Source organism: Alexandromys fortis, unplaced genomic scaffold (assembly GCF_014885135.2).
Source record: "Alexandromys fortis isolate MF-2015 unplaced genomic scaffold, M_Fortis_MF-2015_v1.1 scaffold_7, whole genome shotgun sequence".
NCBI classification, from domain to species: Eukaryota; Metazoa; Chordata; class Mammalia; order Rodentia; family Cricetidae; genus Alexandromys; species Alexandromys fortis.
Genome location: NW_026067920.1, coordinates 3,891,149 through 3,961,058, shown reverse-complemented (window position 1 = coordinate 3,961,058; position 69,910 = coordinate 3,891,149). Strand labels below are relative to the sequence as shown.

Here is a 69,910-nt window from a genome sequence, read left to right as displayed (position 1 = left end):
CAGCCTGGTCTACTGAGTGAGTTCCAGATCAACTAGGGCTACACAGAGAAATTCTGTCCCAAACAAAAAAAATAATAATCAATAGAAATAGAGTATTTATAGCCAGACGGTGGTGGTGCACGCCTTTAATTCCAGCACTCAGAAGGCAGAGGCAGGTGCATTTCAAGTTTTACAGAGTAAGCTCCAGGACAGCTAAGGTTACACAGAGAAATCCTATCTCACAAAACCAAACAGAAAGAGAGAGAGAGAGAGAGAGAGAGAGAGAGAGAGAGAGAGAGAGAGAGAGAGAGAGAGAGATGCAGATATCATTAGCTCACATGCGCTCACACTGAGTTAGGAGCACTGTCCACTGAGACGACTTTTGGCAGATGCACTCAGAAGAGAAGGCCATGTGAAGACAGGCTGGAGTGCAGCACCTATGCGCCACAGAACCCTAAGGACTGGCAGCCACTACCAGAAGCAGAGGAGGGAAAGAAGGACCTGGCCCCAGGACCTTCAGGGAGCAGATGCCTTGATCTGCTGCTTCTAACCTCTAGGGCTCTGAAAAGATTGCATTGCTGTTGCGTCAACTTCACCATTTGTGGTACTTAGTTTAGGAAACTAATATTGCCGGGCAGCGGTGGCCTTTCATCCCAGCACTTGGGAGGCAGAGGCAGGTGGATCTCTGTGAGTTCAAGGTCAGCCTGGTTTACAGAGTGAGTTCCAGGACTACTTGAAGAAACTTTTTCTTGAAAAACAAAACAAACAAACAAACAAAAAGCTGGATATAAACGTTCATGTCTGTAAATCCTAGCACTTGGGGACCTGAGGCAGGAGAATTGCCAGGAGTTTTCCAGGCCAGCCTAAAATAACATTATTTTATTTTTTCACACATGGTCTCAGTCTGTTGCTCAGGCTAGCCTCAAACTCATGGCCTTGGTCTTCCAATGTACTGGGACTACAGGTCCTTAAGTGGCAATTTTGTTTAACTTTTTTTTGTTTAAGACTTTTTCTGGGGCGGAAGAGATGGCTCAGTGGTTAAGAGTGTTGAATGATCTTTTAGAGGACCCTGGTTCAGTTCCCAGCACCCATATGGCCCCTCACCATGGTCTGTAACTTCAGTTCCCAGGAATCTGACACCCTCTTCTGGCCTTTACAGACACCAGACATGCACAGACATCCATGCAGACAAAACACTCATACATATAAAGTATTAAAAAAGAAAACCAATTATCTCTAGGTTACTCAGGAGTTGAACCTGAGCCCAAGCTTGCACTCCTGGGTGCTGGGATTACTCGCACATAGCAAGTAGCGCAAAGCGCGAAGCCAAAAGGACCATCTTTAACTTTCTGGCCTTAAAGTTGTGCTTTCCCACTTTCAAAGATTCCTTGAACATAAACAGCTCATGATGCAGGGTGGAGCAGTCTCAACCAGTCCACTCTACAGATGAAGAAACAGATTCACAAGAGCCAGGGATAAGCCTAAGCCATTTCCAGCAGGAGTCCATCTTGTAACCCTGGGACCTTGTCACCGTGATAAATGAGACACCAACCATGTACAAAGACAGACTTGAGCGATTACTCTCGCCTTATAATTTTATTATTATTGTGCATGTGTGTGTGGTGTGTGAGTCTATACGGGTAGGAATCCGAGGACAACTTTCAGGAGCGGGTTCTTTCCCGCCACCCTGGGTTCCAGGGGTCAAACAGGTTGTCCAGGCTTGCACAGAAAGCACTCGTGCCCACTGGACCATCTCACCAGCCCCTGGATTTTTTAAATCAAAAAACATGTGTATTGCTTGGTAGTTTTTTGTCTGTTGATTGTTTTGAGACAAAGTCTTTCACTCTAGACCAGTGGTTCTCAACCTTCCTAATGCTGAGACCCTTTAGTACAGTTCCGCATGCTGTGTGTCATGGGAGACCCCATGGTGACCCCAACCATAAAATGATTTTCACTGTTACTTTATAACTATAATTTTGCCACTATTATGACTCGCAATGTAACTATTTTTGAAGATAGAAGTTTGCCAGAGTGGTTGCGACCCACGGGTTGAGAACCACTGTTCTATACAGTGTCGCAGAACAGGTAGAGAGAAACTGAAAGGAAAGGAGGCTAACGTGCCAGGAGCAGGCAGGGCCTGTGAGGCTAGCTTCCGGGATAACAGCGCACAGTCACAGGCCACATGGTGAATAGCACATTGACCTGGAAGAAGTTTGGAAAATCATCCATCCAGGCCTCAAGGTGCAGGTGGATACCATGAGGACAAGCTACGGCCTTCTCCAGACACACTGGCTACACATCCCCTCAGTATCCTCTATGGAAGCCCTCAGTGCCTTCCAGTCTAGTGTCCCTGGAGGGATGGCTGACGTGGCCATCAGTGACAGCAATCTAGCAGACTTTTCACTTTCTACTGCAGTTGTTTGTTTGTTTGTTTAGACCAGAGACTCTGTAGACCAGCCTGGCCTAGAACTCTTCTGCCTCTGCCTTTCCAGGGGATAGGAGGAGTCCACTGTAATGTCCAGCTGCTCTGTGGGTTTAAACCTGCCTTGTTACTTCAGTGAACAAAGGGCCTCTGGGGTGCGAGAGGTAATAAACCTCTGTCCTCCCACAGCTTGTGACTGAAACACCCTCCCTCACAGAACTGACTATGGGTAAGCAAAACACATCCACTTTCATGAACTGCTAAGTCACCGAAAGGGTCCTTGAGAATGAAAATGACAGGGGCTGGAGAGATGGCTCCGCAGTTGAGAGCCCACGCTGCTCTTACAGAAGACGAGGTCAGCTTGCGTGGCACAGCTCACACAGCCTATAACTCCAGCTCCAGAGAATCTGAACCCTATTCTGGACTTTGCCAGCGCTGACACTCCCATGACACACAGACCAAGACATTCATACATACCTTAAAAATAAAAATGTATCAGGCTAGAGAGATGGCCCAGCGGTTAAGAGCACTTGCTGCTCTTGTACAGGATCCAGGTTTAGTTCCCAGAACACACAAGCGATAGCTCACAACCATCTGTAACTCCAGCTCCTTGGGATCCGATGCCCTCACCTGGAGTCTATGGGCACCACGCAAGTATATTATACATGAAATGAAGTAAATCTTTTAAAGAAAAGATTAAAACCTTTTTTTAAAAATTAAAAATTACAGACACCTTCCTTCTACATTCCCTAGACCAACTTGGGGTCCTGACAAGGCCATTACCACATGTGGCCCGCTGACCTGGTACACCCCGAGACATTTCTGCTCCTGGCCCTCTTCCAATCACCTTCAACACACATGCTGCTCAGTCTCAGCTTCAGCTTTTGTTATCCATTGTGTGTCCACAGAAAAGTCATCAATGTCTTGCTCCCCTGTGTGTGTCTGTTTGTGTGCATCTGTGTGTGTCTATGTGTGTGTGTGTGTGTGCATCTGTGTGTGTGTCTATGTGTGTGTGTGCATCTGTGTGCGTGTGTGTGCATCTGTGTGTGTGTCTATGTGTGTGTGTGTGTCTGTGTGTGTGTATCTGAGACTGCCTTGCTATGTAGATCAGTCTGGTGGCAAACTCAGCTCCTCCTGCCACAGCATACTAAGTGCTGGGGTTAAATGGCTGTGCCACCAGCCACCCTAGCTCAGAGCCTAATATTCTTAGCTTCGTGGTTGCTTATGCCCTACACATCCCATTGGCATATTTGAACCATTCAAGGCGCAGTTTTTACATATGGACTATGGTCTAGGACACATCTGGAATCTTCAAAAGGTTTCATATATAATGGAAAGGGGGCCCAGGAAAACCAACTCTTGGACTGAGTGGAGAAATCCAAAATATCACAAGGAAAGAAATTCCTTTTTCATTGCATCTTAACCACTAAAGGTTTACACAGCTGTACAGTTTTCTGTGGTGTTAGCATTTTAGGAAGAGACCTTGTGGTATTTATCCTGCCTTTGACCTCCATTGGATTTTCTTCTTTTTTTAAGTTTTTATTTTATTTATTTATTTATTTTGGATACAGTCTTGCCATGTTGTACAAGCTAATCTCAAATTGTGGCCCTCCTGCCTCAGCCTCCTGAGTGGCTAGGACTATAGGCATACTGTGTATTGTGCTTCTCTTTGGAATTCTTCTGAATCAAGCCCAAAGCAACCATGATAGAAGCTGTATGTTGTTCAATGTTTCCAGTGCTGTGCACATTTGATCACCCGTGGTCTCCTGTCCCTTGTCATCTGCATGGGAGACTTTTTTCCACTTTGCTTTCTAGGAAGTATAAAGCATGCTCTCTTGGAACTCTGATTTGTATATACTCTTGTTAAATCAGTTCCCTATAATCACAATATATCTACCACATATGCATGGTTATATCAACCATTTCTTTAGTGAAAGACACACGTAACTCATCATTTGTTTCACTTTGCCATTTTTTTTTCTTCTTTAAGAATTGTGAGCCAGGCGGTGATGGCGCATGCCTTTAATCCCAGCACTTGGGAGGCAGAGGCAGGCAGATCTCTGTGAGTTTGAGGTCAGCCTGATCTACAGAGCAAGTTTCATGATAGCCAAGGCTGTTACACAGTGAAACCCTGTCTCAAAAAACCAAAACCCAAAAATAAAAAGAATTATGTTTATTTATTAATTAGTTAGTGTGTACACAAAAGCCTCTTTGCCTTAATATGAATGTGGAGACTATAAATAAACGAATAAGCAAATAAATTAATTAATTAAATAAAAAGTTGGGCATGGTGGCACATGTCTTTAATTCTAGCACCCCCACAGCAGAGGCAGGTGGATCTCTGTGGGTTTGGGGCAAGCCTGGACTCCACAGTGAGCTCTAGTCAGACCTACATAGTGAGACATTGTCTCAAAAAGCCAAAATAGAGTTCTAGGATAGCCAGAGGTACAACGAAACCCTGTCTTGAAAAACCAAACCCCTCAAAAAAGCCAAAATAAATGAGTAAATAAAGTCTAAAAGAAAAAAGGAAATAGGCTGGCCTCAAACTCACAGAGATCCACCTGCCTCTGCCTCCCAAGTGCTGGCATCAGAGGTGTGCGCCACCACCACCCAGAGCGGCGTTTTATTTGTATGTTATGCATCTGTATGTGAGTATGCATGTGTGCATTTGGGTAACTATGGAGTCCAGAAGAGGATGTTGAATCCCTTAGAGCTGGAGTTACAGGCTCTGGTGAGCCTCCTGACACTCTGGTGAGCCTCTTGACACTTGACAAGGAGCCAATCTTGGGTCCTCTGCAAGAGCAGTGTGTACTCTTAATCACTGAGCATCTTTCTAGACCCACATTGTTTTTGATTTACAGTTAAGGCCAGTTGTGGCTGCTTTCCTTTGTTACAGATGGAGAGCAAATGATTTAAAACATAACCATGCTGCATTCACTGGTAGAATTCAATGACAATGAGAAGTAAGAAAAAGATAATACAGAATTTAAAGTGCTACCGTATCTGCATTGCTTTGACAAGCACATGGCCTTCTTGACATTTGCCAAAGTTGTGTTCACACATATCTGTCATCACGGAATGTGTGACATTAGTTACTGTGGTGGCTTGAATGAGAAAGGCCCCCATAGGCTCATAGAGTTCAGTGCTTGGCCCCTCATTGGTGAAATTGTTCTGGGAAGAAATGTAAGGTGTGGCTTGTTGGAAAAGCTGTACCAGTCACTGGGAATGGGGGGGGGGGGTTCTTTATCCCCTTCACCAAGCCCAGTCTCTTTCTTTGTCACCTGCCTGTGGACCAGGTGTAAGCTCTCAGCACCATGCCTGCCTGCTGCCTCTCTCCCCACAATGGTCATGGACTCACCCTTGAAACTGTAAGCAAGTCCCCAATTCAATTCTTTCTTTTATCAGTTGCCTTGGTCATGGTATCAAGGTAGCAGAAAAGTAAGACAGTTACTAGTATGTAGCTATAGAATGTATTACATTAATAACTAATGTATTATATTAGTTACATTAGCCTCACCCTGTGTATACCTCTACAAACCAAATAACCAAAGAATACATCACAGAAAAACTATGCTGAAATGAAAATGAACAGGATTGTTCAGAATTTTTTGGAGGGTTTTGTTTTGTTTGGGGGGGTATTTTTTTGGTTTTTCAAGACAAGGATTTTCTGTGTAGCCCTGGCTGTCCTGGAACTCACTTTGTATACCAGGCTGGCCTTGAACTCACAGAGATTCACCTGCCTCTGCCTCCCAAGTGCTGGGATTAAAGGTGTGCGCCATCATGGCCCAGCTTGTTCAAAGTTATTTTTACGGGGTAATTTTGGATACATATGTCTACTGCTAATACATTAGTCAATTGGTTTTGGCAGACTTGAGAAGCCATGCAGTAGTTCTGTAATATTTAAAGTCACCACAATGTTAGCAAAATTTCCTAAATAAAATGGCAAGTAATTCTTAAAATCCCCGAACAGAACCTGTATGTCAGAGGACGTAGGACCACAGACTGGTTCTGTCTGGGGCCTCTAGAGAACTACAAATAAATCCCAGTTGCTTCATGTGGGGGCATCTGCACTGAACACCAATGGCCACCCGACTGCAAAGGCAGTTCTGTTCTGACTGTGGGGAGCTCCCTTACACTAACTGTTCCCACTGATATTCTGGTGACAAATTCTGGGGTGTCTTCAGATATCCACTCTGTACCCATCTGTGGCTCCTGATGGCCACAACAGTAAATTAGTGGCACAGTCCGGGTGAGCTCTACACTCCCTCTTGCTCTGTTTTACAACCCTCCTTCCAGAAAGCGGGAGAAGTGGGGTGGGGAGACGTCTGATTGCTCTTGGTACTTTAAATACAGACAGAAAACAAAGACAGCATAATATAAAGTAAATCTGTATAATAAGGATCAACTCAACAATACCAAGTATAAATAAATGTCTTCGCAAAGGAAGACCAGGCAAAGGTCTTGCAAAAAGCATATGGGATTATTTTATTGTTTCCTTTACTTTTCAGATACTCTGAATTTTACCATCAAAAACTGCGTTCTTTTCTCCCTCTAAAATCTTGTGGCCAGGCCTGGTGGCAAAGTCCTGGAATACCATCTACTCAGGAGACTGAGGCAGGAGGATCCAAAGTCAATCCCTAGCTGGGATTCACAGTGAGTTTAAGGTCAGTTTAGGTAACTTAGTGAGACCAGGTCTCAAAAGTAAAAAAGAGAGCTGGAGATGCAGCTAAACGGTAGAGTACTTGCCTAGATGTGTGTGGGGCTCCAGGCTCAGTCCCTAGCACCGAAGAGGGTGGGGACAAAAATAAATCTGGCTGTGGGGGTGAAATTGTGGAAACAAACATTACCTTTGGCCAGCTACTCTCCTTTCAGGATTACCTTCTTTCCTGGGAAACCAAGATAGCCATGGACCAAACGCAAAAGCATGCCAATTATCCCAAACATCGGGGAAGGGCACAGACTTACAGATAACACTTGCAGGGAAAACAATTCCCTTGCCCCAGTTTTGTGTGCTTACGTTATCTCACAGAAACCAAATCACATCAAACGACAAGGAGGACCAAAGAACGCACAGATTATCAGACGCTTGGCAGGCTCTTCCTGTCGCTTCTCCCAATATAATAAATACTAAAAGCCACCAATCAAAGACGTGGGTCCTCTCTCTGAGCTCCATCCCTTGAACCCTAGGCATCTCTCAGGTCCCTGGCACCCCACACAAGGTGCAGAAACCCACATTCCACAGAAGACCTCCCTAACACAGAATACCCAAAACCTGTACTCATAACCCAAACACACACTGGAACATTCCCCAAAAAGTAATGCCTGTATGCCCTTGAGAGCCTCTAGGCCCAGGCCTCACCTATGTCCTTGAGAGCCTCTAGTGTCCCTCAGGACCCTGCACCCACCCCTGAACACCAGCCCTCCTCAGAACTCCACCTCCTTCAAACCTGGTACCCTACTGTGGTGGTCTGAATAAGAATAACCCCACAGGCTCATGTGGCACCATTTGAGAAGGATTAGGACGTGTGGCTTTGTTGGAGGAACTGTGTCACTTAGGGTGGGCTTCCAGGTTTCAAAAGCCCACAGCAGGACCAGCGTCTCTCTCTGCCTGGGGATCAGAATGTAGCTCTCAGCTACAACTCCACAACCGTGCCTGCTTGCAAGCTGCCATACTCCTCACCATGATGATAATGGACTAACCCCTCTACAACTGTAAGCTCCCCCTCATTGAAATACTCTCTTTTATAAGAGTTGCCTTGGTCACGATGTCTCTTCAAAGCAACAGAACAGTGTGAAAACAGTTACATATCCCTTTGGGGTGTGGAGCACTGACTGGAGAAGCTCATCACCAACAGAACCATGTGTCCAAGACTACCTCAGTACCTCATGCTCCCACAGATCCCTGTACTCCGGGGTCCCTCCAGTTCCTCGGATCCACCACACAGACTTCATGAGCAAGTTTCACTCAGCTGTGCCCCTCAAAGTCGAGAGACCCGGGGGTCGGTCCCGAACTTACCCCCATTATATGTCTCTCAGAATTGCTCATAACCTGAGCCCCTGTGGACCTGGTAATTCTCAAATGTCCGCACCCCTAACACCCTGGTGCTCACAGAACCCCGTGCCCCAGAGACGCCTGCTCACCTCAGTGCGTGACATCCCTCGGGAGCCTGGACCCTCCAGACTCTCGCCCTTCAGACCCCAACCCCTCAAGGTTCCCTTGCGCCTCAGATCCCCGCACCAGATGCCTCACATCCTCGCGCCAGGACTCGGTGCCGCCCGAGGCCCCTGGGGCAGCAGCGCCCGCCCACACGCCCCGCACCTGGCGCAGCTGGGTCTCAGAGGCTCCTTCCTCCCGCCGCCGCAGCTGCTCACGGAAGCGCTCCACCTGATCCAGAAGCGCGTCCACGAGCGACGGCGCCGTGTCCCCTGACAGAGCCGCTAGGCGGGTGCGAAGGCTCGCGATCAGGGCGTCGCGCGCGGCCAGCTGATCCTGCAGGCGCTGCAGCTGCTGGCCGGCCTCGTGGTACAGGCTACAGAGCGCGGCGGCCGCGGGCGGGGTGCCGTCCCCAGATGACATGGCGGTGGACTTTCCTGGGGACCCGGGCACCAGCAACTTGTGAGCGTAGCGGGAGCCACAGCGGGCCTTCCCGGAACTTTTCCCGCCTCGCCCCGCCCACTCCCAGGAGTCTAATCCGCCCCCACCCACAGCTGGCTCCGCCCCGCCCCGCCCACTGCTGGGAGTCTGACTCCGCCCCTGCGCGCAGCTGGCACCGCCCCTCCCACTCTGAGGCCCTACCCTGTCTTGACGCACTAGCTCCGTGCGAGAGGCTGTCTGTCTGCCCACTGTTCTAGGCTCATCACGGCGGCCCTATTCCCGTCTGAGGAATTTTCTCGGAGTCAAAACCAGTCGGTGACCAGGGTTTAGGGTTCGGTTTCCTCTGGTACAGCTGCTGAAGGAGAGCAAAGAAATCTAATGACTTCAAACATCGGACGTGGAGTGTGGTCAGGTTTCAGTGCTGGGCTCCTTCCTCTTCAGGGACTTGGCATGTGTTTCGTCACGTAGGGACGCTGAGCTCAGAGAGGACTTCCCATCCAGGATGCATGGTGGGTCCCAGAGCCAGCCACCAGACCCCAGGGTGCGCCTAAATTCGAGTTAGGACGGCCTTATTGCTAGAAGCTGTTCTTAGAGCAGAAGACAGGAGGTGCTGGCCCCGTCCTTCCCGCAGCCTCCATACAAACTGTGTTTTCCCACTGGGAAATGTCTCCTCCCCCAAAGATCCGCAGGAAGGATCTTTCAAAGGCTCTTTGCTAAGGTCTCATTGGGGTTCCCTCATGTGAGGATGCATTTCTCCTTCTTTACGCATCATCCTGACTGTTCCCGCGGTGTGATCCACAGAAGCTCTGGCTGAGCCTGCGGAAACTCACCCACGTGCAGCATCAAACTCAGCAAAGTCAGACCTCGACAGGCATTTATGGGATGAACACTCGGCTCGGAAGACCCGGCTCACCTACGGTCAGCTCTTAGCCCTCAGAGCCAAGACTCCTGTTCAGAAAAGAGAGGTCCCAGCTGCTGCCTTCCCTACCTGATAGGGGTGTTGTGGCACTAGAGAATGGGTGTGTCTCAGTTTCTTTTCCATTGCTGTGACAAACTGCCACCACCAAGGCAGCTTATAAAGGAAAGCATTTAATGCCCATAATCGTCAGATGGTTAAAGCTGAGAGCTCACATCTTGATCCCCAAGCAGGAGGCAAAGAGCATGCTGAAACCTCAAAATCCCTCTGCTTCTAGTGTCCCACCTCTTCCAACAAGCCCACACGCCTCTGAATCCTTCCCAGATAGTCCCACCAACTGGGGAGCAAGTATTCAAACACGAGCCCGTGGGAGTCATTCTCTTTCAAACTGCCACAAGGCACGTGTTACATGACTGGCCAGCACAGTCAGTGTTAGCGTCATGCAGGGAGCATCTTGATACAGAGGCAGTGGTAGGATAAAGGAGAAGTGGGAAGGGGTACCACACCAAAGAACCCTGGCCCAGGGCTGATTTGTGCTCTTAAGTTCTTCACTGTTACTGCTGTGTACAGCCTGGGGTGGACCACTCAAGTGCTTTTGAACCTGATGTGAACGGCAGAATAGACGTCAAACAATCCAAACTCTTCCAACACACTTTGGGCCACATGGGTTTGGAGTTTGAAAGCTTTGATTTCTTTGATTTTAGGTAGGTACACATAACTGAGGTGACCAACCTCTACAAAGGGGTCCTCTTCCCAGTATCTATGCATATGGGGCAGGTTCCCAGACAATAAGCTGTACTTGACCTCCGTAACTGAGAGGACCCTGAGGAGGACCCTGGGGAAATGGTGGCCGGTGACCTCCACAGCAAAGTCGTGAGATACAATGTGTCTATTGACTTGCCCAGCTCTGCACTTCAGTGAAGGACCCAGTTTAGAACTAAATCCTCTGACCCCAGCGAAGGCTCCGAAAGACTACAGTCCCAGCTCATCTGTGGCTTCCATCTCAGAGAAGCCACTGTACCACATTTCCCAGGTACACTGCTCCAAGGCTCCTGACAAACTGCAAAGCAACAAACATAATATCGTTTCAAACTGCTAACACTTGGGAAGCTTCTTTTTTTTTTTTTAATTTTCAAGACAGGGTTTCTCCGTAGCTTTTTGGTTCCTGTCCTGGAACTAGCTCTTGTAGTCCAGGCTGGCCTCGAACTCACAGAGATCCGCCTGCCTCTGCCTCCCAAGTGCTGGGATTAGGGAAGCTTCTTAAAAATGTGTGAGGGGGCTGGAGAGATGGCTCAGAGGTTAAGAGCACCGACTGCTCTTCCAGATGACCTGGGTTCAATTCCTAGCACCCACATGACAGGTCACAACTGTCTATACTCCAGTTCCAGGGGACCATGATACCCATGGCAAAACACCAATGCACATAAATTAAAATAATTAAATAAAAATGCAAGTGAATATGTGTGTATGAGTGTGTGTATGTGTATATATACATATATAGGTTATATATATATATATATATATATAAATGTATGTGTGTGTATGGAGGTCAGAGGTTGATGCTGAGTGTCTTCCACTCTCTCTTCACCTTATCTTCTGAGACAAGGTCTCTCACTGAACCCAAAGCTCACAGATTAGCTACACTGATTGGCTAGCAAATTTCAGAGATCCACCTATCTCCACCCCCTAACCCCAACCCCCATGCTAGGGTCACAGAAGTGTGTGACTGTGCTTGGCTTCTCATGGGTGCTTTGAATCCAAAGTCAGGTTCTCACGTTCTCTGCTGCACATCCCCGGGCTGTCCCTCCAGTCCCCTTGAAGATCGTTTTGGTTTTGTTCTTTATTTTTTTTTCTCTTCTATTTTTATTTTGAAACAGAGTTTCACATTGTAGCCCTGGCTAGCCTGGAACTCTGTGTAAACCAGGCTGGCCTGGAACTCATGGAGATCCTCCTGCCTCTGCCTCCCTAGTACTGGGATTAAAGGTGTGTGCCATCACCCCCCCCCCCCGTAATTTTTTCCTTGTTCTTTGTTTTTGACACAGGCTCTCACTCTGTAGTCCAAACTGGAACCCACTTTGTAACCAGGCTGGCCTCAAACTCATGACAATCTTTCTGCCTCAGCCTCCTGAGTTCTGGATTGCAGGTAGAGCAGCCATGCCCAGCTCTATGTGAAACCCTTTGTCAACAGAACACTAGCAATTGACATTCAGCATAGGACTCCTCTGTGGTATCTCTCAGCCCCACAGGACAAGTCAGTTTCTAGAAATACAGAGGGAATGGCCATTCAAATTAAGTATGACAAAGTTCACCAAATTTAAGGGAAAACTTTGGGTTTCTGAGATCTTGGGGACTTTAGAACTGTAGGTGAAGATTGCAGAACTCTAGGAACAATTTCCTTCTGTGGCATGGTTAAGAGTCTCCAACTTAACACAGAGTTCCCAGCACATGCATGCCTTTAACTGAAACTCAGCTATCGAGCCTAGGCCACAGAGATTCATAGGTAAATGTTATTGTTGTTGTTTGCTTTGGGAGGTTTTATGGTTTTTTTGGTTGTTGTTGTTTTGTTTTGTTTTTGTTTTGGGGTGGTTTTTTTGTGTTCTGTTTTCATTTTTGTTTTTGAGACAGGATTTCTCTGTGTAACAGCCCTAGCTGTCCTGGAATTCATAGACCAGGCTGGCCTTGAACTCACAGAGATCCACCTGCCTCTTCCCCCCTACACACACCAGTGCTAGGATTAAAGGCATGCACCACCACCACCTGGCATTATAGGTTAATGTTCTAATAGTGGAGACAAATGTCCAGTCCAAGAAGTAGGGAAAGTATATTGTATATAAAATATATTGCATACTATATAATATACACATATAATAAAGTATATTGGTTAATAATTACCATTGGCTTAACTGGAACACACCTGGGGGCGTGTCTGTGAGGTTTCCAGGAAGGATTAATTGAAGAGAGAAGATCCGTGCTAAGTATAGGCGGCACCATCCCCTGTGCTAGGATCTGGGCTGAATAAAGGGAGAACGTGAGCCGAGTACCACCATCATCTCCTTGGGTTCCTGGAATGTGGCCTCACGCTCCAGTTGTCATACCTACCCCCCTTATGATGGACTGTACCCCCTCAAACCAGGAGTCAAAATAAGCCCTTCCTCCCTTGAGTTGTTTGTTGTTGGGCATTTCCACGGTAAGAAAAGTAACTAATACAGTAAGAAAAAGAAGGGGTATAATGTATGGGGACCAAGAAGGGGAGTGGGGGAACCCACCTTAAAAAGGGAGATTAGATGAGCCAGAGTACAGGCCTAGAATCCCAGCATTCAAGAGACCAAGGCAGGAGGTTTGGGAACAGCCTGGGCCAGTAGTAAGTGTGTGTGTGTAGGAGGTGGCACTTAGAGAAGGTGGGATATCTATTGTAAAGGATGAAGAGAGGCTGGCACTTGGGTTCCCATGAAAGGGAAACAGTGCCAAAGGGAGGATTCCCAGGGTACCCATGTGTAGGACAGGAGAAGACTGGAGGTCTCTGGGCCCTCAGAGAGATTGCATCTCATTCCGAGTCCTGAGAAGCCGTGGGTTTCCAGTGATGCAGCGGAGCAGGTGGGCAGGCCTCTCATCTGACGCTAGCTTAATTGCTGGCAGGCAGTTGTCAGTCTGAAGCCTCAGAGCTCTCTTCCTGTGGCTCTCACACAGGTCTCTTTGGGACCTGCGACTTTTCCTTCTTCTTCCCTGCTTAATTTTAAATGCTGCGACTTCAGCCTGTCCTTGTGACCTCAAGAGTCAGCTGTGCCCAGAAGGAGGCTTATGTGGGAAGCAAAGGCCGCCCAGGGCCAGGATTTGTGGCCAGTAAGGTTGTGACTGGCCTAACTGATGCCAACACACGTCAACACTCAAGCGTGCACACACACACAGACACACACACACAGCTCTAGCATTTCCAACAGAGGCAGCCTTCACAGGTACGGACCCTCAAGGAAAGTGTCCACAAGGGGGCAGTGTGGCCACAAAGGCTTGAGGACCAGAACCTCAGGCACCAATCTCATCTACTCCAGGCCTGAGCAACCTCTGATTAGACATCAGGCTGGTGTCTCTTCCCTGAAACCTCGGTCCTGAGACACTGGTTGCTGGATCATAAATACCTGTACATCCCGATGAACGCCTGGTGATTTCTGGGGTGAGCTGTGGCTGCTGTTGTCCCTGAGTGCCTTCTCAGAAGCAGAGCCCGGGCTCTTCTGAATGGACTCCTGAGCATTAAGGGAACACCCCCGTCAGTCTTGTGGGGTGGGAAGTGCTAGGAAGTATAAGAACACATTGGCACTCCAATGCGGGTACACATGGTGGGGAGCTCAGCACATACACACTACTAAAGGTCGATTTGTTCTCAGTCATCATTCAAATGGGAGGAGCGTAAAACTCCGTGGTGTTCGGTGTGAGTGAACCCTCCTTTCCGCTTTACAGGAAGAGCATAACAAAGAAAGCAATCAGGAAGACAAGGTCCAGCTGCCCAGAGGAAGGACCCTGACCTTCAGATCGCCTTTGTTCTGGTTCTCCAGAAAATATGCTGAGAAGGCTTGGCGACAACAGACTTGTTCTCCTTTTCCCAGGCTGCACTGAATAAGACACAGTGTGAAGATTCAATTCCTGTTTGTGAATGATTTTTTTCTCCTTTGTGACTGGCAGCGTGAACTGTTTTCCTGTTCACCTATCTACACACAGCCTCACTCACCTACTCAGCTAACGCACCGTATATGGGAACAGGGTGGGTGCTGCTCATGGGTCCCAAGCTGCAGCATCATCCTTGGTAGCTCTGCCCTTGGCTTCCTCAGGGGAAGAACACATGCACACACGCACACACACGCACACACACATGCTTGCGCACACACACACGCGCACACACATGCACGCACACGTGCGCACACATACACACACGCATGCATGCATGCATGCACACACGCGCGCACACACACAGGCACATACACACACCAACGTGCATACACACACGCACGCACACACTGTCCTAGCAGTGGAGGTGTGTATACCCAGAGGCTGTGTTTAACTTCTAGACCATTCTTTAAGGTGAGGTCTGCGGCTGTGTCCCACTGAGGGCAGCAACAGGCTGTGTGCCCTGGTGGGGAGCATAAGGCGCTCAGCAGAGAAGTGGAGCTGATTCCTGTATTCATTCAGGGCCTCAGGCTGAGAACAGAGACCAGAGCTGAGCCCCAGTCATGTTCTACTCCAGGCAAAGAGCTCAGGGGGGTAAGACAAGCCCAAGCTGGGCCTTCCTGGGTGCTGCAAAGGTTGAAACGCTGTTTAGTTTGTAGTTTACTGTGCAAACAGTGGCTCTGGCATATCCGGGCACGGTCTTGCGTTATAACTCTCTTCTTTCAGAGGGACTGAAATATGTTTGTCCAGGCAAAGCACAACTCCCACTGCAAAGGACATAAGAAGAGATAGTTCTAGAGCCGAGTATGAATAACAGTGACCCAGAAACATGAATTCAAGTTGCTCCAGAACATTCCATCGTGAAAACAGCTACATGCTGCATGAGATTTTGTGATAGAACAGAAAAAGTCTCAATCCGAGATGTTTACCAAGTATATTGGTGGAGACAACAGGCAGGTGGGTTACAGTGAAAGTCTGCTAAGAACACGTCTTAAAAGTCATTCCTGGGGTCAGTGACGTGGACCCAAGCCATTCTTTCACCTCAGCCTCCTGATTGGTTAGGTCTACAGGTGTGTGTACTATTCATACCTGGCTTAGAAAACGTAATTTCTAGCTTCAAGAAACAAAGAGAAAAGTTTATACATACTCATGAAAGATAGAACTGGATGCTAGGGAAAAAGAATATTTAGAAAATATGAAGAACTCTTGAAATTTAAAATATGATCATGGAAGTTTCAGCTATAGCTCAGTTAGCAGAGTGCTTGCCTGGCATGCGTGAAGCCCTGGGTTGGATCCTCAACACTGCATAACCTGGGTGTGGCATCACGTGACTGTAATCCCACCACTCAGGGAGTGAAGCCAGGACAATCCGGAGTTCAAAGTCAGCCTGAGCTATGTGAAACCTCTCTCTCTTTCTCTCTCCACATAGAGAAAGACAGACATGCACAAATGTGATCATAGAAGTTCAATATTTTATGTGTGTGTGCATATATATGTGTATATCTTGAAACATATATATACATATATGATCCTAGAAAAAATATGTATTTATGTACATACATGAGTAAAGAAACTCAATAGAAGAGCCAGAAGATTAAGGAAATCATTGTTAGATTAATTAATATTTTCGTATTTGTTGAGAGAGTGCAGGGAGGGGCATGACATGGAGGTCAGAGAACAGCTTGCAGGAATTGATTCTCTCATTCCTCCTCGTAGGCCCTGGGCTTGGCAGGTTGGACAGCACAGCAAGAACCTTTGTCTTCCAATCCCAGCCCAGGACAGAGGAAATCCTACAGAAAAGCTAAACACTGGAAAACAGGGGTGTGTGAGAAAGAGATACCAAAGGAAGAGTCTAGGAGTTATAACATTAAATAAAAGGTCTAGAAAGGGAACACGGGGAGAAAATCAAGTTTCCAGCTTGTACTAGTCTGTACTACTTGGGTTGGGTTTTTTTGTTTGTTTGTTTGTTTTCTTTTCTTTTTTTTTTTTTTGGTTGGGGGTGGTTTTTCAAGACAGAGTTTCTCTGTAGCTTTGGAGCCTGTCCTGGAACTAGCTCTTGTCCAGTCTGGCCTCGAACACACAGAGATCTGCCTGACTCAGCCTCCTGAGTCCTGTGATTAAAGAGCAAGCGCCATCACCACCCAACAACTTTATTGTTTTTTTTTTGTTTGTTTTGTCAATTTGCTGGTGTTATCTGGGAAGAGGTCAGTTGAGAAAATGTCTCCATCAATTAGCCTGTGGGGAATTTTCTTGATTAATGACTGATATAGAAAGGCCCAGCCCACTGTGGGTGGTGCCACCCTGAGCAGGTGGTCCTGAGTTATATAAGAAGGCAGGCTGAGCAAGCCATGAGGAACGTTTCTCCATTGCCTCTGTGGTTCTTGTCTCCAGGTTCCTGTTGTGAGTTCCTACTCTGGCTTATTTTCATGATGGACTATAAACTCTAAGATGAGGGGCTGGAGAGATGGCTCAGTGGTTAAGAGCACTGCCTGCTCTTCCAAGGGTCCTGAGTTCAATTCCCGGCAACCACATGGTGGCTCACAGCCATCTGTAATGAGGTCTGGTGTCCTCTTCTGGCCTGCAGACATACACACAGACAGAATATTGTATACATAATAAAAATAAATAAATATTTTTAAAAAATAAAATAAACTCTAAGATGAAATAAGCCATTTCCTCTCCAGGTTGCTTTTGGTCATGGTATTTAATCACAGATACAGAAAGTGAGCTAAGCTAGGGTTAAAAAAATAGAATGAGGGTTCAGATACAAGAAGGCAAATAGACGTGGCTTCAGACAATGTCTACAGGACTCTCAGAATCGTGAGTTAGAGGCCTTATCAGTGTACAGAGAGAAAGGACTGGAATTCAAACCGTGACAGCCAGCAGAACACAACGGTCAGAGACACTGGATCAGGCAAGGCACAAGCCGCCAGCAGCAGCAAGTCCTCAGAAAATGTGCTCCGTCCTCCGGAACCACTTGAGGGTGTGCTTCTCCAAAGAGATGGAGGAAATTGAGAAAGAGGAAGTGGGAACCCCACAATAGGGGATTCCACAGAAGCAAAAATGGTGAAGGGAGATTGGGGGTGAGAGTCGGTGGCGACCATGACAAGCTTAGCAGAGTCCTTGGGGGCTGATGGAATGTCTATTGTATTGGAACGCCTTTGCGGAGATTTGGGCGTTTGACAGGATTTCAGTAACTTATTTCAAGAGGGTGAGCGAAACTAAAATGATGACATTTATTAGCTCCAGGAGAAGCAAGCTGGGAAGAGGAAACTGGCTGCTTCAAGGCTACTGAGTGAAGGGTGTTCACTTAGCCAGGCAAGCACTGAGAAAATGATGTTGGGGATAGGAAGTAGCAAGGAGAGTGTCCTTTAGGAACAGGGAAATGAAAGAAACAAAACAAGTCAGAGTTGAACTGTGGCTTCTGGACAAGGGAGCAGGGTAACTGCGGTGTTTGTGAGCCTTATCAACTGTGGGGCTTCTCAAATTCTGGCTCAGACTGTCCTGGAACTCACTATGTAGCCCAGGCTGGCCTCAAACTTTGGTAGTCCTCCTGCCTCAGCATCTCAAGCATTGTGGTTACACCATCAGGTCTGGGTAAACAATGGAACTTGATACGAACCTGTGCCTCGGGCTAATTCATTTTTGTGCTTCTGTAGAGTGTGTCCCTGGAATCACAGTGGCCACTTCTTAAGACTTTAAAATAAGCCAGGCAGTGGTGGCACACGCCTTTAATCCCAGCACTTGGGAGGCAGAGGCAGGTGGATCTCTGTGGGTTCAAAGCCAGCCTGGTCAACAAGAGCTAGTTCCAGGACAGGCTTCAAAGATCCAGAGAAACCCTGTCTCGAAAAACAAACAAAAAAACAAATAGTTTAAAATAAGGAAAATGGATTTTAGTAGTTAGTAGTTTAAGTCTATGTCCACTGGAGAGGGAGCATCACTGGGAACATGCTATCACAGGACAGGACAGATTCAGCCCCACCTCCAGTGAGCACCTCTCACTTTCTCTTAGCCTTCTGTGCTTCTGTGGAAGCTTCCTTTTGAGATGGGAAAGCCACACCCTGGGGCAGGGGTTCCTTTTCAGGCAAATGTCAAAGCAAAGCCTGAGTCTGGGGGGGGGGGTCCTTTATTTTTTAATATTTACTTATTTATTTATTTATTTATACAATATTCTGTCTGTGTGTATGTCTGCAGGCCAGAAGAGGGCACCAGACCTCATTACAGATGGTTGTGAGACACCATGTGGTTGCGGGGAATTGAACTCAGAACCTTTGGAAGAGCAGGCAATGCTCTTAACCACTGAGCCATCTCTCCAGCCCTCTGGGGGTCCTTTTCAGGCTGACTCTAAGGCTGAGCCTGAGTCTGTCTACTTGTCACAGCTGCCACTCTTCCAGTCCTGCCGCTCTGGGGGTCAGGAGAAGGGGCAGGGCCAGCAAAGACCCTGGCCTCCTCTGTATGTTGGGGCCGGTCTGTGGCATAGGAGGATTCCAGGGCAGCTTGACAGGAATGGGCACGGTAGGGACCATGGCATTGAGGATTCAGCCCTATGTCCCAAGGTTGGTAGATGGGGGGGGGGGGTGCTCAGGGTAGTATCTAGAAGCCTTGGGTTTGGCCAGCATGGCTTGAGGACCCTTGAGTGTTGGAATGGAGACCAAAGTCTAAGGATAAAAGAGTAGACGGGGAAAAGAAATGAGTCTCTAGCAGCCCACGCTGGGCTGGTGCTGAAGATTGTGGGACCCATCCAGAGCCCATGCCAGGTCTGGAGGGGCAGTTGATTGGGTGAGCCCCACGTTCATTCCCATTAGGCAGAGCCAGGGAGGCAGCCCTAGGGCATGGACAGGACAGCCCTCAAGTCTCCTGGGCCAGGCTCATCTATTTCCCCTTCCTTGCACTTCTGGTCAAGGAGGACCTTACAGTCACATGTGCCACTTTGACCCCATGTCTCAGTGACCAGTGTTGACATGAGGAAGGCTGGCCACCCCTCCTGACACCACTGGCTTAGGTGACTGGTGACCCTTTCTGGGGATAATGGGGAACCACACACTGTAGAAAGTCACAACTTCCCTACCCAAGCCTGTGGTCTTCCCTTCCAGACCCCTTCATTTTCCTGAAGGTCATGTGGATAAAGAGGGCTGGAGGAGACCAGAGGTGGGGTGCGGGAAGGGCAGAGGGCAGAGCAGTGTCTGTGTGGACAAACACCGCCTCCATCACCCCACCGAGCCCGGAAGTGGAACCCAGAATAGCACAGGCTGCTTTCAAGTTCCAAATCAGGCTCCGGGGGCTGAAAGCATGTTTGGAGAGTAAAAATAGAAACATCAGTACGCATGAGGCCAGGGTCTGCCGCCCACGGGGTTTGTGTTTTTAAATAGGATTTTTTTCAACTGGGCGAGGATTTTACGGTGTTCTAGATCGAAAACTGATTCAGATAAACTTTTCAGTGGGCAAAGCCAGAACCTTGCTGGGCTTGTCACCAAAGTCAGGCAGCCGTAAGCAGGTAGGTCCGTGAAAGGAAAGGAAACTCTGGGGTGCTCACAGGCTCTTCCACCTGGCTGTGGCCCTGGCCCCATCCTCCCTCTGTCCAACACTGCATCTTCACCAAGAAAGCCCTCCCAGGTCTGGTCCAGCTTGGTCCTGCTATCTTCAAGAAGCCTCCTCTGCAGCGGTTGGATTCTTATCCCTACACTCCTCCAGCTTCATCTGCTCTGTGACTGGCCAAGAAGCCTGGCCAGGCACAAGAGATAGTGGATGCTTGGTCAGATGCTCACAGGTTGGAGCCAGGTGAGCAGGACCCTGTGTTGACTGGCAGAGCCCTACCCTGCAGGGTGTGGTAAAAGCTGAAAGGGACATATGCATGTGGGCATGGCATGGCAACCTGGAGAGACCTCCTGTGCAGGGATGCTTAGCTGGTTCTCCCAGGGCACACAGAAGACTGGCAATAGAGAAGAGCCTGTAAGAACCCAGACCTCATCAAGGCCCTGCATGTGCCCACACCATCCACAGCTTAGCATGTATAAGTCCCTTCAGCCACTCACTACCCACCTTCTGCCCCTACCTCTACCTTGATGCTTTCTCATGCCAGCGCAGGAGAACATATCCTGTCTCCTTGAGCTAGGCCAGTGTGAGAGAGCTACAGGCTCTGGCCCTGGATAAGACGAGACCCAGTGTGTAGTGGTTGCAAACAGCAGCCTCCTTGGTAGCATACACAGCCCATTACCTGTATGGGTTGCCCTAAGGGACCTTGCAGACAATATATTCAAGTCTCTGATCTCAATGTTGTCTCCAATGTAGGTTCCAGACAGGCATGAGTGGTGCCTTTGGAAGCCCCAGGGCACAGTGGCCAGGGTTGATCTTGGCCAGGTCATCATGTCCTTCTGCACCAAGCTGCAGAATAAGGAACATGTGATTGAGGCTCTTCATAGAGCCAAGTTCAAGTTCCCTGGCCGCCAGAAGATCCACGTCTCAAAGAAATGGGGCAGAAGTTTAATGCAGATGAATCTGAAGACATGGTTGCTGAGAAGTGACTCATTCCTGATGGTTGTGGGGTCAAATACATCCCTAATTGTGGTCCCCTGGACAAGTGGCGAGCCCTACACTCCTGAGGGCTTTCACGGTGTTCTCCTATACCCTACCAAATCATGTTCAGTAGTAAATGTCACATCCAGTCTGAAAAAAAAAAAAAAGACAAGACTCAGAACAGCTCCTACCCTGCCTGCTTTTCCTGCCAGGTGTGTTCTTAGGCCAGTCTCCCAGCAGCCTCAGCCTCGCCCTCATGGTCTGCCTGATGTCTCCATGTCTGTTTAAGGCAAACCCTCCCTCCCATACACCTCTTCCCAGTGAGATTCTAGCCTGAGTTGACTCCATCCCAAGGTTCCCAGGTCCTGAGAGTCCCTTCCATGCCCACCCTCAATGCTTTGGTCTATGGATTGCCCTGCCTTCTGCTGTCACCCGAATGAGTGACCAGTAGCCTTCCACTTTGGTCCTACCCAGAACCAGGCCTGCCAAGGGGAAGCAGCCTCGCTTTGAGGTGGGCTTGTTAAAATCAACAGTGACATTCCTAAGGATAGAAATGAGAAAGTCGGCCTAATGTTTCCTCAGACACAGGAACCTGATTGGTCAAGCAGGCCTAATGTTTCCTCAGAACCTGATTGTTCAAGTGGGCCCTTCTCTGGAGCATGCTCTCCGCTGGCTTTGTCTACTTGTTCACCAGACATTTATTAAGCATCTACTTTAATCCAGGAAGAGGATGAGCACCTGGGAACACAGCAGTGACCGAGGCGAGCAAGGTCTCGCCCTAATAAGACAACATCCTAAAGGAAGTCTGGTCATGTCACATGTTGGAGTTCACAGGACCGGGGAAGAGAAAGGGACATGAGGGGGTGGACAAATTTTGGAGGAATCAAGGAGGGCCAGGGAGATGGCCCAGCCATGCCAGCATGGGGACTTCAGTTCAGATCCTCAGTACCCACGTGCTGTGTGCAGTGGCAGATACCTGTAACCCCAGTTTTGGGGGACAGGTGGGAACAGGGGATCCATATAATTTGTTGGCTACTAGATTAACTGAATTGGCAAGTTATATATTCACTGAGAGACCCCGTCTCATAAAATATGGCAAACTTCTGAGGAAGGCACTTGACATTGACTTGTGGCCTCTCCATGCATGCCCCCCCCCCACAGAGAGGGGGGTAAGGAAAGATCTTTCTTGTTTTTAGATAAAGAATTATTATTATTATTATTATTATTATTATTCCTTGTGTGTGTGGAGGAAGAGTGAGCTCGGAGGAACTAGCAGGAGCAAAGGCTCTGAGCTGGGAGTGTGCCTGGAATGTTGGAAGAACGGCAAGGGGACAGTGTGACCACTCAGAGTGGGAGCAGTGAACGGAGGCTCCCAGGAAGGCCAGTGGGGCTGGGGAGGTTTGGGCTCACCTAAGGACAGGGTCTCAGCCCTGGGAAGATGACAGGCATGGGGAACTCTGAGGAGAGAGCATAACAGATTCCCGGAGGGAGGAGCAGGTGGGTGGAGAGAGGAAGAAGTAAGCTGAGGGTTGGCAAGGGCCGTGTACTGGGCACAAGCAAGTCGACTGCCAGATAGACAGAAGTACAGACAGGATATGGGGTGTGAGGACAGGAAATGAAAGGGACCCTTGCCTGGCTGGGGAAAGAGGTTCTGGGATAAGGGGTTGCCGGGTGAGCTGCTAAGGTGGTCTCCAGTGGCCAGGGAGAAGATGGCCTGGCAACTTTGCTTTAGAGCAGGTGTTCTCAACCTTCCTAGTGGTGCGACCCTTTAATACAGTTCCTCATGTATGGGGGACCCCAACCATAAAATTGTTTTGTTGTTACTTTACAACCTTAGCTTTGTTATTGTCACGAATTGTAATGTAAATATCTGATATGTGAACCCCAAGACTCGCGACCCACAGGTTGAGAACCTTAGAGGACAGTCTATGTCCCACCCTGACCTCCAGCCTGGTCTTGGCCCTTGCATGATCCTGCACCTTTGCCAGACTGCAGTTGTCAGTGCATATTCTGGGTCCTGGAAGAGCCCACCAGACTAGCAGCACGGTCCTCAGCAGGCGAGGGATAGGCATGCAGGAGAATGGCTCACTATGCATGGGCTTTGCAGAGCCTGCTCCCCCCCCTTTATGGCTGGTAAGGAGGCTTTGCCTCCCTTCTGCTCACGGAAGCCTGGGGTCTGTCCTGCACATCCTCCCGTCTTTTCAGCTCCGGTTGGGAATTCTGTGTGCCCAGCTCCTCAGGCCTCCCCTGACCTACATTTCTATGGTTATTCTCTGTGCGCCTGGGTCTGTCTTCTCTGAACTCCGTATCTGGAAGCCAACCCTACCTCAGCCTTCTGTCAGGTTCCTGCAGGTGGCACCAATGTCTGTCTTTGCTCTACTTCCTTACTGATCTCCGTCCTTCTTTCAGCTCTGGGGATAAGAGCTGCACTGCGACCCAATGACATCGATGTCCATTTTCCTGTTAGCTATGTGGGTCAGGATTTGCCGTGAATCATTTCGGTGGCAAGCAGCGTCCTTTATGGACTCGTGCATCTGATTAACTGAACTTGACACCAGGGATGGATGTGTCTAGCCACGTCTAAGCCTAAGCCAAGTCTCAGGAGTGAGGCAACTGTGTGAGACGGGGACATCAGAGGACAGAGGCAGGGCTGAAAGTGCAGAATTCATGGCCAAACAGCCCAGCGATCTGCTCATGGCCTTCTCTACAGGAGGTGAAGCAACCCAGGGCTATGCTGAATGTCAATTGCTAATGTTCTGTTGACAAAGGGTTTCACATAGAGCTGGGCATGGCTGCTCTACCTGCAATCCAGAACTCAGGAGACTGAGGCAGAAAGATTGTCATGAGTTTGAGGCCAGCCTGGTTACAAAGCGGGTTCCAATTTGGACTACAGAGTGAGACCCCGTGTCAAAAACAAAGAACAAGGAAAAAATTACGGGCGGTGATGGCACACGTCTTTAATCCCAGCACTAGAGAGGCAGAGGCAGGAGGATCTCCATGAGTTCCAGGCCAGCCTGGTTTACATAGAGTTCCAGGCTAGCCAGGGCTACAATGTGAAACTCTGTTTCAAAATCAAAATAGAAGAGGGTCACAGATAGCTTCAGCTACTCAGAAGTGATACCTGGGCATCCAGAGATGGGGGCTTAATTGGTAACCCAAAGGGTGGGCATCTTAGCCAGTCAGCACCTGCCTCCTTACCACTCGGATCCTTGAAAGCTAAGCTGTGGGCAAGGAGTGTGAGCCCTGGGGCCAGAGACAGGAGTAATGAGTGTGTATCTGAGGGCTGAAGAGCCAGGATTCTGGGCACACTTCCTGTTCCTCTCAGTTACCTGGCGGGTGGACCGCATCCCATCACCTGTTGGCTGAAACTTCTCCAGGTTTTCTGGTATTTTCCTATTGGGCCCTAGCCTCTCTGCATTTGGTCTCAATGCTCAGCCATCTAATTTTATGGCCTCTGCCACTTCCCCTACACCCAGTAACCTCTCTGCCTGCAAGGATGCCTCACATCGAAGAGCTAAGCGGAGGGGCTGAGCGTGGGCCCTTTGGACCTGAGCAGCCCTGGAACAGGTGGACAGAGGCATGACCCACATTTGTGCAGCTACAACCCCCCCCCCAAGGTCTGGCTGTTCCCCAAGTCCCCCACAGCTCAGGGTGAATGACTCATACCCAGCTCCTCTAGTCTCAGCCTGGTCTGGAGCAGCCAGCGGAGCCCCTGTCTCTGCAGCTGCTGGGTCCCCCACACCTGGGCAGCTCCCTTTGGCCCCCAGTCAGAGCCTGTCCTCCCTTGGCCCGTAGTTTCTGAATCTAGACCTCGAGTCAGTTCCCTTGGGGATAATTCCCTCTCTGACCTCCAAGCAGTGAGCCTTCTCTTTGGAAGGTTCCACTTTTCTCAAGTCTGGCTCCACTGCAGGTTCACATTCTGGCCTGGTCTCAGGGCTCCCTCAGGAAGTCATCTCCTCCGAGGAAACCACCCCCTAAATGGGGTCCTTCAGGTCTACAGATGGGCCAAATGGGCTAAGTCAAAGTCCTTAGTGACTGTGCACAGGGGATCTTGTGTCCTTGACTACAGCACTGGAACCCAGTACTGGCCATAGCTGAAAAATCCCCAGTAAGATTCCAGACGTTCCCAGCAAACCCTCCTTGACTCTGAGGGGTTAATGACCAAGTGGCCAGGTGACCAGGTGTCCTTCCCTGGTGCCTGGATTTGAGTCAGACCCACCCAGCAAGTTTGCAGCCAGAAGACAGATTCTGAAGAAGGCCACCAGATAGAAGGTGTGTGTGTGTGTGTGTGTGTGTGTGTGTGTGTGTGTGTGTGTGTAGTCATTAACCTAGATCTAGCGAGCATCTACAGTTTGCTGGTTACAAACCCCGCATCTTAGTACACCAACCAATCTCCTGCGCTGCTACACCCTGCACTGTACTACGATGCAGGAGAAGGGGAGGGAACAAGTTGAGAAGCCAGAGAAACAAGTCCAGGGTGGGGCGGAGTGAAAGGGCGTGGGCGGGACCTGAACCTGGGAGGGGGCTGGCGGCGCCCGCGGGGGGGGGGGGGGATTTCGGAGGCGGGGCCTACACCGGAGCGCCTGGCTGCCCGGTCAGCCCGCCGCAAAGCTGGGCAGCGGAGCAGGGATCCGCCTCCCGAACGCAGAGCCCGTGGGCTGGGAAACGGCGGGTAAGGCACCGCATGGGTCTCGGGACGGGACATGGACATGGGCGGCACAGTTGTGTCTCAGAGACCTGCCTGGTTTCTTTGAACCTGTGTCCCGCCGTGGGGTGGGAGTGGGGTAAACAGCGGCGGCATCCTGGTCCTAGGTCTGGGCGGTTCAGTCCAGGAGGTGAAGTGGTGTCCTGTGTCCCTCCGGCTCCTCTGGCACCCGCTGCAGGGCCCATCTAGAGGGGCTTCCAAGACTCAAAAGGCTAACTTTCTTCCATTCCCTCCCGGTAATACAAACTTTCCTTCCGTCAGAGAAGTTTGAGAGAAAAGCCACCTGTTAGAGCTGATTCACGCTGACTGAAGCACAAGTGGCGGGGTGTGGGGAGTTTTCAGATCTTGAGGAAGAGTGACTCTGAGAGAATGGAAGAGTGGTCGAGAGTTGTAGGTTAGCCGATGTGTGGGTCTCCACCTCCGCCCTGCAGCCCTGCGCCTTGGCTATTAATCGGTTGAAACCCCGGTTGGAGCCAATTCCCTCTGCCCCCTCTCGTGACCCTGAGCGCTTGCTGCTCCCTGTTTGCCCATCGGTTTGTTCTTTGCTTGATACTGGTGGCTCTGTACCGCCTAGACATGTGACCCCAGTAAGCGGTCCTGAGACACCACCCTGACTGGGGCACTGTGGGGACCACTGGCATGAAATCCCACTTGAAGCGGCTGTGGAACTGTCACCTGCTGGGTCAATGGGGAAATGCACAGAATTGTTTCACAACAGAATGGGTCCAGGGGTTAGGTCCTGGGCTGGGAGCAGAAGCATGGGTTCAGGTCCCTGTGCCAACTCTGTATGGCCTAGCCCTCACTCAGTGGCTTAGGTCCTTCTGGACCAGAGGAGGAGCTGGACTGTGTTCTTTTCCTGGCAGAGAAGCCCAGTCCAGGGCCTCAGATCCAGCTCTCCACTCCTGGGTCCCAGGAGTGGCCCCAAGGAGTTGAGAACCACAGATCTGTCCTCCTCCTTTCTCATGCCCCCTCTGTCTCTCCGGGACCTGGTCCTGGGTTCTGGATGGGAGTAGACCCTGGCAGAGGGGACAAACTGAAAGGGTAGTTTCTGATGGGCAAAGCCACCTGGCAGTAGGGGAGTCCAGAGTCTAGCCTTTTGGGGATGTCCCCTATAGAGTTATACAGAAGCCCCCACTCAGGAGGCTGGGCTAAGAGAGACAGAGGGAAGGCAGGTAGACTCCAGAACTGTCTTGGCCCCTCCTATTCACATGGATAGAGGAAGTGGAGGGCTGAGTCAGCCCCCAGCATCTCGTTGCCCCCATATGCTTGCATGTGCACATGTAAGCCCACGGATAGGAAGCCCAGGCGATTCAGAGAGTCAGAATCACCTGCTTTAGTCATACAGGGAGAAGGAAGAGCATAAACTCAGGATGGGGTCCTGGGTTCAAATCCAGCTACATGATATTCGTCAGGCGCTTCCTGTTTCTGAACCTCCACGACATCTGTAACAGGACTGGGAACCACTTTCTACCCAAGGGTGGTTATGAGTGCCCATTGTCTGCTAGTGGTGTGTAGCTGATACTCAGATACTGGGAGTGCTTCCTCTGTGTGTTCTTGTCACACAGGGACAATGGGCCATTTCTGCTTGTGGTTGAGGTTGGGTGAGGTCAGGCCTAGAGAGGCCTGGGGCAAAGGACAGGTTTCCAGGTTCCTGCCTGCATTGGTCTTGCGGGCAAACACCTGTGTCTACAAGGACTGGCCAGTGTGGGTTCTCTCCTCAAAGCTCCATTATGAGGAGACCAAGGGTCAGAGATTCTGACAGGCCTTGCCTTCCTGCCATCGTCTGGCTGGTTCATGTCCTCCGTATTCCTTGGGCAGAGAAATGTAGGGTTCTATTCTAACCCTGCTTGGCAGGGGAAGTGGCCAGCCCGGGCAGAGGAGATGGGGAACTTAAGGCCAGGAAGGCAAGGCTTGTGGGCTGGACACGTAACTGTTAGGTAGGGATAGACACGCCAGGGAGGTCATTGACCTAAGGGCCCTGTGTGTGCCAGGCATGGTGAGCACGGAGAAGTCTGGAGAGCAAGAAAACACGCTCTCCAAACCTGAGAGACCGCCTCTGATAGTTAGGTACCCACTGGGCCTCAGGAGTCCTCCATGGTGCTGCCTGGGCACTCAAGGAATGCACTGGAGATGGTTCCAAGAGTGGGGTGCCTAGGAGCTGTGGGAACCTTCCAGGCTCTCCCTCCACCTCCCTCACTGCCGTCAGCCTGTGCCTAGGGGGCAGTGAAGATGAAGCCCAGAGAAATACTGCTGCCTGCTGCCATGACCAGGGCCCTGGGCCTCCAGGCAAATTATACTTAGTTTTTTGTTTATTTGTTTGTTTGGGTTTTTTTTATTTTGAGACAGGGTTTCTCTGTTTAACAGCCCTGGCTGTCCTGGAACTAGCTCTGTAGACCAGGCTGACCTTGAATTCACAGAGATTCTCTGTCTCCCCATGCTGGGATTAAAGGCGTGTGCCACCACCACCCGGCTATACTTTTTTTTTAAGTTAATGATTTATTTATTTTATGTATGTTGATGTTTTGCCCGCACTACATCTGTGTGAGGTTGGATCCCCTGGAACTGAAGTTACGGACAGTTGTGAGCTACCATGTGGGTGCTGGGACTTGAACCTGAGTCCTCTGGAAGAGCAGTCAGTGCTCTTAACCTCTAAGGCATCTCTCCAGCTCCAAATTATACTTCTCAACTCTCGCTTTTCTGTTCTGTAAAGCAACGTGCAGGTACAGAGTCACGTGACTGGGCCTGAGCTCAGTGTCAGTCCCCTACCCCCTACCCCTACCCATGAACCCCAGGGAAAATAGGAACGAGACAGAAAGCCACCTGGTTTTCAGGTTGAGGGCCATCATGGGAGCCCAGAAGCCATCCCAGCTACCTTTGTCTTCTTCAACCTGACTTATGAGGTTCCAACACCAAATGTTTGGACTTCCTGTTGCTCCGTGTTGTAATCACTGGCCCCGGGATCCAGAGGCAACTCCTTGATCCCCATGAACTGGCCGTGGACGGTTCCAGGCATACCTGAGTGATTTTTGCTAGCTGGCTTCCAGGAACAGTGTTGGCTTGATCACTTGGGCAGTCACCTGGAGAAGTCAGCTAATAGGCACCCTTGTGGCATACACTCCCGTGCTCAAGGGTCAAACTCCGATTCCGAGAACTGTTGCCTGCTTCCCTGTGAATCACGTTTACTGCACACAGGCTGGGCATGCCAGGGTGGCCCACAACCAAACACGCCTGCTTTAGGCTGCTGAGTCGGGTGCAGGGTGTCTGCCTGCTTGAGCCTGCAGAAGGGGGTGTGGTCGTTGGCCTAGGATCTGCCAGGTTGATGCTATGCATGCCATGACCAGAGCTGGGCTCCCTCATGGCCCAGGGCCGAGCCAGCTCGGGCTGGTTTCCCGGGGTTCTCAGAGCAGAGGCTGAGCACCAAAGGCACGGACTTGTCATGAGAACTGAGATAGAACCGTGACAGAACCGTGTTCCAGGCCTTGTCCAGCTTGCGTTTTTGGGCTTCAGCACCTTCCCTGTGAAATGGGATCACATCAGGATTGGCTCATGGGATATTTAAATGAGAATTCCCTCGAACTTCAAGTGTTACAGGCCTCTGAGACGCCCTCTCAAGGCAATGTCCTCAGGCCTGAGGTGGGGATTCATGCTCTTGTCCCTGAACAGTCAACAGGTCTATTTTGGGGGATTCTCCAGTCTGGACCTCAGGGTATTATAATCTGTTCTGTGGTATTGGAAGGACAGCTGTTCCTGGCTGGGCAGTGATGGTGCACGCCTTTAATCCCAGCACTCGGGAGGCAGAGGCAGATGAATCTCTTAGTTTGAGGCCAGCCTGATCTACAGAGTGAGACAAAAAAAAAAAAAAAAAGGTATATAAAAAAAGTGTATCAAAAAGAAGCAATACACCTGTCCCCATATCCTGGGCTTTCGCTATGGCCCTACCCACCATGCTGAGGCAGGTAAGGAGATGGCCAAGCTCTTACAGCTGCCTACTCCACAGGATGGGAGGAGACCAGGGCTAGTCTGGGGGCCTAGAATGCTGGGCTGGGTTTCAGCTTTGCGTCATAGCTTCGGAAGCCTAGGGCAGCACTCAGAGTTCATCTGATACCTGGATGGGAGGGGGGAGGACCTGGGAATTGCCACTCCATCCTGTTCCCGGCCTCTGTGACATTGGCAGACTCTATTTCAGAGGGCTGCTTATCCGAATTAATGTCCCTCCCTCACGTGCTGTGTGCTCTTCGTACCGGGCCCAAAGCCAAGCCTGGGCCATAGGAATGGTCAGGCCCACAGGTGTGAGGACAAGGATTGCCGGGAGAAGCAGTACCTCAGTGTCTGGCCCATCCCACCATGCTCTCTGAGAAGGAACTGTTGTTAAAGACATAATTATCTGGATAGTGATCAAGGGGTCCTCTTGCCTGCCCTGCTCCTGAGCCATGTGCCTGCTCATAACTGTATCGCCATGACCTATCTGTGCACCCCCCATCAGGAACTCATGCAATAGGGGACTCTGTGTGTTGGCCTCAAAATGAGAGGTACAGGGCCTTCCTGAGCAGGGCAGTTCCTGCAGGCTGGGTGGGTTGGGCAGCTGTTGGCAGTGGTGGTGCAGGATTCTGCCAGGTTCTTTGAAGTTTGTCTGCCCCTCCTCTCACCTACACTCAACTCTCCATTGAGCGCTGAAGACAAACACAGCCCTGTCATCCTGGAAGCTGTGCCGCCTAGGCTGGCAGAGTTTCCACCCAGACAGCAGTGGGTTCTCGTGCTGGGGCCTCTCACAAACCTCTCTAGTTTCTGCCACAGCCCCTCCCATGGCCACTATCTGCCACTCAGCCTCAGGGACCCAGCCACTCCTAAGCCTGGTCTCATTCAGTAGCAGAACAGGTTGGGAGACAAGGGACTTTTTATTTTATTTTATTTTATTTTTATTTTTTTGGTTTTTCGAGACAGGGTTTCTCTGAAGCTTTGGAGCCTGTCCTGGCACTAGCTCTTGTAGATCAGGCTGGTCTCGAACTCACAGAGATCTGCCTGCCTCTGCCTCCCCAGTGCTGGGATTAAAGGCGTGTGCCACCACTGTTCTGGTGGGACTTTTATTTTTAAAAACAGGTTTTCTCTGTGTAGCCCTGGCTGTCCTGGAACTCGCTCTGTAGTCCAGGCTGGCCTTGAACTCACAGAGATCCACCTGTCTCTGCCTCCAAGTGCTGGGACTAAAGGTGTGCACCACCATCGCCCTACTCGGCAGGGACTTCTTTCTGGTAGAAAGAACAGTTGCCAAGCCCTGAACAACCATGTGGCCCTGCCCTAAACTGAAACAGTGCCCTTCTCTGTGACTGCGCCTGCTCAGACACACATTGACAGTCCCTGAAAGGGGAGGTACCGTGATCATGAAGGTGGTTTTCCTGGGGCAAGGCTTAGCCATTGTCCTTTAGATGTGCTGACCCCTGCAGCTTCCCCAAATGTAGGGACTTCATAATTTGTGGTAGTGGACGATCATGTTCATGCTCTCATCTTAAAAAAATAAAAAGAAGAAAAAGATACACATTGAGGCCAAAATTGAAGTCTCCCATAAGCTGCCTGCCAGAGGCTTCTTAGGTGCTGACCCCAAGAACTGGAACCTGTAAGAGGCCCCGGGGGAAGGTGGAATTTGCAGCCATTAGGAGAGTGAGGTGAGCTGGCATCTGGAAAAGCTAGCCTGGAATCCTGAGCTGGCAGATTTGGGGAGCTCAGCCCTAGAAAGCACAGTGCCAGACACTGAGCAGGAAGAGGCACAGCAGAAGCAGCCCTTTGACCCTGTCTGCTCCCCTCCACACACACACACACCCATTTGAATCCAGGAAAGGGAGCTCCTTTCTGGGAGAGGGAAGTGATTGACACTGACCTGATGTCTAGGCAAACTGTGTTGAGGCCTGGCCCGGGCAGGCAAGTCCGAGGCCAACTGCCTGGGTCTGACCGTGGCGGAGTGAGGGATTCAGCTCCTTGTTGCCATTACCTTCTTTTTATCAGAAATCTCTAGAAACCTATTAATGGCCTCCTGAGGTCGGGTTGGTTCAGATAGCTTCTATCAGACTAAAGCTGTGAAGGAGCTGGGGTCCTTCACGCTTTGTATAGCTCAGGCATAAAAGATCTAGCCTCATGGGCTGTCTGATGGGTTGGGATACATAGTAGTGACCCAGTGGGAACTTGATCTGTGCAGGGCCTGAGGACCTCCATAGTCGGTGTCAGGCTGTCCAGGTTCCCCACTGACTAGAGATAAAGGTGCTGAGAGTCAGGCCTTGGCCTGAAACTACAGCTCCCACTACCTTGTGACTTGCACCCACCCTGTCTCAGGACTTCATGTTGTGCTTCCGGCTGGCCACCTTCCCTGGGGATTCCTGCCCAATCTTATTGCTTGTCTGTCCAATTCTACCCGTGGGGTGAGTGCGCAGCTCCAGGGGGCCCCATTCTAGCTTTTGAGCCTAGCACAGGCCACGGCTGGGACTTCTACAGAGAGGGAGCTTCTCCAGGGTGGAACCCCAGGGCAGGAGCCACCTGGAACAAACCAGCCTTCCAGGCTTCTCTAGAACTGAGCCCTTCCCTCTTGAACCCAAGGCTATGGCTGCCCGAGGAAGTGGGGCCTGGCCCTGGTTTTGCCTGCTGTGGAGTCTGCCATTGTGTCCACTGGACAGAGCTCAGCCCTGAGACCCCCCAGCTTCAGGAAAGTTCAATCTCTGACACCAATCTTCCCATTTTCTCAAAGATGTCACCAGAAGGGTGAAGTGCTGTGGTTGGCGGTGGCTGTGCCCACTCCGGAGACAGGAAGTTGCCTGAGGAGGAAGAGGGTTGAGAAAGGCCATTCCCCTGTCCCCACCTCTGGGCCCTGCCTCAGACATCCCTTCCACAATCAAGGTTCTTTCTGCTGGGCGTCAAGGGAGCAGCCTGGGTTGGGGTCCAGAGACACAGGAAGAGATCCACTCCAGGCCCAGGCCTCAGCCCACTCAGGACCGCCAATGGTACATGAGGTACCCTGTGGAGTGGGGGCAGGAAATGCTTGCTGGTCAGAAGCGGGGAGAAAGGAATGGTACTGGCCAGTGTGGGTCTTGGGAGCACTGAGGTTGTGTTTGTGATTTTTGTGTGTATGTTTGCTTGTGTCTTTATATTTTTGTAGGGAAACCCATGTGTACATTTGTGTGCATGGATGTGGAGGCCAAGGTTGGTGCTGGATGTCTTCCTCTATCATTTTCTACCTTATTTCTTGAGACAGAGTCTCTCACTGGGCCTGGAGCTTGGCAAGTTGGCTAAATTGACTGGTTGACAGGCCTTGTAATCCCCCTGTCTCTGTCCGCCCTCCAGTGCTGGATCGCAGTTGTACACCGCCTCACCTGGTTTTTCATGTGAGGATCTGAATTCATGTCCTCATGCTTGTGTGGACAGCACTTGACTGACTGAGCCATCTCCTTGGGAGAGTCCTTTGGTTTGTGTTTTTAAGGATCGCGTTGAGATGGGCATGATGCTACATCCCTCTAGCCCTAGCACTTAGAAGTCAGAAGCAGGAGGATGGCTACAACCTTGCAACCAATCCGGCTTACACAGCAAGTTGTAGGTTAGCTGAGGCTACATAGTGAGACCCTGCCTCAAAGACTGGGAGAACAAAACTCACTTTGGGGTCTGGAGACCATCTCAATCTCCCCACCCTACGGCAGTAGCCTCTGAGGAAACTGGGGAGCAGTGTGACTGTGGGCGAAAAAGCAGGGAGGGGGTAAGGTGCCACAGAGGGACCCCTGGACAGGGAGCAAACCTGGTGAGGACTGGGGCTAGTGGCTCAGACTCTGCCCAGCCCAGCTTGCTCCCCACACAGCCCAGGCTGGGGTTCTTTTTGCTGATGATGGCAGCTAGGTCTCTCTCAGGAGGAAAGAGACAGACTTGACTTCCTGAGGCTGTGTCCACAGCACTGACAGAGCTGTGCCTCAACCCCTACGGACAGTCTGTACCCAGGAAGAGAGACTGCCACGTGGAGGCTTAGACCTGAGCTCTGCTGACCACTAGAAGCCACCTTACTTCCGGGAGCTTCCGGAGCGGGGTGGGGGTAATATGGGGGACAGGTAACAAGGCCAGGCACTGCCACACTGGGAACAGGGAGTCTGTGCACAGAACTTGGGGTTAACATGGTTCTTTTTTTTGGGGGGGGTGCCTGTCCTGGAACTAGCTCTTGTAGACCAGGCTGGCCTAGAACTCAGAGAGATCCGTCTGCCTCTGCCTCCCGAGTGCTGGGATTAAAGGCATGTGCCACCACCTCCCGGCTCTAACACGGTTCTGAGGCTGTGGTGGTCAAGGACTCAGACTGGACATGTCTCCATTCTGCGGGAGGGTTTGAAGAATCAGGCTCAGGGAACAATGGAGAGGACATAAACGCCATTAGCGGCCTTCTGTCTTCAGAAGCCTCCCCACCTGCTGCCTGAGGATCCTGAAGGCACTGTCACCAGCCTGAACATGGGGCATCTGACCTGGGTTGGGAGACCAGGTGAAAGTGTTTTAGAAAGGATGGACGGGGAGGTCAAGGGTCAGAGGGAAAGTGGCTAGGATGTCAGGGTGCTGGGTGAAGACCTTGAACCCTGAGGCCAAGCTCAGTCACCTTTAACAGCTGCCTGCTGCTGCGGCTGAGGCAGGGTGTCTCAAGGCTGGAGAGCATGGGGCGTAGGAAGCCTGGTCTCATAAGGAAACAAGGTAGGTAGAGAGGAGACCCTCCCTTCCCCCTGACTGGCCTCTTCTGACTGCCAAAGACTAGACCAAAGTGCTGAGAAGAAGCCAGGTCTGGGTCCCTCTCCCGCCCACAAAGGCCTCCGAACAATGGGTTAGTGTGAGGGTGTCTGGGAATGGCTAGGACAGCTGGGCCCACACTGGAGGATGAGGACAGGAGCCAGCAATAGGCTGTGAGTCATGGTGTCCACCACCAGGCCTTTGAGGCCTTGGGTTCCCAGATGAGGAGGAACAAGCAGTTCTCAGTTCCGCAAGCCAGGGTCTGGCCTACACCTCCTTCCTGCTTTTGGTCCCTCTCCACAGCCATTCCTGTGTGTCCCCTAGTCCCTTCCCTCTGTCTTGTCCCTGTCTCTCTCTCTCTGACTATCCATCTTGAGACCTAGATCTGATTACCGCAGCTCCCCACAGCCTCTTCCTACTGAGACCCCAGTGGAGGCTCTGGGCTGTCACCTGTGCTACCTTGGATGTGTGGCTGACCCCAAGAGGAACCCAATGAGAGGGCAAAGTGTTACCTTAAAAGGAGACCTAAAAATTTCCTAAGGGGTAGCTTGCTGCAGAGGTGCGCACCTACTATCTCAGCCACTAGGGAGGGTCGAGCCCAGGGCGGTCTGGACACCATAGAAAGACCTTGCACTACAGAAATGGGGTTTGGAGGTACGTTTGAGTGGTAGAGTTCCTGTCATGCATGTGTGTGTGTCTGTGAGGAACCACATTATCATAGAGAACAAACAGCAAAAGCTAAGGAATAAAAAGTGATAAAATCCAAGAGACTAAGGAATAAAATAAACTAAGAGAATAAAAATTAAGCAGCAGCGTCAAACAATTCGGACCAGCTTAAAAATAGTGATGTCTGGGGACGGGGAAGAGATCCTGTGGGTTAAGACAGACCCGAAGGTCCCATGTGGAGAGTGTGCAGGCGGGATGGGGGATTGTCTGCTGACTCAGCCTGAATGGGCCCTATCTGCGGCAGGCTGGACAGGGGCCAGAATAACCTCAGGAACCCATAGGGTACAGAGAAGCTAAGAATGAGGGCCTTGGTGGCCCTGGGCACTGGAACTCACTGGGGTAGAGGACTGGAAAGCATCCAGGCTGAGCAGGTCCAGGGAGCCTGTTGATCCTGTGTTGCCCAAGGAGGCCGATGTGCTGTGAGAAATGCCGGAGTGTTGAGCAACAGATGCTGGAGCAGGCCACGGCCACTCAGACCGCAGAGATTAGGGCTGGTGTCTCTGGAGACCTTATCCTGGGAGTCCCCAACAGATAGGCCAGACTGTGGGAGGTCTGGTACGGTGCTCCAGACCAGGACACATCAGGTGCTCACTCAGAGTGCCAGGGCTGACCCCTGACCTCTGCACATGGCTCTGGCATGAAGCCATGGGGGTGGATCTCTGACTGCCTTCCTCACTTCACCCCTGCCTCCTCCCCCCCAGGATGAACTTCATGGCCACACACAATATGCCCACTGTGTTCCCTCATTGTCTCTGTGCCCTAGTGCTGGGTCAGAGCTCAGCAGGGTGCCCTCACCCCAAGGATTTGGCACTAGTACTGGGCCAAGCGCCTGTGACGGAGTCCTTGTGAGCCCTTTGGTTTGGTCCTCAGAGTCCCGTTCTCAGTAAGTGACTTGCATTAGGAGCAAGGGACAAAGATGGGACTGGAGCGTAGGCCTGCTTGGTGCCTCGGCCCCAGTGCCTAGACCCTGTCTGCCTCAGCCGGGCAGGTACTGTGCCCTGAGCATGGCATTTCAGTCTTGTATGTCTGAAGGCGTGTTCACCGTCTCTCGTCCTGACCCCAAGCCTTTGCACAAGCTTTCCTCTCTCTGAGACACTGTGCGATCCTCAGATTGCTTCCTGGTGCTGGCCGATGTGTCACTGTGTCTGGTGGAATGGGTGTCACAAGGATGTGACTCAGAGGAGGCGACTTCCACAGGTTATTAATAGGCAGACCCAGATAGAGGGTGATGCCGGCTTGGATCCTGGGGTTCAGGTGTGGGATTTGTCCATAGACAGGGGTGCTCTGAATGCCTCCCGTAGGGGCGGGAGTAACACTGAGCGTGAGAGATGGGGACTCCGTCTCTTCGGGATTACCCGTCTTTGCTTGATTGCGACTGTGGTGAAGCCTGCACCCTCCGTGCTGAGCCAGACAGCTTGTGGGACTTCTCAATTCTCAAGGAGGAAACTGAGGCCCGGAGTTCTGCTTTCTTGCCAGCATCTTCTGGTGTGACCACCAGGCCCCTGACCTCCTACCCAGAGCCCCGCCTTGTCTACAGAGACTGGGACCCGGCACTGCTGTCCTCACGGTGGGTGGACTTTCTGTCTAGGGGTGGGCCCTGGGGCTGCTCTGAACAAACCTTGGCAGCTTTGCCTTCTAGGGCCCTGGAACTGTGAGACTTTCAGGCTACCCCAGTGTCTCCATAAAGAGGACAGAATATTAACTGTGGTATAGGCAGCTGTGAGCCACCAAGTTTATAGCCTCGGCACACAGAAAGATTCCCGGGTCTCTCCCATCCAGCCATGAGCAGAATCCTCTCTGTCTTCCTCATCCCATACTTTAGCTTCATTGTGGGCTATGATGTAGGTTTGCCCAGGAGGGTCTGGTGGGGCTGGTGGGGCTGGTGGGGCTGGTGGCTGGGAGCTCTGTCCTCTCAGCCGCTGGGAGTTGGAGAGGTAGAGCAGGCTGGACCTGGGAAGACCCTACCTTTGGTTGCATTCTTTGTCCAACCTGTGGTCAGCTTGACTCTGATCTCAGAGACTGTGGCTCCAGGCGTGCTGACAAGTTATTGGTAGATTTTGTCCCTGGCTGTATTCTGCGGCCTTCAGAGGATCAGCAGAAAGCTCGGGAGCAAGGTATGAGTGCCTGCTGTCCCAGCAGAGTGTTCTTGTTTTATCAACGCAGACACTGTGAGGGAAAGCTCTCCCAGGGAAGAATTAGTGCCTGCTCCATGATACATAGCTTCAAGGACATCATTTGTGTAAAGAGAACCCTTTCCCCCTCCTAAGATGGAGAAGGTGGGTACTTGGGTCAAGATCAGCAGCTTTCAACATTCCTACTGCTGCGACCCTTTAATGCAGCTCCTCGTGTTATAAGGTGACGCCCCAATCACCTTATTTTCATTGCTACTTTGCGACTATAATTTGCTACTGTTATGAGTTGCAATGTAAATACCTGATATACAGGAGATCTGACATGCAACCCCTGTGAGAGGGTCATGTGACCCCCCCCCAAAGGTTGAGAATTACTGGTCTAGATGGTTTTATTTGGCAAGTGAGCACCGTGAACTGAGTGCCATGCAGTATTGGAGCACCAGCTACTGGGATATAGACAAGGCCTCTGAGAAAAATCTGATAGTGACATCATCCTGGACAAACATCAGACAGACAATCGCCATGCAGAGGATGAGCTTAGAGAGATCCCTGCACCCAAGAGCATTGAGTGGAGGAATCCAAAGGAAGCCAGACTGTGAGGAACTGGAGGATGTCCTTCAGAAGGGACAGTGGTCTGGGCATGGGACCTTGGGAAGCTTGGCGGGCATCATTGCTCTGTGTGGAGATAGGACGGAATCCGGTTTGGATCAGATTCTGTCACTGTGGGGATGCAGTTCAGCTAAGGGTGCTGGAATGATGGAGCATCTACCAGACCTGTGAGAATGTGATGGGAAAGCCTTGCCTGGTGTCGAGCAGGGGCTTTTCCAAAGCGCTCTTCTGACACTTCCCCGATTCCAGTGTGATTGATCAAGGTGTTGCCAGGGGAGTCCTAGCATCCCGGAGTCCTATCATCCTAGCATCCTATCACCTCACCGTATGGCCCACACAGGATCTGTGGGACCCATTCTCCAGGCGAGGAAACTGAGGTCCAGAGTGAGTACAAGTCTCGGAGGAGGGGATGGAACCAGAGCTGCCCCTCGTGAATCTGCTGCCTAACTACTGAACCAGCCTGTTCACAGTGGTCACTTAGGCAGAGAGATGCTCTCTAGGTGGGGTACTCAGAACTGGGTGCCAGTCTTAGGGGGCAGCTCCCAAAGTTTATTGCAAGGCCTAGGCCATTGGAATGCCTAGGCTGGCTGCATTGAGTGGGGAGTAACGAGCTTCTCTGAGCCATGAACCATGGCCATCTTCTGGGCAGGACCACGAAAGATGCAGGGTGCAGTTGTGGGTGAGGTGCCAGGAACCCGGGGGTGGACCTGGCCTCTACGTAAGCACTCTAGAAAGTTTTTTTCTCAAGCAATTAAAAGGTGGAAACTTGTCAGTATTTGTGATGAACTGAAGTGTAAATCCTGAAACGCCTCTGCTGGCTTGTGGTTTGAGGCAAGAGAGCAGGCTTGCTGCAGGCATCACGCCAGCCTGCGTTTCCTGGAGCCTTTGCCCATGTCATTCTCCCCAACCCCACCCACCCTCACCACATTGGGCCTGGTTGTCATCATCATGGAACGCTTCCCCAGGCATCCTCCTTGAAGCCAGTGTGCTGCCCCCTTCTGGCCAGGGCAGACTCTGCATCAAGTTTGGGGGCCTCCCAGAGCCCTGGACCTCATCACTCCTAGCAGCCCCTCAGCACAGGAGACATGCCACCACCCAGCTCAGGCACCTTTATTAGGAGCAATGATCCTGGGAAAGGAAGGCCCTGGACGGACATCCCAGGACATAAAGACGTAGTGAGCCTCCTTTAGTGCTCTGCTGTGTGGGAGAGGCCTAGCTCCCTGGCCCAGCCTTGCAGCTGGTCTCACCCAGTCAAGGCCCAAGACATCAGTGAGCCTTGGCTACAGCCAAGATGGACATCAATTCTATGAAGGACTCTTGTGTCCATCAGTTTAGTTCTGAGTCACATTCTGGGCTCAGGGATGTGCCAGTTATAGCTACACGAGAGATGTGCCCTTGTGTATGGCCTAAGCCCATTCATTTTCTTTTTCTTTCTTTCTTTCTTTCTTTCTTTCTTTCTTTTTTTTTTTTTTTTTTTTTTTTGGATTTTTCGAGACAGGGTTTCTCCATAGCTTTTTGGTTCCTGTCCTGGAACTAGCTCTTGTAGACCAGGCTGGCCTCGAACTCACAGAGATCCGCCTGACTCTGCCTCCCAAGTGCTGGGATTAAAGGCATACGCCACCACCGCCCGGCTCTAAGCCCATTTTCTAACTGTTTGTCATCCATCTCTTGGGCCCCTGGGGATTTAGTGAGACCCAAGTCATGAGGAGTGCTGGAGTCACAGTTGGTGACACCGGTAGGAAGGCTGAGCTGCTGATGTGATTCCAGAGAAAGGGGAGATCCTAAGTAGTTCTAGCCTCAAAGAAACTGGCTTTCAACTTTAAAATGTAGGTGTTGGGAAGAGCTGGCCCTAGGGCAGGAAGTGGTGGTCTCACCACATCCCCTTGGCCAGGTAGCTGGCTTAGCCTTTGCTCTGTGGTTGAAACAACTTGACTGAGCCAAAGAAGAGCAGGTCTGGGGGTGAGAGAGATACCAACAGTTTTGGTGCATCTGGGCAAGTATGGTGTCCCATTCCCGAGAGCTGCGAGTGGCTTCCAGAGAGATATGGCAACCAGGGAAGCGAGCTTTGGGTCATCGCTCCGAGACAGATGCAGCATTGCTGCTCTCGCCTCTTCCTGGCAGGGCATATCAGGAAGTGGGTCAGACCAAAGTACAAGGCAGCTGGGCATCCCATCAAGAACTTTGGCAAGGCTCCATTTGGGCCCACTTCCTAAGGCAGCACTAACGGAGTCTTCCACACTAGAGAGCTGGAAACAATAGACGCTTACCCTCACAGTTCTGGCAGTCGCGGGTCCAAAGCCAAGGTAAAAGTCTTCACAAGGCTGGTAGAGGGAGTCTGCCTTGTTTGCTTCAGTTTCTTGTGTTTATGTGGTCTCCGGTGTCATTCTTTTTTTTAAAAATATTTATTTATTTATTATGTATGCAATGTTCTGTCTGTGTGTATGTCTGAAGGCCAGAAGAGGGCACCAGACCTCATTACAGATGGTTGTGAGCCACCATGTGGTTGCTGGGAACTGAACTCAGGACCTTTGGAAGAGCAGGCAATGCTCTTAACCACTGAGCCATCTCTCCAACTCCCCCCCTTTTTTTTAAGGCAGGTCTCTCTATGTAACCCTGGCTTGATTCAAACTCTCTCTGTAGACCAGACTGGCCTCAAACTCATAGAGACCCACCTGCCTCTGCCTCCCAAATGCTAGGATTAGAGGCATGAACCATCACATCCTGCTCCACGGTCACCTTCAGGGACGTTTGCCATTGGCTAATCCAGAATGGGAACCTTAAATTACATGTAACACCCTCTTCCAACCTAGGTTATGTTTACAGGTTGCGGGAATATCGATGTGTCCTTTTGCGGGTTGCCATTTAGATTGTTGTATCACATGACCCAGAAGAGCTCTTTGCCCTATAGGCTACCTATTTGATTACCAAGGACAGATTTCCCAGGAATCCTTGAAGCCCTTCATTGTACAGTGGGCAGAATGGGGCTTGGAAGGGGGCAAGAACTCCATGTCGAGCCAGGCGTTGGTGGCGCACGCCTTTAATCCCAGCACTCGGGAGGCAGAGGCAGGCGGATCTCTGTGAGTTCAAGACCAGCCTGGTCTACAAGAGCTAATTCCAGGACAGGCTTCAAAGCCACAGAGAAATCCTGTCTCGAAAAACCAAAAAAATAAAGAATTCCATGTCACGGAAGGCTGATTGATTTGGAGGGGGGGCCTTAGACTGGCAGGAGAGTGGACATAAACCCTACAGGAGAAGCAGATATGAAACATCTTATTTTGAGAGGTTGAGGTTTCCCATTAGAGGTGCTACCAGCCTTCCCTGGGCTCAGCATCCATCCCAAGCCTGGAAAATTCTCCTCCTTACCCTTGGCACACTCAATGCCTGAGCTGTCTAAACAGGTGAGCAGCAGAAACCAGACTGGGCACAAGAGTCCTGGGTGCTAGGAGTGAGTTCCAGTCCACTACCACTGATTTCCTGGCTGTGAGTCAAGTTTGCGTCATCCTGCCTGAATCTCAGTAGAGTACTGATGTCTGCAGGGGCAGCCTCCTGTGAGGCTTGAGGTGCCGGAGTGGGGCCAGTTTAGATCCTGCCACTGTCTCTTAGTTAAGGTTTTTGTTGCCACATGTGAAAAGACACCATGGCCATGGCAACTCCTGTAAAGACAATGCTTAATTGGGGTGGCTCACTTAATAGTTTCAGAGCGTCCATTATCATCAAGACGGGGAGCGTGGTGGCAGGCAGGCAGATGTAATAGCTGGGAGTCCTACATCTTGCAGGCAAGAGGAAGTTGACTGACAGTCACACTGAGGGAAGCTTGAGCAAAAGAGACCTCAAAGCCCACTTCCACAGTGACACATTTCCTTCAACACGGCCTAATTACGCCACTCCCCTTGGGGGCCGTTTTCTTCCAAACCCCCACACACTGTGTTAGTACTTTGAGCAGGCAGACGTATGCCAGGGCCCTGAGTGAAATTCTTTATCATTTTTATTCTGGTTAGCCCTGGGCCCCTGCTTAGCTTTGCCTTGAGTCTGGCTTGAAGGGGAGGGGAATCCCCAAGTTTGGGAACTTAAGGCCCCAGCCCAGGGTAGGAGGATAGAGTGGAAGTCAGGGCAGCCTCACCCCAGCCTCATGCATCTTCCTGCTTGGGTTCTGGTGTGGGGTTGCCCCACAGTACAGCGCAAGGCGAAGGTTATACAGTGACCCTCATGGGGGGTTCTTAAATGTCTTCCTTTTCAAGAGCATGCCTGGCAGTGTTGTTTACTGTCTGGGGACATGAGAAGGCACTTGGAGAAACTGCTGCCCCATGAAGTTCCCCCCCCCCCCCCCCCGAGCCCTTCGTACTGGGAAGGGCTGCCTCTGTTCTAGCAAACTCTTCCTCCCTAAGACCTAGGGCTCTCCTCCAGGAAACTTCCCCCAGCCTGGCATGTCTTCTGGAGCCACAGCTCCCGGATACCTTTGTGCTCTCTGGAAACTGGCCCATTGTTTGTGCTCATCACTGCATGCTCCGGGGCTCCTCACCGGGTCCTTTAGCTCAGCCTTGCTGGAAAGGGGAAGGGCAGGGAGAAGAGGCCTGTATTCCCATATCCCACTCACTGTCTGCCCCAGCTTTCTGCAGCAGGCACTGCCTTTGAACACCTCAGAGGGTAGAACTTGGGGTAGGCTTGGGGAGCTCGGGGAGCTGTGTCCAACTTAAGGAGACTCAGAGAGCCAAGCTGAAGCTAGTCTCCTCATGCGATAGCCTGTGCTCTTTAGCCAGCTGACCCTTGGTGGCTTGGAGATCTTGGCAGCAGAGCTGGGGCTACAGACATAGGGAAGACAGAAGCTCTTCAGCAGCAAGCTGCCCTTTTTTAAAAAAAATATTTATTTATTTATTATGTATACAATATTTTGTATGCGTGTATGCCTCCAGGCTAGAAGAGGGTACCAGACCTCATTACAGATGGCTGTGAGCCACCATGTGGTTGCTGGGAATTGAACTCAGGACCTTTGGAAGAGCAGGCAATGCTCTTAACCACTGAGCCATCTCTCCAGCCCACAAGCTGTCTTTTTGCGTGCTTGACACAGAGGCCTGTGCCTAGGAATGTGTATGTACTTGCATAACCAATCATAGGCTTGGTGTTCAGGAGCATTTGAGTCAGAGCCACAGGGAGAGAAGTGAAAACTAGCTAGGAGGGTGTCCCATGAAACCTCTTGGGCAAAGCAGAGACTCTACCACTCCTGAGAACCCTGTAGTATGTGGACTTAGTCCTGCCAGGAGGTTGGCGCTCAGTCCTAGAAAACCCCCTTTTCCATCTGCCACTTCCTATCCTGGGGTTGGGGCTCAGATGAGGGGAAACAGAGGTGCCCGGTGGCTTGGGTTGGAACAGCTGGTTGGGGGTGAGGGACTAGGGCAGATAAAGAAGCCGGACTTGTGGGAGCAGAGATGCCTAGGAGGGGCTTATTCTAAGTGGCACACTGGGCAGGAACCCTGGAACAATAGACACGTGCTGAGGCTGATAAGTGCTTTTCAGAAAGCCAGACGTTAGTTGAGCTGAGGTGGAGAGGTGACTCAAGAGTCCTCGTAGGGAGGAGATTGGTATCTGGTCCATAAGCTCTGTCCTTGTCCGTCAGTTCTTTGATGTTAAAGGATGCAGAAACTTCTATCTTGAAAGCCATAGGTACCAGGTATAGGCACAGCTCTGAGTATTACCTCATGGGGAGGAGCCTCTTGATGAACGAGTGAGCTCTCATTGGGAGGTGTCAGCTCTGACTTCCTCAGGGCAGACACCCTAGGCTGTGAATGGCCTCACAGACTGTTAGCATGATATGAGGTGGCCATGAGACTCCCAGCAGGATGCTCCGCTGGAGGAACGCAGCTGGCCCTAGAGTTGCATAAGCGCTAGGTAAGTTAGGGCCAAAACCCAGCAGACTGGTGGGGTACTGCTTGGGCCCCAGGTGGATTTTAGGACCTTGCTATGTGGAAGTCATGAAATGTCTTCTCCTTGGGACTGCCCAGTAACAGGAAGTCCCAGACAGGGAGGAAGCCCTTTGGGCCCCAGCTCCCCACCCCCATTCAGTGGACTGAGCTGCTCTGCAGCTGGGCAGTGCTGGGAGCAGCCAGGGGCCTTGGCGCTCACATGCTTTGGAAGATGCAGGTTCCAGTCCCTCCTCACAGCCCCTGGGATGAGTAGCCTTTCTGGACTCAAGGATTCCTGTCCCCAGCAGGTCACAGGAAGGAGTAGTGCCATGTGTTGGGTCAGTGCCGTGAGGTAAGTTGAACAGCTGGATTTGGGGTTCTGGAGGTGGCACTGGCCTAGCTAATACAAGACTTGGGTGGGGGTAAGGGAAGACCACAGCCTGAATCAGGGTTATGGTAGGCACTAATGGGACTTGGTTCTGTGAGAAGCAATAGTCTTTAAGGAGACTGGCTTCTGTCAACTTAGTTAGCTCTTAGATCTGAATGGTCCAAACAGGGCCCAGAGACGGAACTGGCCACAAGAAGACTCTTAAGACTTTGTCATGTGTCACCCAACAGCAGCTGCTGGGAGGTAGAAGCCAGCCTGGCAGAGTGGAAGTCCAGGCCTATGAGCCCTTCCTACTGTAAGCCCTGTCTCAGGTGGCCTTGGTGTTGGGTTCAGTGTCTACATATGTTGCACCAGTGTGTGTGTGTGCGCGCGCGCGCCTGAGGGCACAGAGGGAGCTGTGTGAGGTCCTGGATGCCTATATGGGAGTACTGTGCTCAGGGACCTGACATAGTGGATAATCCCAAGGCTTCGGAAGCCTGGTGCCAGGGGCTGTTCTTGTGCCACTGACAGCGCTGCAGCCCCTGTGGCTGCCTCCTGAGTTTCCTGGTACAACTGGTCACTAGGCCTTTCTAGCATTTTGGTTTTGATTCTCTTACAGAGAAAGATTCTGGGAAGAGGAAGGAAGGGAGAAAAGGAAACTAAAACCGTAGAACTTATGAGCCAGTGTGAGCTGGGGCGGCCAAAGGGGTGAGTGTCAAGCTGTGGCAGTGAGCTGGGCAGAAGGAGTATAATGAGAGCTCCTGACTTACCAGATAAATACAGCACAGGCAACTTTGGATGAGTTACCGGCTTCTTCACCCCTTGATATCTTCGTTGGTGGTATGGGGATGACACTGGTTGGAAATTCAGGGTGTTGGGATAACGATGTGTGGTGGTCCCTGAGGAGTAAAGAGTCTGGCCCATGAGGAGTGCCCAGTGCAGTCCTGAGCCCTTCTGGGCCTCAATGTCCTGGTCTGTAAAGTGTAAAGTAAAGCACTGATTTCATATGTGCCCTGCGAAGGCTGCTGAGTTGTTAGGTAGTGGGCTGCCAGCCTCTCGGGGCCACTCATGAGGGGTCTTAGACTGTGACTGTGTCTTTGTGTGTGTTGCTTGCATATATATGAGTGTGAATAAATAGGTGATTTGCATATGTGTATAGTACAAATGTGTCTATTATCATACAAGTGTGTGTAAGTATGCGTGTGAGCACACGAGTTTATGCTTTTAGAAAACATGTCATTTTTAATTGTGTGTGTATGTGTGTCTATGTGATGATATGCGCACATGAGTGAAGCCGCCCACAGAGTCTAGAATAGGACATCAGATCCCCTGGATCTTGAGTTATAGGCAATTGTGAGCCACCTAACAGGGGTGCTGGGAAGCAAACTTGGGTCCTCTGCAAGGGCAGCACCCACTTTTAACTACTGAAGCATCTCTACAGCCCCTAGAGCATGTTCTTGAGCATATGAATAAGTGTATTCACATGTAACTGTGGCTGGATGTGTGGGTCAGTTCCTATGAGAACAAAAGTGTCTTACTTTGAGTTGCTGTGATGAAACACCCTGACCAAGGCAGCCTATGAAAGAAGTTCCAGAGGGTTAGAATCCGTGACCATCACAGCAGGGAACATGGTAGCAGGCAGGGAGGCATGGCACTGGAGCAGTAGCTGAGAGCTCACATCTGGTCTACAAAGCACAAGCAGAGAGGGCTAACTGGGAATGGCGCAGGGCTTTTGAAAACCTCAAAGCCCACACCCAGTGGCATATCTCCTCCAACAAAGCCATAGCTCGTAATCCTTCTCAAACAGTTCCACTAACTGGGGCCCAAGTGTTCAAATCTATGAGCCTTTGGGGACCATTCTCGTTCAAATCACCACAATGACTATATATATGTACATGTGTTGATGTAACATGAGGGGTATTTATAAGAGCATGTGTTCCTTTGTATACCTGAGTGAGAACATATGTATGCACAAATACCCCGATGGTACCTGGTCTCCTTTCCCTTGGGTTGGGAGCCCCCAGTCCTGCCTTGCCCTGCAGCTTCACAAAGAGCAGTTGGGTTTGGTCACACTTTACCGTAAGCCCTTGATGTTGTGGTCACCAGAGGAATTGATTCTTTCACACAGGCATAGTTGTAGGTGTCAAGGGCTGTCAGAGCCCAGACCTTCACAGGCCACATCCTGTATTCATGTATAAGCTCATACATGTATGTGTATACACACATGTACTAATGTGCACACATGTACATTGTGTGAGTACAGTGCCTGTGATGTTAACCAGGTGTGCCATGCAGGACCACAGCTTATGTATGGACCTTTGTGGGTGATGACCGCTCACCCCTGCAGGGTGGCAGAGCCCCAGGGCAGGTACAAAGCCACAGCACTTACATCTAGTGGAACTTGTTAACTTGTGGCACAGTGTGGTTTTTTTTATTTTTATTTTATTTTATTTTATTTTGGTTTTTCGAGACAGGGCTTCTTTGTGTAACAGCTCTGGCTGTTCTGGAACTCACTTTGTAAACCCGAATGGCCCCAAACTCACATAGCTCTGCCTACCTCTGCCACCCCAATGCTCCGATTAAAGGCATAGGCCACCACCGCCGGGCATGAGTGGTTCTTACTTGTTTTGTCCGTATCCTCCAGCAGCCTCTGGCAGCAGGGCCCCCTGAATCAAGATCGACTATGAGAGCAGGAGTAGAGAGACTCGACCTGGAGATGTGTGGCAGGAGTCCATCCTTCCTGGTGTGCATACGAGCACATTGACAGGCTTAAATGCATGTTTGCGTATGTACACACAAACAACAATCACACATCTACAAGGTCTCAGGGACTCAAGCCACAACCACTGACCTTGACCCACACATACCCAAAGCCCTGGTGCAGATGGGGGCCTGCAGCTACAAGCTAAAGGGCCTATGAAGCCCAGTGAACCTGGCAAGTGAGTCCTGACCCTGCTGCCTCAACCTCCCACTTAGGGTGGGGATTTGTGGCTAGGCTACCAGAGGAGTCTGAGGGGTGGACTCTTCCATGCTGCTCTGTGGAGACTCAGCAAAAGATGAGGGCCGAGTGAGATGTGCACTTTCATCTCCCTTCTCCCTCTCAAAGCTCCCATCCACAGTGAGTCAGCCTCCTGAGGCTGGTGGTGTTCCTACGGCACTGAGCTCTTGCCCCATGAACTGTCCGTTCCCCAGCATGAATGAACTGACCTCAGCTATCAGGCCCCGGTGTTGGGGCGGTGCTATGGGTACTGAGGTGGTTAGCTAGGAAGTCAGTCAGGGGCCAACTATGAGCCTTCGTCCTAGCCACAGGCAAGCCAGGACCTTGGTTTCCCTTCAGCTTTCCCAGTCACAGGTGGTGCTGTAGTCTGCAAGCCGGGCTCAGATCCTCTAAGAGCAGCGTGATACCATCAGGGGCCACATCCTCTTTCTGCTCACAGCCTGGTCTGGCATTGGGCTGCTGAGTGGGAGGCACCCCGGCTTACCCACCTGGTGTCAGGCAGGGCTCGTCCTCTGGAGAGGGCTTGTGATGTCAGTTCTGTCTCTGACGTGAGGATGTTCCTAGGAGAGGAGAAGGTGGCACATGACTTGGCTTTCCCACAAGGTTAGTCATGGCCACTTCCGAGCTTTCAGTCTGCCCACAGTAGAGTGGTAGCCCGGCCTCGTTCTGCAGGCCACTGAGATGAAATAAGATGGGGCTGAAGCTGCCCAACCCCTGTGCCCAGCCCCACCCAAGAAGGGAGGCAGGAGGAGGTAGGCCGCACCTTTCCTCACAGCAGCTCCAGACAGAATGGGGCTCTGTACCAGGGGCCTTCAGCAGTTCAGTTACCCACCAGGAGCAACAATGTCTTACTTGAGGCACTCTGGGTTCCCACTCTGGGCCTGAAAGCTACGTATGGGGGAATGATAGCCTACTATGTCAGCGTCATGTAGAAGGAAGGCTGTATCACACGCCCCAGCTGGGGACACAGGGCCTTTTCCCAGTCGTGGGGAACTGCTTGGGGGAGGGAATACTGAAATTTGTTCTTGGCCTTGTTTGTTGCTAATGCATGCAACAAAATGCATTTTATATATTCATCTCACATCTTTCCACCTTGAAAACTCACTTACTAGTCCTGATAACTTCTCAGTTTCTTAGAATTTATGCTACATAAATTCATCTAATCAGCCGGGCGGTGGTGGCGCACGCGTTTAATCCTGGCACTCGGGAGGCAGAGGCAGGTGGATCTCTGTGAGTTCAAGATCAGCCTGGTCTATAGAGCAAGGAGTGAGCGAGCGAGTTCCAGGACACGATCCAAAGCTACACAGAGAAACTCTGTTTCAAAAAACCAAAAGAAAGAAAAAAGAGAGAAAGAAAAGAAAAGAAAGTTCCCTTCTGTTCCTAGTTTATTGAGTATCGTTCTTATGAAGATCTAGATTTTAGCAAATGCTTTTTCTGTATCTTTTGAGGTGATCTTGAGGTTTTGTTCTTTATCAGTATGGTGTGTTATACTGATTGCCTTCAATACTGCACACACCAGGCAGGGTAATCCTAGCATGGGGTGGAGGCAGGGAAAGCAGAAGTTCACGGTCATCCTCAGCTACCCAGATAGTTCACAGCTAGCCTGAGCTACATGAGATTCTGTCATAAAAGAGCAACCCAAACAAAACAAAACGAAAACTCAGAGAATTATTTTTCTTTAGTTTCCATGTCTTGTGATCCCTTTACCTGGCTTTGGTATGGTGACGATGCTGGCCTCAGGGCTTTGCTCTTATGTTTTCTGGGAGAGTTTGCATATGGTTAGTGTTCTTGGAATCTAATATTTAAAGGCTAAATTACTTTAGTTGCAACAGCAGGCAGTGGAAACGGCTTGGACTAAGGTGAATTCTTGGGTGTGGGTTACTGGAGTCTGCACAGAGACAGACACAGAAGGTGGAGGGCAGAGGAAAGCACACTAGAAGGTCGAGGGTAGGGGCAGGACTGAATCAGGAGGGGCTTAAGTGTTGCCAGGTGCGAGAGTGTACAGCAGTAGTGCCAGTACTTGGGAGGCTGAGTCAGGAGGATCACAAGGTAGAGGCCAGCCTGGGCTGCAGCGTTAGACCCTCTCAACCCCCAAAAGGCAGAATTGTGCCCATGACATTTAGAATAAAGAAGTGACTGGAAGGCAATGAAAGGAAATTGGTGGAGGCAGAAGACAGGCAGAGACGCGGCCTGCTCAGAGGCGGTGGAGGAGGGGATCCACAGGGTGGCTGGAAGAAGGAGGCAGCCTAGTGTTCTGGGTAAGATGCCAGGCAGTCCTCTGGAAACAAACACACCAGGCAGTCAGACCCTTTGGATGAGGAAGCTGCAGGGACATCAAGGCAGCCTGCAGTGGCAAGTTTGCCTTACAGGCTCAGAAACCAGGGAGAATGTGCCTAGTATGGAGACCGAGGAACGTATCAGAGCTGTCACTGCAGGGCAAGTGTGCTGCTCTGTCACAGATGTCCCGTCCTGGGGGCAGCCTGTATTATGGCAGGAGGTAGAGGAGGTCAACAAGGGATTTACCTAGAAAAAGCCAAGTAGGTGAAAGCTGCCAAGGGCTGGACCCCTGACTCCTTAGGGGAATTCTCTACAGAGGGAGACCCACGGATTGATATTGGCACGGTGACATGATGGAGTGCTAGAAGTAGGGTGCGTACCATTTTACAGAAGCTCATGCCCAAGGGGTGAGCTGGATGGAGATCCACAGGCGGGAATTTCAAGATCCTCGGGTGTTGGGAATAAGAGAGGGACTTTCTCTTTGCATCGGTGACTTCCTTGTTTGTCTAGATGGCTCTTGATTCCGGACTGTACAGGGACAAGTTTGCAATAGCCCACCACCCTCAGTGCGGTGGGTGGAGAAACTGACGTGTGGAGGGGCGGGTCGGTTTCCTCACCTGGCCGCTAGCCCTTACCCCCGCCGCCCACGAGGGGAGGAGCCAGTGGCGGCCCCGGCCTTGGGGCTCTACCAGCATGGCGGGCCCGGGGTCGCGGCCACGGAGCTGGGGCTGGCGGGAGACGGGCTCTGGGGACGAGGCTGCGGCCGGTGGACCCGGCCCGGGACTATGTCGCTGCGCACAGGGGAGGCGGGCGCTGGCCGCCCCCCGGAAGCCGGCTGTGCCCGCGGCGTGGACATCGTGAGTACTGATCCCGGAGCTTGGGATCTGGGACCCAGCCCTGCGTTTGAGCACCCGGACTCACCTCAGACCCCCAGTCCACAGACCTAGGCCCCCAGCCTCTGCACCACGACCTGGGACCGCAAATCCCTAGGGCCCCAGGAGCTACTCCAGCTTCCACCCAGAACAAAGGCGAACGTGGGCCAGCAATAGTCTGCCGGTCCGGGGCTCCAAGCCTGACGCCGGGTTTGTCACTCTGCCAGCACCTCCGCTGGATGGGCGCGTGTGTGTTCATGGGCACCCTCCTCGCACCTCGTTGCTGAGTTGGAACCCAGGGTCCCCTCAAGGCTCTGCTCAGGAGGTGTGGTCGCGCCATTGTTCCAAACCTCCGCCTCCGTTTCGGGACTAAGGGCCCCCGCCCGACCTTGCCCCTTCTCCTGCTGGTGTGGACCACGGACTGATGCGTTTGGGTGTTTATGGTACTGGGGTGTGTGTGTGTGTGTGTGTGTGTGTGTGTGTGTGTGTGTGTGTAGGGGGCTAACCAACTGACCCTTTCAGAGGCCAAGCTGAGGCAGCCTGTGAACTTAATTCCCTAACACACATGTGATGGAGTGAGCCTGACAGTTGACAAGGGCTTGATTGATTCCTTTTCTCTTTCATTTTCTAACGCTCTAGATGTCCCTGCCTCAGCTTTCCTAATGCTGAGCTTGCAGGCTTGAGCCATCCTGGGCCTGGAGTGTTTTCTGTGTATGTATTTGGAGGTTGGCACTGTAGTAATAGAGTCCCAGCCGCCTGCCCATTTGAGTCTGTCCCTAACCACCCCACCTTCTTCAGAGCAGACCACTGACCTTGTCCCTGCTGCAGCTGGCTCCTCAGGAGTCCCAAGATGGACCCGATGGGGTGGGTAGTAGCACTGACAAAACAATGCCAGTTTAGGGGTTCGATGTGTCTGGTACCTGAGGTTCCTCACAGAAAGGAGCCTTTGGGTCCTGATTCGCTGGGCTGATGAAGTGGAGACTAGCAAACCTGCTAAATGGCCCTCATGGCCCTGACAACAAGGGTGTGCTGAGGCCACTCTGTCCTCCCATTTTATAGCTCTCACAGCTGAGGCTGGAGATCCTCCAGAAAGCCAAATTGGGAACCTTGGGTACAATGGCATGAGGCCTGATGTACCTGAGTTAGGGTTTTCTGAGTTCAGTCATTACTACCCAGCCTTTATGGGGCCATCGGCTCAATGCACTCATGATACAGTGCTCAGCAGCCTGGAGTTAAGGTGTGGCCAAGAGGATTGGGAACTGACTGGATCACCCCCAGCTTCTTACCCAGAAGTCTGGGGACTTGAGAGTTTCCTCCTTCACCGACCTGACCCTCCACGCTGCCTTCTAGATCTTAAAAATGTCCTCCCAGGATCCCCTGCCAAGCTGTTCCCTGCTGCCCACCTCAGCTGAGTCCTGTCTCTTTTGCTTCAATTGCAGCTTCATGGCGGCAGAGGAAATGCATTGGCCTGTCCCCATGAAGGCCATTGGTGCCCAGAATCTGTTGACCATGCCTGGTGGCGTGGCCAAGGCTGGCTACCTGCACAAGAAGGGTGGCACCCAGCTGCAAATGCTCAAATGTGAGTCTCTGAATTCACGGGACCCTCAAAGGGAGGACAGAGGCCTGCTTCTCCAGGGCTCTCATGGGTCTTCTGGGGTTTCTTTTCCTTCTCTGGCAGCCGGCACACCTGATGAAGCTGATGGCAATCTCCTTAGCCTGGACCTTGCCACAAGATCCAACATAGTATAGCTAGGCAGAGAGAAGATGAATGTTTGGTGTACACTTCTGACCGTGAGAACTTCAGTCTGCAGTCAAGGCTGGGGGACCTCAGGGCGGCCTGATAGATAGGGCCCTTCAATGCTGTTCTTGCCTTGTGTGTTAAGTTGTGGGCGAGTTGACTGGTCACGTGGCCCAAAATGAACCCATGTGCCAGGTCAGGAGCCAGCTGAGCGAGTTGTAAGGATGCAGAAGGCAAACAGCACTAGAACCTTGCCCAACTCTCCCTGATCAGCCATGGACAGTTCATGCCTTTGCCCCCGCAGTTCCCTGCGCTGGGGACTCCCTGTTCCTGTGTCGCCTAGTTGCAATGCTCTAGGTTGGCCTGCTGGACTCTGTACACTATGTACGGCCTCCAAGAAAGAGCTATAACTAACCTTCCCCCAGGCCTGGGTGGGTACTGTTCTGGGCAGAACAGTAGAGCTGGAGCAGAGCTCTATACCTGGGTCTTGTCGGCCAGCTCTGGGGGCCTCAGCCCTGCTCTCCTTGCCTGCCAGTTCCTCACCTCCCCCAGCAGCCCTATCACACTAAGCAAGGCTGCCGAGGCCTCTCAGAACCCTCAGGCTTCTGGTCTGGGCTCCACCCTTTCTTACTGTCCTCAATCTACCCCCACAGAGGTCTCAATCTTTGTATGACCAGGCCCCCTGGAGTGGTGCCCCAAGACTGGCCAGTGTGCCAGTGAACTTGTCTGTATTTGACCCCACAGAAAACCCTAGGGAGGGGCAGCACACCAGTCCAACTTCCTGCTATACCCCTCTGCAGTCTCGGGTCTGGTCCCACATTGTGCAGGGCCTCTGGGGCTCGCCCCAGAGTGGAGCTGACTGGTGGCTTTGTGGCTGACCCCTGCTGCTGCATTGTCCCCAGGGCCCCTTCGCTTTGTCATCATCCACAAGCGCTGCATCTACTACTTCAAGAGCAGCACCTCTGCCTCCCCGCAGGGTGCCTTCTCCCTGAATGGCTACAACCGGTGAGTGTCCATCTGTCTGCTGGCCAGCCCCCATGCCAATTGCTTTCCCTCTTACCCTACACCACAGCCAATCCCTGGCTTTCCTGAGACGACTTTCACCTGCTTGCTGGCTGTCACCTCATATTCTGGCCTTTACTGAGGGCAGGGGATGGGGTTTGTGGGTGTGCGTGTGGGGTGAAGCCTTTATTATGGCTTCTAGGCTAATGGGCAATTATAACTTGAGCTAATGCCTACATGTTGGCCTGTTGGTCATCCTGAGTTTATCCTGTGGCCTTGAGGGCTGTGGGGATCCAGGCTCTATGCCCTGTAGCATTAGTCTGAGCCTTTCACTACCTCCCAGCCCCTTCTGCTTTCTCTAAGATTGCCCTGGGCCCCTGCTTTACCCTGACTATAGCCTTGAGGAGCCAGCCTTGCCAACGTAGCCAGGCCAGGTTCCTAGTGCAGTCCTAGGCACTAGCTCATCAAAGCTTTCTCCCTGGTCACTTCTCCCAGACTGGTGGCCTTCCTGCTGTGCCAGCCAAGCCATGAACTCAGTCCATTGACAGATGTGACTGGGCCCTAAGGATAGTCCAACCCATTTGGTAGGCTGGGCCTGAGAGGCCCTGGCTAGGACCTGTGATAGGCTAGGCTGGTACCCTGCCCAAGCTCCCAGCCAACAGGATGCCCCCGGGTAGACTGATGTGTCTGAGAAAGGCCTGCATCAGGGAACAAGCCACAGACCAGAGAGGCAGTCCAGGGGCTACATGGGACCAAGCCGGGAAGTGATAGCTATATGAAATGACACTATGAGCAGCGAGAGTTATGGGACCATGTCTCTGAGCTCTGCACACTGCTCCCCTGGGAAGTCCTCACAGACCCAGTCCCTTCCTGTGCTCATACCCTGCTGGTCCCCCGAAGCATCTAGATATCCTACTGAGAGAAGATGAGCAGGCGGAGACTGTCCGGGTCTGCCCGTCATCCCCACAGCATGGTGCTGAGTGCTGAAATCAATTCAGGGGCGGGACTGATGAGCCCGTTTCTTGAGCGTGGACAAGCTGGTGACTTTTGGCAATGTGCCCTCAGAGTGATGCGGGCAGCCGAGGAGACGACATCCAACAATGTCTTCCCATTCAAGATCATTCACATCAGCAAGAAGCACCGCACGTGGTTCTTCTCAGCCTCCTCTGAGGATGAGCGCAAGGTGACCGGCAGGTAGCAGGGCCTCAGGAGCCTGGCAGGATCTGGCCTCCTGCCTCATATTGTGAGAATGTGCTGGCATGGTACAGCCCTGAAAGGACTGGGGGGTACCTTGCAGCCCCAGGAGGGTGATTTCAACTCTGAGCCACATAGTCTAGGCTAGACCTAGCTAGGTTCCCCTCCCTGGACCTTGGTGGTTCCTGCATAGCAGCTAGAAAGTGGTCAGAGGAGGGTGAAGTGGGACCCTATTCTGGGCAGTGTTATACTAACTGTGGCTGTTCCTGACCCACAGAGCTGGATGGCCTTGCTACGCAAGGAAATCGGCCACTTCCATGAGAAGAAGGAGCTCTCTCTAGACACCAGGTACTCCGAGGGATGTGGTGGGTAGCAGTAGTCCCTCCGAGGGATGTGGTGGGTGGGCTTCTGGGCTCCTAGGCCTTCTTCCGGTCCCTGAGGACTTGGCCATAAAGGCTTTTGTGGAGGTGCTAGGCAAGCTTCATTAGTCATGTGCTTGGGTGAACACGCCATCTGTGTTCTTGTCGGTCTTCCCGCTGTCTCTGTCTCACTCTGTTGTGCCTGTTTGTACCCCTATCTGGGATTCATACGTGCTTTTTCTCCCTCCCCTACTTTGGAGGCCCAGCTTTTACAGCTCAGGGCTTTGAGTTCCCTACTCCCCGGGTCTACTCTGTCCCTTGTGAGCTCAGTCAGTCCTGGTCTCTGCATTCTCACCCATGAGATGGCAGACAAACAACAGGACATATGCCAACCTATCACAGTCAGTGAAACTGGGATCCAGAGAGGGCTGGGCACCTCCAAGGCTGTCCTGAGGTTCTGGACAGAATCTAGAGTTCCTGGCCGTCGGTCTAGCCTGGCGTCTTGCAACATCTCAGCCCAGGGTTGACTGAGCCTCCTTGGACAGGAAGTAGACATATGGACCCAGCTCTGAGACATCTAGCCGGTCAAGGTTGCAAAAAGCCACCGTGAGGCAGGGAGGTAGCACCCATAGATGGTCCCAAGCCTCCAGTCCCTCTGTCAATCCTTGAACCACATGTATACATATGTACAAATGTCTTTCTATATGATATTTGTGTTCTTTGTCTATATACATGTGTGATGGGTTGCTGTATGTGTTCATATCTGTGTGTGCCCTTGGGTCCCCAAATGGATGTCAACATCTGTGGTGTCTGTCGGGAGTGTGTGTGTGCACAGATCACTTACTACGTGTGAGTGCAAGGGGACCCCAAGTCCAGTGCTCACTGCCTGTTCCCTGCTCCGGGTTTCAGTGACTCTAGCTCAGACACGGACAGCTTCTACGGTGCAGTTGAGCGACCTATAGATATCAGCCTCTCTCCATACCCCACAGACAACGAAGGTAAGGCCATCTCTGCCCCTGCCATGTATCCTCTTGACTGCTGACAGTGAGCACAGTCGGGCTGCCTAGAGGAGAGAAATGGCGTGTTTAGCTTTGCTCCCTGCCTTGCCCTCTGGCAGAGGGATGCAGTTTCTCTCTGCCTCTGACCTCCAGCAACGTGAGTTCAGCTTTCAAATCCTACCCCCTCATCTTCAACCCCATGTCCCCTGAGTGCCCTGTTCCCATGAGTGGAGCGCTGTGCCAAAGCACAGTGGGCCACGGCATCCTGTGCGTGCAGCACCCTGGGCTGTGTTGGGTCTCATCTTCCATTCACTCCCCGTAGACTATGAACATGAAGATGACGACGACTCCTACTTGGAGCCTGACTCCCCAGGGCCCATGAAGCTTGAGGGTAAGTAGGGTCGCTGGGTCTTGGGGTCTCTTGGTGGGTAGAGACTGGAGACTGGGACCAAGAATAGAGCCTCTCCTATGCCGGTGGGTCTTTTTTGTTTGTTTTGAGACGGGGTCTCTCTGTAGTCCTGGCTGTCCTAATCTCTCCTCACCCGGCTGACTTTAAGCCCAGAGATATGACTGTCTCTGCCTCCTAAGAATGGAATTAAAAACATGTACCACCATACCCAAAAGGCTGCGGCCTTGCTCTGGGCGATCTCAGTTTTCTTTCTGTGATCCAAGTGTTCAGAGGTTCAGGGCTCATTGACTGCTCGTTTACTCCTGCCCCCACGTTGACTTTGTATGGATGGAGGGTCAGGTGACATCATGGGTGGTCCTGGAGGCTGAGACTGAAGACCGAGGGACATTGAGAAGGGAGCTGTTCTGAGGCAGGTCTATTGCCCATGGCAACAAGATCTCTGAGGACCAAGCTGTAGACCAGGCTGACAGCTGTGGCCTCAGTGTCCACCACACTGCCTGGAGCACAGCCTCTAGGGCAGACGAGCATATGGACAGTCGTGTGTGTGTGTGTGTGTGTGTGTGTGTGTGTGTGTGTTGTTCTGTCCTGCCCTCAGACCTTTTCCTCTTCACACCTCATACTTTCCCTGCTGCTCCTCAGAACACTCCAGCTTTGTCCTTTCTATCACGTCTTAGGGATGATCTTCCATCTTCTGTTTCCCATCCTCCCCATGCCTCTTTTCACCATTGTTCCTGCTAGTTGTGGGCACTGCTGTCCTTACTCCCTTCCTTGGGGCTGGCTCTAGTGACAACCGTGCCTTCTATTTCCTCTTCCCACACCTTCTTGTCTCAGGCCTCAACTTGACCACCCAGCTCCAAAGAGAGGGAAAGTGAAGAGTCTCGGCCCTGAGCTGTAGGTAGACATGTGCACAGTACCTGCAGCCTCCACTGAACCCCCTCTGCCACTCCTCTGCACCCCTGCACTGAACCCTCTTCGCCACTCCCCTGCACTGAACCCTCTCCACCACTCCCCCCCTCCTCTCTAGACCTCACTACTCACCACCGACCTCATGCCTCCATGTTCCTGGCACTCTGGCGCTTCTTGCTTTTCTGTCTCCTGTGTTTACCTCTTGGGGGACAATCTCACCCCTCCCCGTGACTAGGGACACCTGGGCCTCAGGCCTCACTCCTGTCATTCCCACAGTTCCTGGACAGACTCTCCTGCTGGCCCATATGACACCTGGGCTAAATGTTACACAGTGCCTTCAGATGGTTATAAACAGACTTTCCGCTTCCTCCCAGTGGTTCTGGGCCTTCCTGCTCACCTCTTCCTTGCTCAGGCCTGGGAATCCTCACTCTGCTTATTTCACCCTGTGTGAGAGAAGAGCCTTGATTGCTCTTCAGGTGGCATCTAGGCTGTAGGAACTTGGTCTGGACAGCCTTCATGGGAATGAATGGGGAGGGACAGGTAGTGTTGGCGGAGGCCGCTCATTTGTTTCTCAGCTGCCCAGATCCAAAATAATCACACAGAAACTGTATTAAAATACTGCTTGGCCTATTAACTTTGCATATTTCTAGCTAGCTCTTATATGTTAAATTAACATAACACATTAATTAAATTAAATTAATTAAAATAACATATTCTATTAATCTGTGTATTGCCATGTGGTTGTGGCCTACGGTAAGGTTCCATCTGGTGTCTAGCGTCTGTCTCCTGTGGTGGCTACATGGCATCTCATTGACTCCACCTGCTCTCTCTTCCTCTGTCTGCTTAGAATTCTCACCTTGCCCTATTCTGCACTGCAAAGAAGCTTCTTTATTAACCAATGATATTCATAGCATACAGAGGAGAATCCCACATCACCTCCCCTTTTCTGTCTAAATAAAAAGGAAGGTTTTAACTTTAACATAGCAAGATTACATTTAACAAAACAGTTATCAAGGAAGAATTATAGTTACAATATTTATATCTATTTTATCTTTTATAACGACTAAGGAAAACTATATCTACTCTTCAACTCCATCAAACACTCCAGAATGATATAATATTACCTAAGTAAACAGGAAGTGCATTATAAGCAAATTCCAAAACTTTAGAATTGACAGAGACATCTCACTGCCTGGACAGTCACCCAAAGTTCTTCTGTAACGTTGGGGCATCCATCTTCAGCCTACAGGCCCATAGTATCTGGCAGACTTTTCCATGAAGCAGGAAATTTCAAGGACAGTTCCACCTATATTGGCAAGGTAGAACTGATGGTCTGGGCTCAGGGAAAGCTGGATGGTGGTCTAGATATTGGCCATTAGGTAGGGCAAGGGTGAGACCATGAAGGATGCATACTGAATCAGCTGCTGCTGGCCGGCTGCAGGTAGGGCTACGAGGGGTGCAGACATGATTGGCTCCTGCTGCCTGTTGTAGTAGAGGGTGGTGGTGGTCCAGCCTCTATGTGATGCCAATTTTTTTTTCAATTCTGCAGATACCCTGACACATCCACCAGCCTACCCACCACCCCCTGTGCCTGTACCTCGGAAGCCAGCCTTCTCTGATTTGCCCCGTGCCCACTCTTTTACCTCCAAAAGCCCAAGCCCCTTACTTCCACCCCCACCCCCTAAGCGAGGCCTTCCAGATACTGGCCCAGCTCCCGAGGACGCTAAGAAGGACCCGCTGGGCCTGAGGCGAGCAGATCCTGGCCTCAGGGTGCCTGCTACCCCTCGGAGAATGAGTGACCCTCCACTGAGCAATGCTCCCACCATGCCCAGCCTCTGGAAACCTTGCTTCCGAGATAGTATGACCCCCAGCCCGGAACCCTGGACCCCTGGTCACGGGACTAGCTCTGGCTCCAGCTCCACTGCCATGGCCATTGCCACCTCTAGGAACTGTGACAAACTCAAGTCCTTCCACCTGTCTTCCCGAGGGCCACCCACATCTGAGCCCCCACCCGTACCTGCCAATAAGCCCAAGTTCCTGAAGATAACTGAAGAGGCTCCTCCAAGGGAGGCAGCCAAACCCGGACTCTTTGTGCCTCCTGTGGCCCCTAGGCCTCCTGTGCAGAAGATGCCCATCCCTGAGGCTACAGTTCGGCCTGCAGTGCTGCCTAGACCAGAAAAGACACCTCTCCCCCACCTCCAGTGAGTCTGGCTGGGGCAGTGCCTCTGCGGGCTCACCATGTGTGGCTTCCTTTCATCTACCCTCAAAGGCCTGGAGCTCAGGCTCCAGAGGACCACTGCCACCTGTGCAGGAGGCTTGGCTCTTCTATAGGTGTCCCTTGTGTCAGAGTGCGCTGTTTAACCTCTTCCCATCTGTCCACGCCCTCATAGCTTTGAGAGCTGGGACTGCCAGGGTCCCAAAGACAATCAGTAGTAGATCTTGGGCCCTGGCAGTGCCCAGTGCACTTGTCCACTCTGTGATAGCTTCTGAGCTCAGGGGCCCGCAGCTGTATTGATGGCAGGCCTGACTTCCTAGTTGGGTTTTCAGATCTACAATAACTCCTTCCTCTGGGCAGTGAGCTCGAGTCTCAGTGCTCTGCTGTCCTGAGCAGTTACAGCCACAGAGAAGCTGACACCAAGATTCTGATGCTAAGTTGGGACTTGTGTGGAGGAGAGGAAGGGGTGACCTATCTGTGTCTGAGGATGATGTTCTGGTCTTCCTCCTTATTGCTCCAGGCGATCACCCCCTGATGGGCAGAGTTTCAGGAGCTTCTCCTTTGAGAAGGTCCGGCAGCCCTCCCAGGCTGACACTGGCGAGGAGGACTCGGACGAGGACTATGAGAAGGTGAGACAGAGTGGGGGGCTCAGGTCACAGCCAGTTAGCAAGTGGGCAGACATGGAGAGCTGGGGGCTGGAGGTCCTCACTGGCTGTCCTGAGCAAGGGGCTCCATAACTCTAGCTTTGTGGGAGATGATACCACACAAAGCCCTGTATTCTGATGCAGGGGGCAGCCAGCTGGGGGAGCAGTGATATTTGGAGGGTTCGCTCATGCTCTGACAGTGACCACTGCTGGCCTGTTTCAGGTGCCGCTGCCTAACTCAGTGTTTGTCAACACCACAGAATCCTGCGAGGTAGAAAGGTTAGTGCACGGCGCTTCTGGTCCTTGCTGTGACGAGAGGTCCCTTGTCTCCTTACTCACTTCGGTGTTGGGCAGGCCCAGGCTCCGGCCTGTGGCCTGGGCGAGGAAATGTGGTAGCGACGGGTCCGAATGGGGTTTTGTTGTCGTTGCTGCTTTCCTAAGTCTCTCTGCTTTATAGCCTCTGTTACACCCTGAAACCCAGAGTGGGCAGAAAGCCACACGGTAGAGTGGGGTTGGAAGCTGTCCAACAGGGAGGTTCGCCCACCGACACGGCTGTTCTGTTTTAGGTTGTTCAAAGCTACGAATCCCCGGGGAGAGCCTCAGGACGGGCTGTATTGCATTCGGAACTCCTCCACCAAGTCCGGGAAGGTAGGCTGCTGTTACAGGACAGGTGTGCCACCGAGCCTGCCGTTCTTCCTCTGGGGTCCTCGCCCAGCCGCACCCTCTCTGTTCTCATAACTAAATGAATAGGGAGGCCATGTGGGGCGTGGCCAGTCCTGAGGCTGTCTCTAATCCTTCTGCTCCGCATTTCCCTCCCTGTAGGTCTTGGTCGTGTGGGACGAAACCTCTAACAAAGTGAGGAACTATCGCATCTTTGAGAAGGTGAGGAACTGGGCCCTGCTCTGAGGGTGGGGTGGGGACACTGTCCTCCAAGCTTAGCAAGAGCCTTCCCTTGCAGGAAGTGGCAGTGGGGAACCGGACTGGTACCTCCATCCCATCAGCTCTACCCTGTCCTTTGCTCTGTCTCTTCCCCATGTCCTTAGGCTCCCTCCTCTCCTAACCCTGCTGTGTCCTTGGCTTACTCTAGAAGTGCTGGGTAGCTCTCCTTGGCCCTTGGTTTTATTCAAAGATCTTGCCCTGAGAGCAGGTTTCACATTGAACCCTAGGGGCCAGTGTGAGGGGACTGACAGCCGAGCTCAGGAACACAGGCCTGTTGTGTGGGCAGACAGGGAGGGGACGTGGGCAGCCGGGAGCAAGCCTGCTCGGTGCCATTGTTACCGCTGTCCTTCCCTTTGAGAAAATGGGGGTAGGGGAAGGGGATATAGGCTTGAGGCAACGGGCTAGGCAGGCCCTGCTGAGCATGATGTCTTCTGTCCTGCAGGATTCTAAGTTCTACCTGGAAGGGGAGGTTCTGTTTACAAGTGTGGGCAGCATGGTGGAGCACTACCACACTCACGTGCTGCCCAGCCATCAAAGCCTGTTGCTGCGCCACCCATATGGCTACACTGGGCCCAGGTGACATCCATTCCACACAGCTGTTGGGTGGAAGCAGCCGCGGGGCCACAGCCTGGCCACATAGATGGAGACCTGCTTACGTGGGAAGATGAGCAGGAGTGGGCTTGACGGCAGACCTCATCAACAAGACTTCTAGCTTCAGTGGATAGGCTGGGTCCCAAGCTGGAGCAGACCACAACCATGAGAGGACTGGCTGGCTGGCCCATCCAGCCCCTCCACGTACCATCTCTCAAGACTTCAGGGCCGATGACTAAGTTCTGACTGGCCTTTCGACGACACAAAATCCAGTCCACATAGTATACCCACCCTGTAGTGGGCTGGGACCAAACCAGGCTGGGGTAGTTGGATGGGGCCTAAGGCTGGTCCTAGGACCCGTAGAAATGCGAAGACACAGTCTCAAGGAGGGACGAGTGCCTCTTAATAAATCAGAGATAGCCCTTGTCTCGATAGCCAGGGTTTGCTTGGCACTGAGGGGACAGCAGGCTCCAGTGAGCGTCACCAGTGTCCAGGTAGAGAGCTACTGACAGCAGCCATGATGGGTGATCTTTAGTCTTCTAGGGCACAGGCCGCTAAGTGAACTGACTGGGGGCCATAGTTAAATAATAGCACGATCCATCAGGATCAGTCAGTCGGGCTGGAGCCTGCAGTTACTGAGTGCCTCCTGTGTGCCAGAGCCGGTGCTGGAGCTGGAGCTGGCTGTGGGCTGTGTGCAGCCCCTGGTCCGGCTTGGCCAAGCTTAGTCTAGAGCAGGTCAGCGAGTGTGAGATGCTCATGACGAAGTGTCCTGCGAAGCCGTGCATGGAGGAGCCAGGAGCTTGGAATGCAGCGGGAGGTTCAAGGAAGACGTCTAACAGAAAGTGTTGATTAGAGTGGGGGGGGGGGGTGTTGGGCCTGGATAGGCCAAGGAGGGGTGGAGATAGTCACATCCAGGTGCCCAAGTAGTTTGGGTGGTCCCAATTGGTCCCCTCAGTGTCTGCCATGAAATTCTGCCAGGCCACACCCTGGTAAGCCATCTTACCTGGACGTTTTTGTGAAAATAAATGCGTCTGGAGGTCAGGGCTGGCAGAGACCTTGGCATCATCTGGCCTTCACTGTACTTTCTGTTGGAGAAGTTTTTTTTTAATCTTATTTATTATTTTATGTGTATGAGTGTTTTGCCTACACGTATGTGTGTATCGTGTGTGCCTGGTGCCCTGGGGGACCAGAAGAACATGTCACATCCCCTGGAACTGGAGTCACGAGTGGTTGTGAAGCTGCCACATGGATACTGGGAATTGGATCAGGGTCCTCTGGAAGGGCAGCTAGAGCTCTTTACTGTTGAGCCATCTCTCCAGCCCTAGTGGAGAAGGTTTCTTACCTAGAACCCAGATCAAGGACTGTATTGGTGCCAGGGACTGCCATCCAGTGAGAAAGGCTTTTGTTTGGAACCCCAAATTCCGGCTGTGTTTTGGAGGCATGTGGTTGACTAGGTGAGTCAAATTTGTGGAAGTAGAAGGCTGTGGCCCCAGGGCATCATGGGGCTCAGTGAATGACAGACATTGGATTTCAGTGACCATCTGCTTCCAGAAACCAAAGTCTACCTCCATCTTGGCAGAGTTTCCTTTCAGCCTGCCAGGGGAGAAAGATCAGGATGCCATGGTCACTATGATTACAGCATCCATTCTGTAAAATATCAAAGAGGACTGGATGAGAATAGGTTTCGATCCTGTGCCTATGAGTCTGCCGAGTGTGAACTGGGCTGCAGTTCACTGTTTTGAGGGCCAGCCCAGTGGCTAACATGTATGTCAAGCCCTGGGCTAGAGGATTTAGGGGTTCTTTGACCCGCAGCCATGTGATGGATTAGCCTAACTGAACAGTTGAGGTCTGTGGATGTCTAAGGCCCACCTAGGGGTTTCATGTAGCCTTGTCTTACCTCTCAGGACTCTGGACCGGCTGCCACAGCTGACCATCTCTTTCAACTGCCCCAAGTCCAGGGTGTAGACTTTGCAAGACTGTGTGTAGGGGGTGATGGGAGTCCTGGTTGTGGTCCTACAGCCTGAAAGAGGAATTCATAATGTGATGGTACCATGTATTGAACACTTCCAACATTTGTGGTATGGAGTTGGGAAAGTAGACCCATTTTTAAGTGGGAGAACTGAGGCTCAGAGAAGCCTGAGTTCAAGTCCCAGTTTTGCTACTCACTGTCATGTGAATCTGCCCCTGCTCCCTGACACTCCTCTTAGCCACCACTTATCATGGGAGTCTGGCCAGCTCTTTTTACCCTCAGAGCTCTGAAGGTGCCCTCACCCACCACAGGAGCCATGGCTCTTAGGGAGCAAATTGCTTTGCCTTTCGGATTCCAGTGTGTGAGGCAAGGTTTGGGGGTGGGAGACAGGAGCTCCTGGTTCTGCCCTAGGGACAAATCTACTCCCTTCCCTTTTCCCTTTCTCCCCCCCCCACTCTCTCTCCTTTTTTGTCGTCGTTGTTGTTTTGTTTGTTGTTTTAAAATTTTTTTAAAATATTTATTTATTATGTATACAATGTTCTGTCTGTGTGTATGTCTGAAGGCCAGAAGAGGGCATCAGACCTCATTACAGATGGTTGTGAGCCACCATGTGGTTGCTGGGAATTGAACTCAGGACCTTTGGAAGAGCAGGCAATGCTCTTAACCACTGAGCCATCTCTCCAGCCCTGTTTTAAAGTTGTTTTTTTTTTTTTTTTTTTTTTTTTGAGGATTTCTCTGCATAGCTCTGACTAGTTCTGTCCTGGAACTAGCTCTGTAGACCAGGCTGGCCTTGAAATCACAGAGATCCACCTGCCTCTGCCTCTTGAGTGCTGGCATTAAAGGCCTACACTACCACTGCTGGGCCTTACACCCTTATTTCTACTGAGAAAGGAAACCTGAAGCCCAGAGTAGGTTCCCTGACTTGCCTGCCGTTGTGATGTAGTCAGAGATGGCTTCTGTTTGGGCCTGAGGAAAAGTGGTAGCAAGGGCAGCAGCCCTGAGTCAAGGCCCGGGAAGGAACACAGTTGTATGTTTCCTGTGTTTGATCTGAAAGTGTGGAGAGCCTTTTTGCCCTCTGGGTTTGTTTCTTTTCTTTTAGATTTTTATTGGTAAAGGGGTTTTCATTTATTGTTTACACTGACGGAACCCGTGGTCTTGCTGTTGAGCTACAGCCCCAGCTCAGTAGCTAGAAATTTATACAAGTACCAGTCGCTCCCACTCAGGTTGTGTTGCTGTGAGTGTCCCCTAATGATGGACACCAAGATGCAGCTTCATCCCCAATACAGATGGGCAGGTCAGCCGAATACAGAAAGGGCTTTTGAGAGTAACACAAGCCCTGGAGGTTCCCCTAGACAATGCCTGGGCCTACAGTATAGATCTAAGATTTAAGACAAATCCAGGTGGGAGGAGAACATCACAGATCCAATCCTTACTGCACACATCCTGCAAGCCTCTGCCTGCGCCTTCTGTTCCTTCCACCTGGGTGAGACTGCCTGGCTATGGAGTCTTTGAGGAAACCTCCTTTGCTTGGAGAAGGGGCAGTAGCCTCTGGAAGTGCCCCAGCACCACACTGTGAAAATATATGTGGTGGCTCCTCTCAGGTACTTTCCTGTCTCTCCCTGGAGGGAGGCTGGAGAGACAGAGCCGACTCTGACTCATCTGTCCTACACATCCTTTGTGAGTGCCAAAGGAACCTTCACAGGCATTCAGCTTCCTGACAGCTGCCCCTGTGCTGCCCTGAGCTGAGGCAACTCCTTCCTTCTTCATTTCCTGTGACATAAAACACACAGAAACGTAAGTAAACTATAAACGCGAGTGTGGCAGATTGCAAAGGGCGTCCACAATTTCGAAGGAGCAGTAGCTAAGACCCCCGTCCCTCCTTGTCACAGCCCTCCCCTCTTCAGCTCAGTCCTGGCTTTGGTGAATCTCATGTTCTTGTTTTTCTGAGGAATCTACACCACCCAGTTATTCACTCATCCCAATATTTTTCCTGTTTTCTGTTTTGTAGCAACAGAATGATACAGATGCAATCTTTGGCAGCCAACTCCCTTGGCTCATCATCAGATTTGTTCACGTTGCCACGCATAGCTAACGTCGTTCAAGTTCATTGTTGAAACGGTTCCCTTGTATGACTGTATCACTGCTCACAGAGCCACTTCCCTGCAAATGACAGTCTGAGAGTTAGCGCTGCTAGCAGCCATCTTAGCCAGGACGCACACAAGCCGAATTTCTCTAGTGTCTAAGGGTCTCTCACTGCTTCCCTAGAGAGCCGTTCAGAGGACCCCTTGGCTCTGTGCCCTTGTCAGTGCTTGGGGCTGCCAGAGCTTTTCTTGTTGCCAATCTGGGGGTGTAAAACTATGGCTCTATTTTACATTTAGTTATTTAGTAATTAGGTTGAGAACAAGTTCATATGTTTATTAGCCACGCTAACCTTTTAAAAAATTATTTATTTTTATTTTATGTGCATTGGTGTATTGCCTGTATGTATGTCTGTGTGAGGGTGCCAGATCCCCTGGAACCAGAGTTACAGGCTTGAGCTGCCATGTGCGTGCTGGGAATTGAACCTGAGTCTTCTTGAAGAGCTCCCAACCACCGAGCTATTTCTCTTGCTGGGCCATGCTAATCTTGACTTCTGTGAAGTGCCTATACAAATCTTGACCTTTTTTTAAAATAGACTTTATCTTTTATTTATTAATCAGTAAGGTGTTTTTTTTTTTTTTTTTTGAGGATTTCGCTGAGTATCTCTGGCTGTCCTGAAACTCACTCTGTAGACCAGGATGGCCTCCAGCTCACAAAGATCTGCCAGATTCTACCTCCCAAGTGCTAGGATTAAAGGTGTGCGCCACCACAGCCCAGTTAATCAATAGGCTTTTTTAAAGACTTTTTTTTATGTATTTGAATGTTTTGTTTGTTTTTTGATGTTTTTTGAGATAGGGTTTCTTTCTCTACATACCCCTGGCTGTCCTGGAACTTGCTCTGTAGACCAGACTGTATTCGAACTCACAGTGATCCACCTGCCTCTGCCTCCCTAAGTGCTAGGATTAAAAGGCATGTGCCACCACTGTCCAGTGTGGTTAAGTGTTTTGTGAGAGTGTATGTGTATCACATGTGTTCCTGCAGAGGTCAGAAGAGGGCATTGGATACCCTGGAATTGGAATTATGGGTGGTTGTAAGCCTCCATGTAGGTGCTGAGAACTGAATTCCGGTCCTCATCAAGAGCAGCTAGTGTACTTAGCCAGAGAGCCATCTCTCTATCCCCCCCTCCTCTCCACCTTGTTTGAGACAAGGTCTCACTTGGTCAAGTCTTGGATCTACCCACCTCTGCCTCTCAAGTACTAGGATTAAAGGTGGGAATCACTACAACCCTGTGCTGTGGGATAATGCTCTTGTACCTAGTAAAGATTTGTCATTCATATTAATTTAATAAAATGCTGATTGGCCAGTAGCCAGGCAGGAAGTATGGGGTGGGGGAGAGGAAAGGGCAGAGATGTAGTCACCAGCCAGATGCAGAGGCAGTAAGATGAGATACCTTACTGAGAAAGGGTACCAAGCCACATGTCTAAACATATACAAGAATTACAGGTTAATTTAAGTTGTAATTAATAATTAATAATACGTCTGAGCTAATAGACCAAACAGTTTTTAATTAATATAAGCCTCTGTGTGTTTCTTTGGGACTGAAGGGCCACAGGATCAGATGGGACAGAAACTTCTGTCTACAACCTGACTTGATATTGATAGTCTTGATATTATCTGTAATATGATGTAAATATCTCCTCCAACTCTGGCTTATCTGGACTGGTATCTTCTGATAATCAGTTCTTATTTTTTTTTATTGTTTCATTTTTTTACTTTTGTTTTTCTGTCTTGGAGTAAAGCCTAGAGTTTTGTGCAAGCCAGGCAAGCAGTTTACAGCTGTGTTCCTTCTCCAACCTACATCTTAGCTAGAGCCACCTTCTCCACCTCCCCAGTCTGGGATCACCAACCCATGTCTTAGCCTAAGCCACCTCCCCAGTCCTGGGATCTCCAGCCCACGTCCTAGCCAGAGTCACCTTCTCCACCTCCCCAGTCCTGGGACTACAAGAGAATAAATACCACCATTCCTGGATCTTTTTGGAATTAAACTTAGGTTCACATGCATGTGTGGCAAATATTTTACCAACTAAGCTGTCTTTCCAGCCCCCAGTTTTTATTTTTAAGACAGTTGAGGGCCAGTGAGATGACTCCACTTCCACCAAGCCTGAGGATCTGAGTTTATTCTCTGAGTTGGTATTGCAGTGCCCATACCACTGAAGAAAATCTCTCACTCTCCACCAGCAACCATTATTTTCACATAGATCCTCAGAGAGGGAGAGACTTCATGAGTCCCTCCCCCAAGATAATTTTTTAAATATTTAAGTTAGTTAATGAGATAGGCTCTGAAATTTGCTTCCTGGCTGGTGTCAGACTCACAGAGATCTGTCTGCCTCTGTGACCTCAGTGCTGGGATTAAAGGCATGCACCACCACGCCAGGGTTATTTTTTTAAAAATGTTTTTTGAGGGGCTAGAGAGATGGCTCAGCAGTTAAGAGCACTGGCTGGTCTTCCAGAAGACCAAGGTTCAAATCCCAGCACTCACATGGCAGCTCACAACTGTCTGTAACTCCATTTCCAGGGGATCTGATACCTTCATACCAATGCACGTAAAATAAAGTTAAGTAAATTATAAAAAAATTAAAAGGCTTTTTGAGTGATGAGGTCTTATATATGCTACCCAAGCTATTATCAAAATCATAAGCTAGATGGTCCTCCTACCTCAGCTTCCTAAGTAATTGGGAATATAGATATTTGCCACTACACACATCTCTACGTAAAAATTTATTACCATTCTTAATAATTTGGCTCTTTTGAGTCAGGGTCACCTATATCCTAGGCTGGCCTTGAGCTGCTGATTCTTTTGCCTCTACCTCTCAACTGCTGGGCTTACCGGTGTATGATGCATGACTAGCCTCCATATAGAGCTTAAAACCAGCTTATCAGTTCTAATTGTTATTTATTATTGTTATTAGAAAATAATAACTTTGTTGTTTTGATTGGAATTCATTACAGCTATGAACTGACTTAGTGTGAAATTCAGCATATTGTGTCTTCTGATTCATAAAAATGGCCCTACCTCTCTGTTCATTGGGGTCTTCTGTGAGATTTGGAAATAAGACATTGTAATCTTATCATTATGATTTTACTTACATTTTGTTAAATTTGCTCTGTTGGTACTTCATATTTCTTTTAGTCTATCGTGAAGTATTTTCTTCATTTTATATTTTGTTATTTTGAGACAAGGTTTCTCTATAACAGTCCTACCTGTCCTGGAATTCAGTTTGTAGACTATGTTGGCCTCAAACTTACTGAGATCCGCCTGCCTCTGCCTCCCGAGTGCTGGGATTAAAGGCATGCACCACCACTGCCTGGCTTGTTTTCTTCATTTTTATTAATAAGTAATATCTTGTCTTTAAAAGATATTTTTATGTTATATCTGTGAGTGTATATCTACTAAGTTGCACCATGAGTCTGCGATGCCTATGGAGGTTATAGGAGGGTGATGGATCCCCTGGAACCAGAGCTATAGAAGAAACTCAAATGACGGATCTCCTAGAAGCGGAGCTATAGAAGAAACACAAATGGCCGAAAGACAGTTAAGAATTGCTCAACATCCTTAGCCAACAGGGAAATGCAAATCATAACAACTCTGAAATACCATCTTACACCTGTAAGAATGGCTAAGAACAAAAACACTGATGACAGCTTATGCTGGAGAGGATGTGGGGTAAGAACACTCCTCTACCGCTGGTGGGAGTGCAAACTTGTACAGCCACTTTGGAAATGAGTGTGGTGGTTTCTCAGAAAATTGAGAATCATGTACTTTAAGACCCAGCAATACCACTCTTGGGCATATACCCAAAGGATGCACACTCACACCACAAGGAAATTTGTTCATAATACCCAGGACCTGGAAACAACCCAGATGCCCCTCATCCAAAGAATGGATAAAGAAAATGTGGTACATTTACACAATGGAGTATTACTCAGTGGTAAGAAAAAAAAAACAATGACATCTGAAATTTGTAGGTTAGTGGATGGAACTAGAAAAAACAAAAAATCCTGAGTGAGGTAATCCAAACTCAGAAAGACAAATACTCACTCACAATATGTACTCACTCGTAAGTGGATATTAGACATAAAGAAAAGGCTATAATCCACAATCCCTTAAAAACTAAGTAACAAGGAGAACCCTAAGAGAGACATTGCATGGATGCCCCTGGGAAGGGGAAATAGATAAGATCTGAAAAAAGTGGGAGGGGGAGGGGAGGGGGAAAGGGAGCTGTAGGGGAACATGAGGGGACCTGAGGGAATGGATGGTTGAGTTGGGGTAGGGACAGAGAGGGAGAGCAAGGAAAAAAATGTCTTGAAAGAGGGAGCCATTATGGGGTTAGGGAGATATCTGGTGCCAGGGAAACCCCCAGGAATTCACAAGGATGACCCCAGCTAAGACTCCTAGCAATAGTGGAGAGGGTGCCTGAC

At 50.9% G+C, this 69,910-nt stretch overlaps 2 protein-coding genes and 2 pseudogenes across 12 annotated transcripts in view; 3 read left to right on the top strand and 1 right to left on the bottom strand.

Moving 5' to 3' along the window:
• The window catches only part of Tnip2 (TNFAIP3 interacting protein 2), a 90,919-nt gene extending 81,852 nt beyond the window's left edge, over nucleotides 1-9,067 (bottom strand). For 5 of the 6 annotated variants that reach the window (XM_050140788.1, XM_050140785.1, XM_050140787.1 and 2 more), the window contains exon 1: nucleotides 8,721-9,067. In XM_050140788.1, the coding sequence (XP_049996745.1) occupies nucleotides 8,721-8,978 (258 nt within the window). In that variant the 5' untranslated portion in view covers nucleotides 8,979-9,067. The other variant, XM_050140786.1, reaches the window with a different exon arrangement.
• An 11,628-nt stretch (nucleotides 9,068-20,695) lies between these two features.
• Nucleotides 20,696-20,818, top strand: LOC126501017 (uncharacterized; annotated as a pseudogene).
• Nucleotides 20,819-25,640: 4,822 nt separating this feature from the next.
• Sh3bp2 (SH3 domain binding protein 2) lies at nucleotides 25,641-63,843 on the top strand. Of its 6 annotated transcripts, none has more exons than XM_050141103.1 (13): nucleotides 25,641-25,753; nucleotides 51,828-51,967; nucleotides 53,029-53,131; nucleotides 54,194-54,311; nucleotides 54,600-54,670; nucleotides 55,591-55,679; nucleotides 56,002-56,070; nucleotides 58,544-59,195; nucleotides 59,730-59,838; nucleotides 60,077-60,132; nucleotides 60,420-60,501; nucleotides 60,676-60,735; nucleotides 61,235-63,843. In XM_050141103.1, the coding sequence occupies exons 2-13, from the start codon at nucleotides 51,832-51,834 to the stop codon at nucleotides 61,370-61,372; spliced, it is 1,683 nt and encodes a 560-aa protein (XP_049997060.1). In that variant the 5' UTR covers nucleotides 25,641-25,753; nucleotides 51,828-51,831; the 3' UTR covers nucleotides 61,373-63,843. The 6 variants fall into 6 exon arrangements, with proteins under 6 accessions (XP_049997060.1, XP_049997061.1, XP_049997059.1 ...); XM_050141104.1 differs by lacking the exon at nucleotides 25,641-25,753 and adding an exon at nucleotides 32,624-32,766; XM_050141102.1 differs by lacking the exon at nucleotides 25,641-25,753 and adding an exon at nucleotides 32,625-32,775.
• LOC126501010 (uncharacterized) lies at nucleotides 31,132-31,286 on the top strand (annotated as a pseudogene).
• Nucleotides 63,844-69,910: the final 6,067 nt, after the last annotated feature.

Coding starts and splice junctions, on each gene's coding strand:
- Sh3bp2 (XM_050141101.1), top strand. CDS start 50,210: ATGGCGGGCCCGGGGTCGCGGCCACGGAGCTGGGGCTGGCGGGAGACG. Junction 56,071..58,543: donor AGGGCCCATGAAGCTTGAGG/GTAAGTAGGGTC, acceptor TCAATTCTGCAG/ATACCCTGACACATCCACCA. Junction 60,133..60,419: donor GAATCCTGCGAGGTAGAAAG/GTTAGTGCACGG, acceptor GTTCTGTTTTAG/GTTGTTCAAAGCTACGAATC.